The sequence below is a fragment of the Phyllobates terribilis genome, unplaced genomic scaffold, assembly GCF_046119375.1.
Source record: "Phyllobates terribilis strain yellow unplaced genomic scaffold, ASM4611937v1 Scaffold_4__5_contigs__length_816908805, whole genome shotgun sequence".
Taxonomy (NCBI): domain Eukaryota; kingdom Metazoa; phylum Chordata; class Amphibia; order Anura; family Dendrobatidae; genus Phyllobates; species Phyllobates terribilis.
The window spans coordinates 706582894-706654982 of NW_027362764.1; positions in this window are offsets into that span (position 1 = coordinate 706582894).

The window sequence follows — 72089 nt, forward strand, 5'->3', positions numbered from 1 at the left end:
GTCTGTGATGGTGTAGACATTTGTGGCGGCGGGGACACAAAACTTTGCCACCTTTGGGCCATACTGGTCTTGCCTTGTGCTGAGGCGCTGCTTCTGCTCCCTCTTTGTGCAGAGCTTCCTCCACTGCCTCGACGCACTGAGCTGCTTTGTAAAGCACTAGCAGCACTGCTCTCGGTTGGAATAGAGAACATGATGGAATGCACCAGTGCGTCTTGGTACTCCTGCATTTTACGCTCCTGGTTCAACGGTGTTATGAGGCTTTGTAAGTTGTCCCGGTAGCGAGGATCTAGGAGGGTGGACACCCAATAATCAGCCGTGTTGAGAATGTGGGCGATGCGGCGGTCGTTTCTCAGGCACTGCAGCATGAAATCAACCATGTGCTGCAGACTGCCAACTGGCCAAGAAACGCTGTCCCCTGCTTGAGGCGTGATCTCTTCCTGCTCTGCATCACCCCACCCTCGCTCTAGATACTGACTACTAGAGCATTGTGTACCTCCCTCCTCTGGACAGATGTCTTCCTCCTCCATTGACTCCTCCTCATCCTCCTCACAAAGTGTCCCCTGCCTAGGCCTTTGTGAGGAACCACGTTGCGTAGACTGTAGAGAAGCAGATGGCATTTGTGACTCCTCATCCTCCACCTCTTCCAAAACCTTGTCCCTTAGAGCTTGCAGTGTTTTTTCAAGCAGGCAGATAAGGGGGATAGTCATGCTGACTAGTGCATCATCTGCACTCGCCATCTGCGTGGAATAATCGAAGGCACGCAAAACGTGGCAAATGTCCTTCATAGAGGCCCACTCAGTGGTGGTGAAGTGTGAACGGCGCGCACTGCGACTTGTTTGCGCCTGCTGCAGCTGGTACTCCATTACTGCTGCCTGCTGCTCACACAACCTCTCCAACATATGTAACGTTGAATTCCACCTGGTGGGTAGGTCACATATGATGCGATGTTCCGGAAGACATAATCGGCGCTGAAGAGCTGCAATGCGTGATCTTGCGTTGCTGCAACGCCGCAAGTGAGCGCACTCTATGCGGACCTTGTGAAGCAGTGCATCAAGATCCGGATAGTCCCTCAAAAAACTCTGCACGACCAAGTTGAGCACATGTGCCAGACATGGGATGTGAGTGAGGTTGCCTAGGCCCAGAGCTGCCATCAGATTTCGGCCATTGTCACACACTACCATGCCTGGCTGGAGATTCGCTGGCACAAACCACACGTCGCTCTGCTGCTTGATGGCATTCCAGAGCTCCTGCGCTGTGTGGCTTCGATTCCCCAAAGAAATTAATTTTAATACGGCCTGTTGACGTTTGGCCACGGCTGTGCTCACATCGGTCATCATAACAGGTAACCGTTCACGGGTCGATGTGGAGGTAGACCGTGACGGCTCCTGCAGCGCTGATTCAGAGGAACTGGAGTATGAGGAGGAGTCAATGTGTACAGACTGGATTCCTGCAATCCTTGGAGTTGGCAGAACACGTACAGCGCCACTCTCAAGATCTGTACCCGGCTCCACAACATTTACCCAATGAGCAGTGAGGGAAAGGTATCGTCCCTGTCCATGCTTACTGGTCCACGCATCGGTGGTCAGGTGGACCTTGCTACTGACGGCGTTTTGTAGCACATGTTTAATTTTTCCCTCCACATGCTGTTGCAGGGCAGGGACGGCTTGCCTGCAGAAATAAAAGCGGCTGGGCACGTCGTATTGTGGGACTGCCAATGCCATAAAGTTACAGAAGGTGTCAGTCTCCACCAGCCTGAATGATAGCATTTCAAGGGCCAGTAGTTTAGCAATGCCAGCATTCAGAGCCTGTGCTCGGGGGTGGTTTGCCGAGTATGGGCGCCTTTTCTCCCATGCCTGTGCTAACGATGGCTGTAGATAGACTGGCCTGGGAGTGTGAGGATGACAGGGAAAGTGGTGCTGTGGGTGGAATTACACTGTGTCTCTGTACAACAATGCCAGAGGTTCTTCCATGGCGATCCTGTGAGGAAGCCGAACCAGCTGTGTGTGAGCTGGAGGAAGAGGCTACAACATGAGCTGAAGAGGTGGTAGGTGGCGCTGTAAGTTGGCCTAGGTCTTCAGTGTGTTTTTGTAACTCCACCACGTGCTTGGTCCGCACATGTTTCCACATATTTGTGGTATTGAGGTTGCTGACACTTTTCCCTCTTTTCACCTTCTGATTACACAGCTTGCATTTGACAAAGCAAATGTCATCTGCAACTGTGTCAAAAAAGGACTGCAAGTCTTGGGAGCGCCCGCTTTGGATTTTGGAAGAGCCATGCTCCTAATGGGTGCCGAAGTGGAGGCTACAGGCAACCAAGTCTGCCCCCTCCCTCTCCCTCCTTTTTGGGCCGTTCGGGGAATCTCTTCCTCAGAGCTGCTCCCACCACTTTCCTGTCCCTCACGCCATGATAGGTCAAGGACCTCATCATCTACACCACCCTCTTCAAACAACTGCTTCTCCTGGGTAGTCTCGACAGCACTGTACGCACCAGAAAGTGGAACCTGAGTCTCATCATCAGATGCGTACTGAGATGTGCTGCTGACCGTAGGCACTGGCCCACCCGCCTCTTCAGATTCAGAGAGACAAAACGGTTGCACATCACTGTATACTACCTCTTCTTCAAATTCTCGAATTCTGCTTGGCTGGCCCCCTCTTTCCAAGCCAAGAGATTCAGAGAACAGAAGTAGAGATGGCTCCTGTCCAGGGCTCTCTGACTGCCTGGGCAATTTGGCAGGTGGTGAAGAGACAGATGGGTGCTCTTCAGTGCTCAGGACCTGAGACGATCTGGAACTAATTGAAGTCGATGCGTTAGCTGCCATCCATCCGACAACGGCTTCAATTTGGTCCTCCCGCAGCAGTGGGGTACTACAAAGCTGCGCATAAAGGAGTGTTCCCTGGTAAAACTGGGGGATGCTGAGTCACTGGTGCCCGCAGCAGGCACAGAATCCCCACGTCCTCTCCCTGCAGAAACTCTACGCCCACGACTACGACCACGACCACATGCCTTACTCCCTGCCTTCTTCATCTTGGTAGACTGATAAAGATAGGCAGAAAAGTACTAAGGGCTTAGTGTGCTTATTCCTGAACAGCTGCTAACAGGTATAAGAAACACTAATTTTATAAAGTGTGGACTAGACTTTAATATGAGCTAATGTGGCCTACACAACTGTAAAGTGAAGTGTTTGGTGAACTTTATTTAGGTTTTTTTTGTCACAAAAAGACACTGGATGTGCCCAAAGATGTAATACCGATAGTATCACAAACTTTTTGTAGCTATTACAATGCAGGAAGGTAACCTACAATGCAATAGATGAGGCTACAAAAAATAGGCTAATACTAATCTGGCTGGGGCTGCAGGGCACAATGCTGCAGAAAGGTTCCTCTATGTACTCCTATATAGTGTGTTTGGAACCAATGTAGCTGAATACAGATGGAAACACCACACTATTAGGAGAAATCAGGAAAAATGATCAATTAGCAAAAAAGGACAATGTATGAGGCAGTGACGCACGCTGAGCGCACTACAACCAGACGTGGCTGAAGCACACACTACAGCGTGAGCTGCACTCACACACAGAGATATTGCAGACAGGCGTGAACAGTGCAGATGCAGAGCACTGTGCACTAGCGCTGCAAGACAAAAAAAATTCTCTATCTACTCCTATATAGTGTGTTTGGAACCAATTTAGCTGAATACGGATGGAACCATCACACTAATAGGAGATATCAGGAAAAATTATCAATTACCAAAAAAGGATAATGTATGAGGCAGTGACGCACGCTGAGCGCACTACAACCAGACGTGGCTGATGCACACACTACAGGGTGAGCTGCACTCACACACACAGACCTTGCAGACAGCGGTGAACAGCACAGAGAACTGTGCACTAGCGCTGCAAGGCACAGCGATTTATAAAGTAGCTTGGGTAAAGCAGAATAGAGCAAATAGGTAGCTAAAACTGTCCCTCAGAACAACAGCGTCCTATCCCTAACTGAATTCACAGCAGATTGAGCTCAAAATGGCGGCGGCGGCTTTTATAGTGCATCATGACATCATTTCAGCAGCCAATCACAGCCATGCCATTAGTCAACATGCCTACATGCCTAACAGGATGTGCCCACACTTCTTAGGATCCTCATTGGCTGAATAAAATGAAACTGGCTCATTGCATTATGGGAACTTCCGATTCCGGTATACGATATGCTAAAAGTATTGGAATTAAATGTCGGAATTCCGATACCGCGAATATCGGCCGATACCCGATATTTCAGTATCGGAATGCTCAACATCACTGTTCTGTCTGCGGCAGGCAACAAGCATAACATTGCACTGCTTTTGTGGAGTAGTACAGGAGTGTTAATCTCTGCTATAAACCAGCTAGCAAGGATGTAAAGTCACACAAACAACTATACTGATGTTGATGGGAGAAGATATAACTGGCCAGGCAAGATACTGTACAGAACCAGACAGTGCACAGAGGCATAAGGAGACTTCTTTACTTAGATTAGCTTGATGATAACTCAGAGAGGTGGAGCTAGTCAGGAGCAAACAGGAGAGGTGTGAGGGGTCTGCAGCACTGAGGAGAAGCAAGTGCTGCTGGAAAATGTATTTTTAGCAGTTAAAAATATAAACACCCACTCTGCTATTTGAAACTAGATGCATCGAGCAGCAGATAGAGATGAAAGAATGACACAAAGGTATAAGAAGGAAACTTTATGTTGGGATTAATCTGTATAGTAACATTAAGTATGCATTTTCTGTGCTTTGTGAAAAAAAATGCATTAGTATATGGTATATATTATGTGTTCATTCCACTATAAAATGCATATTGAATTCACTGGGCTTTTTAGAAAGGGAATGAAAATAAAAAATCTCCCTCTCTGTCTATTGGATGTGGTCATCCCACTGTAAACTGCACAATTTCCATATTCAATCGCTAATAAATGCAGAGAATTTAAGAATTTAATATACATCTGTTCATATGCGATATGTGTTATTCGAATGCAAATTGCACAAATCCATGTTTATTCTCCACCTAATAAGCAGAGGGAATTGAATATACTGTTTATATGGAATACAGCGGGTGTTCATTCCACTATAACCTGCATATATTCCATCTTCATTTCCTTTCTAAAAAGCACAGAGATTTCAATACAGATCTGTTTCTATGTGATATATATTAATTATACTATAATCTGCATTTATTCCATGTTCATTCCAGTTCTAGGATGCAAAGAAAACCTATTATACATTTCTTTATTTTTACACCATATTCTTTTCATGTATTCCTTTTGTTCATTCTTTTTAGTATATCCCTGATTTTTAGCCATAAAAGTTTGTCACATTCAGACCATTCCCTTCCATATTTCTCATTGGGGTATATGCACATCATAAAGGGTAGGTGGGGTCTCCTCTATAAGCCAGATCAAACTGCTACTAAGATCCTTTAATCATTCCTCGTATGACATAGTTTGCAGTCTGCTCACCATCCTGGTAGCTCTTCTTTGAATTTGCTTCAGTTTTTCGATGTCTTTTTTAAAATACGTCGAAATATTATAATGGGTACATGTTCTATTCATGGAAAACCCCTTGTCCGATTTTTTTTCGTACGTGCTCTAACACAGCAACTCTCAGCTCTGGTAGAGCTGACGTTTCCATATTTTCCATGATTAACCGTTCATTGGAATAGCTGGCATGTAATTGTGGCGCCCCTGCGGGTTCAGTCGCCACAGAGGTACGGCATCTCACCCAGAGGTGTGGTACCCCACTCTCAGGTAAGGATGGAGTACTACCCGGGACCCACCCACCTGCATCTAACACTACACCATTCCAGACCAGCAGGAGGGGCAAGATGCATGTGCACAGTGCTGAGCCCTGTCCATGGTTGGAAGGAGGGGAACCAAGAGAGGGGGAACCATGTAGTGGGTGTGGGTGGAGGAAGTATAACAGGGGAGCACAGGCAGAAGGAGTATAAGAAGGGAACCATCTAGAAGGAGTTCAGTCAGTCTGAAGAGAGAGAGTTCAGAGGAGAGAGAGTTGGGAGCAGGACCTCTGTAGGAGCTCTGCTCAGGAGGAGCGGGCCTAGTAAGAGAGGCTCAGGAGGACAGACTGAGAGAGGACAGGAGCAGAGGGAAGGCTCCAGGAACAGAGGGGATCCCAGGGGCACGGCGAGTGCGGAAGCTACCCGTGCGCCCGAATCTACACGGACATGGAGGGATCAGGCCGCAGAGGGGACCGGCCCCTAACTAGTGGAGAACAACAAGGCTCAGCTAGATAACCGGAGGCTACTGTACTTTCAAGGTGCAGCTGCCCACTACCACAATTATATCGCCGAAAAGGTGGTCGCATAGGGTCCAGGGGACTGCAGGTCGCCCGACAAGATCCGAGGCTACCGGCTTGGGACACTGATTGTGAGGCGCAGGGCAGGAGGGTGAGAGCCAGCGCAGGAAGACGACCGAGAAAGGAACATAGAACGGGGTCCCTTTTAAGTACTTCTGAAATACCTGAGAGCTGCTGAACCCCTTCCTTGGTGAACTCTGGACGACATGGGTGGTTATAAGCTGGCAGTTGTAACCAGGAGCAGCGTGATAACTGTGAGTAAAACCTTGAAGACTGCACCCCACTGTGTCCTTGAATAATTGCTGCGCCATCACCAGCCCTGCACTACACAGCACCAGCAACATCTACCTCATAGCATCACTATATCCTGCCCTGGAGCTAAGCTCTACCTGTGGAGAGCTGAACCAACTCTGCTGTGTCACCATCAGCTCCAGAGGATCTGCACCGCAGCGGCGGCCCCATATAGCCGCATATTGCAGGTGGCGTCACGAACATTATCTTTAAAAACTATATTCCCCTTTTTCTTTTCTCCTTTTATTGACTGCCCTGGGTCACGGACCGGGTCACCGCCACCGTGACATCCCCAGCACCGACCGGCCCGGCTACCGAGTACCCCACGGCCCAGGGGGCGCGTCATACTTCTACATTTCCCATGTAGTGACCAATGGGAAATTATCAGCCAATGACACTGTTATTTGTTAAATTCAGCTGTTTGCTAGTGTTCTTGTGAGCAGACCTCTTATTAGCGAAGTCCACCTCTTTAATGACTGTCTGGATGCCTTCTCCAGAGTCTCATTATGGTGTATACCAGACACGGCCTCCGGTGTCAGGACAGTGACATTTTGCTGGCCTCCCTCTCACCTTCACTGTATCCAACACAGGAGCAAAGCTAATAAGAATGGAGCATTTTTCTCCTGCCAAGTTCTTGTTGCCCTTTTTCTTTTTCAGCTTTTACAAGTTTAAGTGCACATTTAACATATTGAGCAATGATTTCCAGATGGTAAGCGCTGAACTCCGTGAAATATTGTTTGTTTTTATGTTAAACGCTGAGGTCTACATTCCCGGTCAACAAATTTGCTCCGTTCCTTTCCACTTCAAGTCATTACATTACTTCAGACAATAAGTAACTTTTTCCAGGTTAAAAGTCCAAAATATTTCAGATCTATAAAATTAAAACGATAAAACCCTTAACATTTCATGTCTCTATAATAAATGGCAATCCATTAACAGATGTTAAGTTTTAATTAATACCAAGATCTGGATATAATAATGTATCAAAGAATAAGGTTATGGACAGTCACACCCAATTAAAAAAATCTCATTCAATTCCTTACTAGTCTACAGGGTTAGTAAGGAACCCTAAAAAATGGTCTGATTTTTTTCTGAAAATAGTGCCACTCTTGTTCATAGGCTGTTTATGGAACTGCAGCTCAGACTGAATGCTTGTAAAAAATCTCGGTTTTCTGCACAGGGGAGAATTAATATATGGAATGGAGAAGTCAGAACTAAAGTTTTTCCATTTGCACTTTCTTAATTTATATTCCTCAAATATATATCCTTGTTATGATCTTCCGTTTTCATGATATCAGTGTTAATTTTCCGTCATTTTTGCAATATACTTGTATTAACACAAATGACGTCTGTAGTTTCTACCATTGTATATGATGCCACCTAGGGGTAATTGCAAAAATTAAAGGTGTATTCTCAAAGTGTCTCTTGAGCAGCTAAGAGCAGTGCAGTTTCCTTACTACCTGGTTGCCTAGCTATAACTATAGTATTAGTAGAACTATAAAGCTTAGTACAACTTCTGCTGCAACACATTCAGCTACCAATTGTGTGTTCTAAAGCTATATTCATACACAGCGTTTTTGCTGCATTTTTTCTATGCAGCCAAAACTTGCTATCTTGGTAGTAAAGACAATGCTTTTAAAATTCCCATTTTGCTGTGTTTTGTCGCGTTTTTTGGGTGCACATTACATGTGTGCTTTGTCTACAGTACATGTTTAATAAAGTTAGTTTTATTCACCAAAAAAACACCTTGAAAAATTTTCCAAAGAGGTTATGTTACGTTTTTTCAGCGTTTTATCACTTTCTGAATGCTGCATAAATGCTGAAAGAATTGACATGCTGCAGATTTAAAAAACGCTGTAGCTCTCAAAGTCAGTCTGGAAAGAAAAAACAAGCGTGTGCATGAGATTTCTGAAATTTCATAGCTTTTACTTGTACTGTTAAAAGCAGTTTTTAATTTGCATAAAAAACGCAGGAAAAAAACCCCTGCAAAAACATGTGAACATAGCCTTAGGCTATGTGCCCACATAGTGTTTTTGTAGCGTTTTTGCAGCGTCTGCCATGCAAAGCAATGTGAATTCGGATGTGCTGTGCACATGATGCGCTGATTTGCGCGCAGAATTCGCATTGCTTTGCAAAACGCAGCATGACCATTTCTACCGCGATTGCGCTGCAGCGTAATCGCGGTGCGTGTGGTACCTGGGATGAAGACGAGACTACAACTCCTCTTCATCCCGGCTACCAGGCAGTGAAAAAAATAAATAAAAAAGTTAAAAACAAACAAAACCTGTATATTCACTTCTCCGGCGGCCCCCGATCTGCTCTCCAGTCTCCTCCCGGCCGCGTCTTCTCTCTTCAGCGTCCCGCAGTGTACTGTCAGGACCTGCGGTGACGTAATTTAGTCACTTGATGGTCACGCGACCGCTGACGTCGGCAGTCAGGTGATGGTCGCGTGACCATCAGCTGACTAAATGACGTCACCGCAGGTCCTGACAGTACACTGCGGGACGCTGAAGAGAGAAGACGCGGCCGGGAGCAGACTGGAGGAGACCGGAGAGCAGATCGGGGGCCGCCGGAGAGGTGAATATACAGTTTTTTTTTTATTTTTAACGTTTTAATTCTTTTTTTTTACTATAGATGCAGCATTTAAAGCATCTAAGTTGTTCACACATTATAAGGCTGTGTGCCCACGTAGCAGTTTTCAAGCGTATATGCTGCGGAATTTCCGCAGCGTAAACGCTTGAAAAACGCATGTATATCCGCACCCCATGGTCCCCAATGGGATTCCGCAAGTTCTATGCACATGCTGCGGATTTTTCCGCAGCGTTTATGCCGCGTTCAAAAATCCGCAGCATGTCATTTAATTTTGCGTTTCCGCAAGCGGAATTGCCTTTGTCCAATGCATAAAAAACGCAAGGCAATTCCCTATGTGGAAAACGCGTGATAAACATGCGAAAAATGCGCGATAAACGCGTGCGGAATTCCGCATGCGTTTTCCCGGGAGAGGACTTGCATTTATGCAGCAGAAATTTTCTGCTTCATAAATGCAACGTGGGCACATAGCCATAATCCATGCCGGTTGCATGGATTTATATTGTGTGATCAACTTGTCAAGCACTTTTCCAAATGATGCTCAAAATCGCTTGGAAAAGTGCTTGAAAAAAACGCATGCAAAAACGCATGTAAAAACGCTGAAAAAAAGCTTCTCTCTGGCAGAAAAAACGCATGTAAATCTGCATGCGTTTTTTTCTGCCAGAGAGAGGCAAAAACGCTCTGCATCAAATCTGCTATGTGGGCACATAGCATTAGTCTACACTGTTATCACTATGTTTACCCATAGTGATAACAGAGTATTTATCAAGCACACAGCTCCAGAAAGTTAAAATATAGAGCCATTAGACCTGCCCTGAAAGCTGGAGGGCTTGTGATGTTGAAAGAGAGGGAGAGGGACTAGGAGAGATGTGAGCAGATTACTGCTGGGTAGAAATCATTGGGTTGATGAGATATGGCTGGGATGTTAAGAGTTAACCCCTCTCCTGAAATGTAACTGCTGTGCACACAATCTAGAGGCTGGGCTCCATGGAAACAAGCTCTGCACTATAAAAGACAAAAGCTCTCATTGCAGGAGAACAACAGCAGGTAGAAAAAGCAAGACCATTACAAACGTGCTTATGCTGTCTACCTAATTATAGCAATTTAATAACTTGAGAACACCCCTTTAAGACTACATTCTCATTGCAAGTCGTGGACCAGTTTGTGCATTTTTGTGCTATTTTAGATTAATTTTCTTTTGATGTTCTGTTCAGGGTCTCTGGGACCTTTGGTTAGATAGTAGCATGATCGTGCACAACCACTGTAAAAGAAACAAAAATGTACCCATAGGTCCAACTTTGTAAATAATGTTTTTTTTTAAATTGTCCTATAGGTTTTTTTTTACATACTGTTCCTATATAGCCTTATATGTTTCCATGATAACAGACTCCAAGAAAATCCTGCAGTAATTCCAAATCAAGATGAAAAAAATCAGGATGACAGTTGCCGCACTCAATCAACTCAATTGATGAAATAAGGTCTCTCAATTGGAGTGCCTACACGTTTCGGGATCACACTGACTCCCTTTATCGGGAGATTTGTATATAATGGTACTGCACTCGTAACTAGGTGTTTAACATTTTAAAAAGTGCACCAAATACCAGCAACTCAAGCATGTAATTTGTCGGTGGGCATATATCTAATAGGTCAATCAGGTAAATATACTAAATATAAGATTCCTAAATAAAAAATTCAAGCATGAGTATAAATGTATTATGATATTAATTATAATAATTAGTAAGTAATAATTATTAGTACTTCATGACTAGAACAAAAAGTTTTAAAGTAGTTATCAGCCTCCGCTGCGCACAATGCGACTGAGTACGAGGAAAGAACGAGGATTGAAAGTGTTTGTTATATTGCGTTTAGAGTTTTAATTGCACTCTTTTATAATTACTAGAATTAATATAGTATATCAGAAAAAAACAACAAAAATTAGAAGCACACAGGCCCAGTAATAGTACCAAACTTATTAATTAACCAAAATAGATATGATTAAACCACAAAGATTAAAAAGAAAATGTAACACCGAGATCTGTAAATACAAATAACAAGCCATAGTGTACAACACAAAATATTACATATTAAGGAGGTCATGTGGGCAATCACAATATACAACACTGGATAACTACACCATATTACATATTACGACACTTCAAAGCAACATTCAGGCAGAGTCAGTCTGCACCATGCATTGCTGAGCTCACATCAGGCTTTATTGTCCTTTGCCAGAATGCTGCTTTGAAGTGCAGTCCCTTCAGCTGACAAGCCCTGTGATATACTTTCTAATGATCAGCACATCGCAGGGCTTGTCAGCTGAATGGATGGCACTTCAAAGCAGCACCCAAGCAGAGAGGAGAGTGAAGCCTGACCTGAGCATGCGTGTTCAGACTGTTGCCACTCACTGAGACGTAGCCACCTACCAGTGACATGCCCTGCTCTGTTCGTCCGATTCCAGTCCCCAGATTGAAAGTAGCAGAGCCAAAATCAAAACAGAGAGATATAAGACCCAAAGAGAGATGATCTTACAGGAGCAGGGCAGGTAATAAAAGTGTATTATTATATTAGTGTTAGTTAGGAAGGAGTTAGGACAAATGAAAGTAGGTTAAATTAGTAGTGGAAAACCTTTCTAACCTTCCAAAAAATTATTGATTCTTCGGTCAGGTTCACTCAACCATATAAAAAATAGAGTTTCATTCAGAAAACCCGGATGATTTTTTTTCTCTCTTGTCATCCGTGTGTAATCTGTATTCTACAGCAGCTGCTATTAATCATTTACAAGACCATTTACAGTTTCCTATGTTACAGAATTGCAATGTATCTGTAAAAATCAGACGCCATACTGTGGCTCCATATAGCATCTGATTTTTTGAGCCCCTATAGACTAGAGTTTCATCCAGTTCACGGGAGAGACTAGCGCATGCTGCAATTTTTTTCACAAGCAGATTTGGTCAGTGAAAAAAATTGCTCATCTGCACTGCCCCATTGAAGAAGGTTGGTCCAAGTGTGGTCCGTTTTTTTTTACTCAGACTGCTAATAGGGTCATGTGAAGAACCCTCAAGGATCATCTACGGATCATTTATCTCATCTTCTCTATCATCTAATGATAGTCGCCACCCTCAAAGTTGTCTCTACTCTCCCAAATCTGGATTATCTCTCACCCCAAAGGTATTCTCCTTCTTGTCAAGATACCTCCTGACCTACAACCCTGTCCAAGTATCATCTACTGCTTCTCCCTCAACTTTATCATCTCTCCATCCTCTCCCCATGAATTATCCCCCCACGGTCTCATCTTCTCCCCTCTGAAGTATCTCTTCTTTAGGTATGATCTCACTCCCCATCCCAGGCAGGTTTAAGTTTTTTCTTTATTGAAATATTCCTAAAACTTAGCAGAAAAAAAGACGATAGTGTTCGAAATGTGTCGATTTAGCCCTTTTCCTTCCACCCATGTTTTTCTGCTATGTTTTAAGAATATTTCAATAAAGAATAAACTTTTTTAACCGTCTTCCAAGAGCTGGAACAAACCCAAAATCTTTTTTCTTGTAGGGGCAGATACCCTAATTCCAGCTATGTGTCACTTACTGGACTGCTCTCTGCAATTTTGATAGAATCCCTGTTTTCTCTGTTGTAGATGTAGCGGTTCTCTAATGCTGAGCTCTGTATAACCCCGCCCACACCACCGATTGGCAGCTTCCTGTGTACAATCAGTGGTGGGGGTGGGGTTACACAGCTTAGTCTGCACGTGTAACCTAGTCCTGCAGTGATAATCTCCTGCTGATAAAACACTTATTTTATTGAAACAACAGCACACAGCCTAATAAGCGACACATCCCTGGAATCAGGCTCTCTCTACCTCTACATCAGGCTGCTCTCAGATTAAATAGCAAAAACATGCTGACATATTCCCTTTAAAAAAAAAAAAAAGATGACCCCCTAGAAATCATTAGTGACCTTTCAAGTCTATTAACCAACATTTTGAACACCGAAACCAGCCCAGCTAAGCCAGGCTTTTGGTAAGTATGAGAACTTACAATGTCACAAAAGTATATAGAAAAATATAAGAAAATGTCAAATTACAGAAAATCTGAATAAAAGACATTTTGCAAACGAACATTACATAAGAAGACAGTAAACATGATATAAAGATAAATCACAATTACACTAGATGCTCCATGCCTTCACTATATATCTAGATAATCATGGCTGAAGCGTTATATTACTGGGAATTCATAGTATGTGATGTGATGAAGTATATGCTTGTGTATTCAGCAGTTCTGAAGATTCATTTCTAACCTATTATACCGGCTAATATCAGCTTAACCTGCAGTAAAAAGGGAGAATTGTGTATAAATAAATGGCTAGTGGTTTATTTTTGAGATCTCAGCAGGAATATGTACAATATATATATAACAGAACCCAGTACTTTGCGGTATAAAGTCTTAGTTTCTCCTAGATATGTAGATGTATAAAGCAGGAAAAAAATTATTTTGTGTTGGAAAGTCCTGGCAGAAATATAAGCAAATTTACTGAGTCCATAAATTGTAGGTCTGCATTGTGTTTTGCGCTACAGATTTATCATTGCAGGTGCTATGACCTCATAATGGAATGTATTACCTTCTATGCAATAGGGAGCCTGTAACCGATGAGAGACTGCCGTCATATATCAGGTTTAGGTATGACTATGTGTAATGTGACAAAAAATGAAAGCCTGAAATATTTACATAGACAAACAATAAGCATAAATCCTGCAAAATGTACAACAGTTTCCATCAATTTGATGCTTGGAATAGTATTTTTTCCATTTTATGCAATCACAAATCTTTCTCTAATGTTCTTAAAAGGTATAGGGGTTTTACATTCCTAATTCAGTGTATTAATGTGGGCCCTGACTGCTGATTTCAGAAATGAAAAGCCATATATAGGACTGAAGTGAGATCTCCTGACTTTTCATCAATGGCAGATATTGGGGTTAGACATGTTGGATTTAACATGTCCAATCTTTTATTTGCAAACAAGATAGTTTGGCAGTGACTCAATATATATCCATTATAAAAAACATTCACGTTTAGCTATCGGTGCATATGTGTGGGAGAGTTGGGAATGAGCAGTCTTACAAATGTTGGGGCTTAATAAGCTGCGGTTCATGGACCAAGGGAAATGGCACAGCAGGCTGACATGTGGAGCAGCGAGGACCTGGACAATGGGCTACACTGGACGGCAGGCACAAAAAAAAGCAGAGCAGGACACACACGAAACTATAAAACCTGGGGTGTAAACAAAAGTGGGAGCTGAAGATGTACCGTAGAAGAGGAAATGCTGCCGCATAATGTGAACAAGTCCAGGTAACAATTTGTTATGGTTGCAGCAGATGAAAAGTTAAACTGAGCCAGGAAATAGATGTCGGTTCTAAAAACCAAAGGTGTTTGCAGAAATAATTGCAGCTTAATGTGAACAGCCTCTAAATAACTCTAGAAAGTATCTGTGCCAAAAAGTTGCAACGGCCAAGCTTTTATGCCAATAGGTTGTAATCATGAGGCATTTGTGCCAATATAGTGTAACTAAAAAGAAACCAAAAGAAGTTGCTGTAGAAGGGCCTTTTAATAATAAACTACAAGCTAAAAAAACCCCTATCTACTATATAATCTACTATATAATCGGCTTATCCCGTCTGTCTGTCCGTCCAGGAAATCCCGCGTCGCTGATTGGTCCGGCCGCAGCCAATCAGCGACGTGGGATTTCAGAACAAGTCGGGAGATAGCAGGGCTGACTCCGCCCATGTGGTCATGTGACTCACCAACTGCCCATGACGTACTTGTAGTGCCGGCGTCCCTGCCCTCTGCTAGGCAGGGACGCTGTTCCCCTCACCGCTCTGCTCCGTGCCCGGCGTCCCTCTCCCGCTCTGCTGGCAGCGCGCGCTCCTTCCCGGCCACTGTGCTTAGGGCGCGCGCGCGCGCCCTCCCTCTCTCTTAAAGGGGCCGCGCGCGCCGTCCTTAGGAGTCGCCGGCCAATGGCCGGAGGACTTTACCGTATATAAGGCACCTCCTCCAAAATGGAGGTGCCCGAGCAATGTTGTTTGCACCTGTGTCTCACCTGTGCTTCAGCCCTCAGGTCCCGTTGCCAGTTACCTGCCAGTTACCTGCCAGATTCCTGCCTGATTACTTGCTACCTGCCTGCTAGTCTGAGGTCCGACGGTCTGCCTTACTAATCCTGTCAGTCTGTCTAAGGACCAGCCTGCCCGCTCACCTGGGAGCGCACATCAGATACCTGCCAGCTTGTCTGAGGTACGACGGTCTGCCTTACTAATCCTGTCAGTCTGTCTAAGGACCAGCCTGCCCGCTCACCTGGGAGCGCACATCAGCTACCTGCCTGCCTGCCTGAGGTCCGACGGTCTGCCTTCCAACTCCTGTCAGTCTGTCTATGGACCAGCTTGCCCGCTCACCTGGGAGCGCACATCTGCTATCTGCCTGCTAGCCTACCTGGAGGCTCCGCCGTCACGTGCTGTGACCACCTGCCTGTCCAGTGACTCCTGCCCGCTCACCTGGGAGCGCTCTTCTGCTACCTGTCTGTTTGCCTACCTGGAGGCTCCGCCGTCACGTGCTGTGACCACCTGCCTGTCCAGTGACTCCTGCCCGCTCACCTGGGAGCGCTCTTCTGCTACCTGTCTGTTTGCCTACCCGGAGGCTCTGCCGTCACGTGCTGTGACCACCCGCCTGTCCAGAGACTTCTGCCCGCTCACCTGGGAGCGCTCATCTGTCGCCTGTCCGCTGGTCTTCCTGGAGGCTCCGCCGTCACTTGCTGTGACCACCCGTTCATCCAGAGACTCTCGCCTGCTCACCTGGGAGTTCACGTCTATCTTCAGCCGCCACAGGTCGTACCAACCCTATACCTAGAGACTGCCCCGGTCACTTGCCGTGACCTCCAGCCCGTTCACTCAGAGACTGTCCCGTTCACTCAGAGACTGTCCCGTTCACTCAGAGACTGTCCCGTTCACCTGCTGAGACTTCCAGCCCGTCTTCCCTGGTCGCCACCCGCTCCCTTACAAGGACCGCCTCCTTGTATAGTAGCTCTGAGGTTCCGCCTCCCAGACCCGTTACAGTTTGCTCGGGCCATGGAACCCGGTGGCACCCAAGCTCCCTCGCTCTCGGACCTGTGTCATGAACTGTCCCGTCAAAGGTCCCAACAGGAGTCCATCCTGGGTCACCTGCGGAATGTCAATACTCGCCTGGACACTCTGACTGCTCCACCAGCAACCTCCGCCAGTGCCATGTCTCGCAATCCGGCAGCTCCGCTGCCCACTAATACCATGGTATCCTACCCTGGACCCCGGCTTTCTGCACCTCCTCGCTTCGGAGGCGACTCCGCTCAGGCTCGGGGCTTCATAAATCAGTGCACCCTGCACTTTGAACTTTTGTCCCACCAGTTTAACTCCGACCGAGCCAAAATTGCATTCATCATGTCCCATCTCACCGGGGAGGCCCTGGCCTGGCTAAATCCTCTATGGGAGAGAGGAGACCCCCTGGTGTCCAACTTGCCTGCTTTTCTCACGGCTTTCCGGAAAGTCTTCGACGAACCCGGACGGAAGACCTCATCCGCATCATCGTTGCTACGCCTCCGTCAGGAAAGTCTCACCGTGGGCCAATATGCCATAAGGTTCCGTACCCTTGCCTCGGAGCTGGCCTGGGATAACGACGCTCTGGTTTCCGTCTTCTGGGAGGGTCTGTCCGGCCGTATTAAAGATGAACTTGCTGGTCGGGACATTCCTACCACTCTCGATGACTTAATAACTCTTGCCACCCGGATTGACCTACGGTTCCAGGAGCGTGCCAGAGAGGTCACCCGTGAGAGGAGGTTACCACGTCTAGCTCCTACTTTTCAGAAACCCGTCACTCCTTCTGTCTCTAACCAGGTACACCCTCCTGAGCCTATGCAGGTCGACCAGACCAAGATGGTCAAGACCCGTCAGGGCTTACGTCGTGCCGAGGGGACCTGCTTCTACTGTGGCAGTAAGGAGCACCGGATCCGTGCCTGCCCGGAGAGATCGGGAAACGCCTGTGTCTAGGTTCGCTCAGAGAGGTCCACCTAGACAAGAATAAATCCTCTCCATCCCTGCTGTTGTCAGTTTCAATCGTCTACGGGGAGAACCGTTATTTCGAACTAGCCCAACTGGACTCTGGAGCAGCCGGGAATCTTATTTCACAGTCCCTGGTAGAGAAATACCGCATCCCCACCAAACCTCTGGCTGTACCCTTGTCTGTTGCTGCCGTGGATGGGGGGCTCTTACCACGCCCCATCCAACTCATCACCGAATCCATTACTCTGCAGGTGGGAATGCTGCATTCTGAAAGTATCTCCTTCCATGTTCTGCCTGGACTCTCTCACGCCCTCTTGCTAGGCCTACCTTGGCTCCAGAAACATGCACCCGTTCTTGACTGGCAGACCGGAGAAGTCCTTCGCTGGGGACAGGGCTGCCATAAGACCTGTCTGGTTCCCGTTCATCCCGTCCGTCCTTCTCCTACCCCAGCTAATCTACCTGGACTTCCGATTCCTTATTGGTCTTATGCTGATGTCTTTAATAAAAAGGAGGCAGAGACACTACCCCCTCATAGACCATACGACTGTCCTATCGACCTGTTACCTGGTACTTCTCCTCCCCGTGGGCGTATTTATCCATTATCCGCTGCTGAGACCCGGTCGATGTCCGAATATATTGAGGAAAATCTGGCCAGGGGATTCATTCGGAAATCTACCTCCCCGGCGGGAGCAGGCTTCTTTTTCGTCAAAAAGAAGGACGGCTCTCTCCGTCCCTGTATAGACTATAGAGGCCTTAACCAGATCACGGTGAAGAATAAGTACCCCCTTCCGCTCATTCCGGAGTTATTTGATCGTCTGAGGGGGGCTAGAATCTTCACCAAACTGGACCTCCGTGGGGCGTACAACCTGGTTCGTATCCGTCAGGGGGATGAATGGAAGACGGCATTCAACACCCGGGACGGCCACTATGAATATCTGGTAATGCCCTTTGGTCTCTGTAACGCTCCTGCCGTCTTTCAAGAGTTGGTCAATGACATCTTCCGGGACCTTCTCTACTCCTGCGTAGTGGTGTACCTGGACGACATCTTGGTCTTCTCTCCGGATCTCCAGACTCACCGGAGAGACGTTCGTCAGGTCCTGCTCAGGCTCAGGCAGAACCATCTCTACGCTAAATATGAGAAGTGCCTCTTTGAGCAGACCTCGCTTCCGTTTCTGGGCTACATTATCTCTCAGACCGGCCTACAAATGGATCCTGAGAAACTGTCTGCCATCGAGAAATGGCCCCGACCAGAGGGGTTGAAGGCTATTCAACGGTTCCTGGGCTTCGCCAACTATTACCGCCTCTTCATCCCGCACTTCTCTTCCCGGACTGCCCCAATTTCCGCACTCACCCGTAAGGGTACTAATCCCAAAGAGTGGCCGCCCGAAGCAGAGGAGGCCTTTCTTTCCCTAAAACAGGCCTTCTCTTCCGCCCCGGTGCTGCATCGCCCGGACGGCAACAAGCAGTTCTTCCTGGAAGTTGACGCCTCCTCCTCTGGAGCCGGAGCGGTACTTACTCAAAAATCATCTTCCGGGAGAATGGTAACTTGTGGCTTCTTCTCCAAACTCTTCTCCTCTTCTGAGCGCAACTATTCCATAGGAGACCGAGAGTTATTGGCCATCAAACTGGCGTTGGAGGAGTGGCGTTACCTACTCGAGGGGGCTTTTCATCCGGTAATAATTTACACTGACCACAAGAACTTGGCTTACCTCCAGCATGCCCAGAGACTTAACCCGCGCCAAGCCCGGTGGTCCTTGTTTTTTGCTCGTTTTGATTTTGTTCTTCATTTTCGCCCGGCTGACAAAAACGTCAAAGCAGACGCCTTGTCCCGATCCTTTCTGGTGTCCGATCTCGAGGAAGAACCTAAACATATCATCGATCCCGCCAGAGTAATGCAGGTGGCTCCCGTGAGTCTAAATCGTCTCCCTCCCGGTAAGACGTTTGTTTCAGTACCTGATCGGGAGAAGATCCTACACTGGGGCCATTCGTCTAAACTAGCTGGCCACGCCGGTCAGAAAAAGACCCTCCAGCTTATTGCCCGGCACTATTGGTGGCCTACCCTGCACAAGGACATAATAGACTTTGTTTCTGCCTGTGTGTCCTGCGCCCGCAACAAAGTCCCGAGACATCTGCCAGCCGGACGCCTCCTTCCGCTTCCTGTACCTGCTGCCCCCTGGCAGCATATAGCAATGGACTTTATAACTGATCTCCCCGTCTCTGCCGGTTGTACGGTCATTTGGGTGGTCGCTGACCGCTTTTCCAAGATGGCTCACTTTATTCCCCTGCCAGGCCTTCCGTCTGCACCCGAGCTGGCTAAAGACTTTATCCGCCACATCTTCCGTCTTCATGGCCTGCCCCTCCACATCGTGTCGGATCGTGGGGTACAGTTCACCTCACGTTTCTGGAGAGCCACTTGTAAACTACTAGACGTCACCCTGGACTTCTCTTCCGCTTACCACCCACAGTCCAATGGTCAAGTGGAGCGGATCAATCAGAACCTGACCAGTTACCTCCGGCACTTCGTTAATGCCCACCATTCTGACTGGGTGGATCTCCTACCATGGGCCGAGTTCTCTTATAATAATCACGAGAGTGAATCCTCCTCCAAATCCCCGTTTTTTGTAGTCTTTGGTCAGCATCCTCGGATTCCTTTTCCTGTCTCCACCTCTGTGGACAACCCGGCTGCGGAATCTCTCGTTAGCAAATTTTCCTCCATATGGGAGAGTACCCGGTCCGCACTCCTTCTGTCATCCGAGCGTATGAAAAGACACGCTGACAAAAAACGCCTGGATCCTCCACAATTTCGTCCAGGAGATAAAGTCTGGCTCTCATCTAAATATGTTCGACTCAAGATACCTTCTTACAAGTTAGGGCCTCGGTTCATCGGCCCTCTGGAGGTCATCAGTCAGATCAACCCGGTGGCCTATAAATTGAAACTCCCGGCCAACTTACGGATCCCCAACTCTTTCCATGTATCTCTCCTTAAACCCGTGGTGCTTAACTCTTTTTCCAAGTCTACAGGTACGCCTCCTGCTCCGGTTTCTGCTGAGGACGAGTTTGAGGTAGAGAACATTCTTGCCACCAAAAGGGTAAGAGGAAAGACCTTTTTTCTGGTAGATTGGAAGGGGTTTGGTCCTGAGGAGAGAACGTGGGAGCCCCGGGAGAACATCCATGCCCCTCTCATCCTAGCTAAATTTCTATCTGGCCTAAAAAAGGGGGGGCCTAAAGGGGGGGGTACTGTAGTGCCGGCGTCCCTGCCCTCTGCTAGGCAGGGACGCTGTTCCCCTCACCGCTCTGCTCCGTGCCCGGCGTCCCTCTCCCGCTCTGCTGGCAGCGCGCGCTCCTTCCCGGCCACTGTGCTTAGGGCGCGCGCGCGCGCCCTCCCTCCCTCTTAAAGGGGCCGCGCGCGCCGTCCTTAGGAGTCCCCGGCCAATGGCCGGAGGACTTTACCGTATATAAGGCACCTCCTCCAAAATGGAGGTGCCCGAGCAATGTTGTTTGCACCTGTGTCTCACCTGTGCTTCAGCCCTCAGGTCCCGTTGCCAGTTACCTGCCAGTTACCTGCCAGATTCCTGCCTGATTACTTGCTACCTGCCTGCTAGTCTGAGGTCCGACGGTCTGCCTTACTAATCCTGTCAGTCTGTCTAAGGACCAGCCTGCCCGCTCACCTGGGAGCGCACATCAGATACCTGCCAGCTTGTCTGAGGTCCGACGGTCTGCCTTACTAATCCTGTCAGTCTGTCTAAGGACCAGCCTGCCCGCTCACCTGGGAGCGCACATCAGCTACCTGCCTGCCTGCCTGAGGTCCGACGGTCTGCCTTCCAACTCCTGTCAGTCTGTCTATGGACCAGCTTGCCCGCTCACCTGGGAGCGCACATCTGCTATCTGCCTGCTAGCCTACCTGGAGGCTCCGCCGTCACGTGCTGTGACCACCTGCCTGTCCAGTGACTCCTGCCCGCTCACCTGGGAGCGCTCTTCTGCTACCTGTCTGTTTGCCTACCTGGAGGCTCCGCCGTCACGTGCTGTGACCACCTGCCTGTCCAGTGACTCCTGCCCGCTCACCTGGGAGCGCTCTTCTGCTACCTGTCTGTTTGCCTACCCGGAGGCTCTGCCGTCACGTGCTGTGACCACCCGCCTGTCCAGAGACTTCTGCCCGCTCACTTGGGAGCGCTCATCTGTCGCCTGTCCGCTGGTCTTCCTGGAGGCTCCGCCGTCACTTGCTGTGACCACCCGTTCATCCAGAGACTCTCGCCTGCTCACCTGGGAGCTCACGTCTATCTTCAGCCGCCACAGGTCGTACCAACCCTATACCTAGAGACTGCCCCGGTCACTTGCCGTGACCTCCAGCCCGTTCACTCAGAGACTGTCCCGTTCACTCAGAGACTGTCCCGTTCACCTGCTGAGACTTCCAGCCCGTCTTCCCTGGTCGCCACCCGCTCCCTTACAAGGACCGCCTCCTTGTATAGTAGCTCTGAGGTTCCGCCTCCCAGACCCGTTACAGTACTGAACATGTTTTGTCAGTCACAGTGTGTGATGTACTTCTGTCACGTTCAGTGAACACGTTCTGTCAGTCACAGTGTGACGTACTTCTGTCACGTTTCATTCACCGTGGTACGCGGAACAGGAGACCCCTGGCTGCAGCCGCAAATAGTCGTGATGTAAGCGGAAGCAAGAGCCGGCTGCAGCCGGGGGAATTACGCGCTGGCTGTGCGTGGTCAGCGATGTTGTCACAAGCAGTATTGACAACATGACGTAATTACAGAATTCATTAGGGGCCCCGGGGGGATACATTGGGGGGTTAATTTAAAGTAGTGCACAACCCATTTAAACACTGCTTCGCTGATTAGTCGCACCCGGTCGGCCGCATACATATTCTAGAATACCCGATGCGTTAGAATCGAGCCACCATCTAGTATATATATAAATCTTTATTAAATAAATACTGGAGGAAAAGGAAAAACCACAGCAAAATACATATAGTGACGCAAAAAATATATAGGAAGGTCCAAAAGATAGGTGGGAGTGTGGATCTAAATTCCCCCAGTTGTACTCTAAAGTGCCCCTACCTGTCCACAGAGTTTGCACCCTAGAAAAGACGATATGGTGCCCCCGCTCACCGTGGCCTACCCCTAGATATCCCTATAAGACCCTATTAATAATTTGACACCATATCACCTAGTAAAATATAGCACTAAAATGCTGCCAAGAGGCAGGTAGTGAGTGGAGGACATCTCCTTAATATAGGATTCTGTCATGGTCGTGACAGCATTGCCCTCATATTTAAGGGAAACCACTGATCTGTTAACTAAACTGGAAGGTATCGTAGTTGACAAGGACACTATCCTGGCCTCGAATGATGTCGATTCTTTATACAGCAGCATACCATGTACCTCAGATCTCATGGCTGTCCTGTATTATTTGAATACTAGGGAAACAGACTTGATACCTGACAATAAGTTTATTCTGAACCTCCTGGAATTTATCCTTTGTTATAATTTCTAACTCAGGAGCACAGCGCCAACAACATACGCCAACTTGCTTGCTTGCCATGGACCGGGCTTACCCTGTTGCGGCATAACTAAGCGACTACCTGTTTGAAGATAGGAAATGTTGTTCCTATCTTCAAAAAGGGGAAGAAGATGGACCCAGGGAACTATAGGCCGGTGAGTCTGACTTCTATACCAGGAAAGATCTTTGAACAAATTATTAAACAACATGTATGTAAGTACATGGATAAGAATGAAGTGATTAACCAGAGTCAGCATGGGTTTGTAACTAACAAGTCATGTCAGACTAACTTAATTTCCTTCTATGACAGAATCACTGACTGGGTGGATCAGGGAAATGCTGTAGATATAGTATATCTTGACTTCAGCAAAGCATTTGACAAAGTATCTCACACCATCCTTATTGAAAAAATGACCAAGTATGCAATGGACCAGGCAACTGTTAGGTGGATTCATAACTGGCTTAGTGATCGGACTCAAAGGGTGGTTGTAAATGGCTTCACATCCAGCTGGATGAATGTCTCTAGTGGGGTACCACAGGGCTCCGTCCTGGGACCTGTATTGTTCAACATCTTTATCAATGATTTAGATGAAGGAATTGAGGGTAAACTGATTAAATTTGCTGATGACACAAAGCTAGGAGGGATAGCTAATACTAGAGAAGAGAGAGAGAGGATTCAAAAAGACCTAAATAAACTGGAGCAGTGGGCAGCAACCAACAGAATGGTTTTTAACAGGGAAAAATGCAAAGTACTACATCTGGGCAATAAAAATGAAAAAAGCATATACAGAATGGGAGGAATAGAGCTAAGCAACAGTACATGTGAAAAAGACTTAGGTATACTAATAGATCATAGACTGAACATGAGTCAACAGTGTGATGCAGCAGCAAAAAAGGCAAATACAATTCTGGGATGTATTAACAGAAGCATACAGTCTAGATCACGTGAAGTCATTATCGGTCTTTACTCCTCTTTGGTCAGACCTCATCTGGAATACTGTGTACAGTTTTGGGCACCACATTTTAAAAAAGACATAGACAAACTGGAGCAAGTTCAGAGAAGAGCGACCAGAATGGTGACTGGTCTGCAAACCATGTCCTATGAGGAACGGTTGCAGGATTTGGGAATGTTTAGCTTGCAAAAAAGAAGACTGAGAGGAGACTTAATAGCTGTCTACAAATATGTCAAGGGCTGTCACATTGTAGAAGGATCATCTTTATTCTCATTTGCACAAGGAAAGACTAGAAGCAATGGGATGAAACTAAATGGGAGGAGACACAGATTAGATATTAGAAAAAACTTTTTGACAGTTAGGGTGATTAATGAGTGGAACAGGCTGCCACGAGAGGTGGTGAGTTCCCCTTCAATGGACGTCTTCAAACAGAGGCTGGACAGACATCTGTCTGAGATGATCTAGTGAATCCTGCTTTGAGCAGGGGGTTGGACCAGATGACCCAGGAGGTCCCTTCCAACTCTACCATTCTATGATTCTATGATTCTATGATTCTTCACTAGAGCCTCTGATGGTGAGGTTAGGCTTGTGCTGCAGGTAACCGCCAGGTACCACTCCAGATTAGTCTCCACTACTGCAGCAGCAGACCCCAGGGGTTAGGGACGCAGATACGGACTCGGAGTGTAAGGCAGGACAGGATCACAATCACTGGCAGTATGGATACTGGTGCCAGTTCAGAGAGAATGGGTTTAGATTCGGACAGAATGGCTGGTTCAGACAAGATGGACTCAAGATTACTGGACAGGTACTGGTACAGATCACAGAATGGGTACAGGAACAGGGACCAGAGAGAGAGACTAGTAGGTTAAAGACTCAATAGGAACTGACGTTCTTCAGGCACCTCCCAACAGAGGAGGATGCCTTAAATATCTAATGCCTCCCAGCTACAGGCTGGGCACATTTCCAGAGTGCACGTGTTGCCCCTTTAAGAAGCAGGGAGCACGCATGCACCCTAAGTGCATTGCCGGGAGACCTGCCCGACTTGCACGAGCCCTGGAACCTCGTAGCCGTGGCGGAAGCCGGAGCAGGAGACGCCGCCGAGTGGCCTTAGCAGTGAGCATGTTTGCGTTCCTTCCAAGGGGAGAGAGAGGAACCTTGCAGGGACGCCAACATTGCAGTTAGTATATTCTATATAGTGAGAACAGGCACTAAAGTGCTTACAGGAAGTCCAATCTATAACCTGCCTTGATGATCAGAAATGGCTGCGAGGACAAGCAAGCGCAATAGGGTGTTATCCAGACAACAGCACTGAAGGAAAAGCGGTACTGCTCACCTGATGTGCAGGTGAAGTCAGTTTCAGAGTAAAAAGATCCAGCTTCTCTTATATCATTGGAAAAACGGGTATACCTCAAAAGGGATAGAAGTAAATATTTTGATAAGCTATGGGGTCCCTGGCTTGGAGACAACCAGTTATCAGCCTCAATAGGGTCTTGTTAGATGTGTACGAGTTGTTATGGAATCACTATACATTTCGTTAACAAATGCCAAACGGCTCTGTGCCTTTCGACTTGGCCGGTCTTGATCGGCCTGATTTATTCTGTTTTGTGTGGACATATACCTACGATATGGTATTCTGAAAAACACATGTTGGGAGGGGGTTCAGGGTATGGGGGAGGGGGTTAAACACATTGGTTGAGAATGTTATTTGTATATGTGCAACTGTTATAAAATGAATAAAAATGTTCTTGATTAAAAAAGATCCAGCTGCTGCAGCCCCATAGGTTGACAGGTTCAACGTATTATTTGAGTATTAAGAGATGTGGTAACCTGTGTTGCTAGTGATGTCCAAATAAAAGAATCCAATAATGGCATAGAGGGTAACAGCGCCGTTTATACTCGACACGTTTCAGTCTTTAGGGTTCTCCTGATGAAGATTTGACAGCACTTTGAAACACGTCGAAAATAAACCTTGCTGTTACCCTATGCCGCGCTGTTACCCTATGCCGCGCTGTTACCCTATGCCGCGCTGTTACCCTATGCCGCCCTGTTACCCTATGCCGCCCTATTACCCTATGCCGCCCTGTTACCCTATGCCGCCCTGTTACCCTATGCCGCCCTGTTACCCTATGCTGCCCTGTTACCCTATGCCGCCCTATTACCCTATGCCGCCCTGTTACCCTATGCCGCGCTGTTACCCTATGCCGCGCTGTTACCGTATGCCGCCCTGTTACCCTATGCCGCCCTGTTACCCTATGCTGCCCTGTTACCCTATGCCGCCCTGTTACCCTATGCCGCCCTATTACCCTATGCCGCGCTGTTACCCTATGCCGCGCTGTTACCCTATGCCGCGCTGTTACCGTATGCCGCACTGTTACCCTATGCTGCCCTGTTACCCTATGCCGCCCTATTACCCTATTCCACGCTGTTATCCTATGCCGCACTGTTACCCTATGTTACTTTTATGCCCTTATTGGATTTTTTTGTAGATACACTACCAGCATCACAGGTTACCCGCATCTGCTTGTTGATAAAAATTCTTGTTTTAGATCTCTCCCACTTCTCAACAATATGCATTAGACGAGGGTGGACCAGTGCAAGAAAGAAAGGCTTAAGAAGGACATTTTTAAATGGGCCCTTGACAATAAGATGATCAAACTATGTTTCTTTGCTGGGACCCCAGCAATCAGCTGTAAAATTTGGATAAACCCAGCAGTCAGTGTTTAGTTTCCCTGCAGCATCACTCACAACAGGGGAAATGAAGTATTACACAGTACTCATTCAAATCAATGTGTTTTCTGCATAGTGCTCTCCACTCTGGCCAAAAGGTGGATTTTCTTCTATAAATTCAGACTTCACTAATAGTTTAAAGAGAACTTGTCAACAGGATTTTGTAATATAGAGTAAAGACATGGCTGTGATGGTCCTGTAATACTGATTACGTTGATACCTCTGGTGAAGAAATCTGCTTTGTGGTTCTTCTTTAATCACCATTTGAAGTTTTCTGCTAATTAGATTTTGGTGCACAGGGGCGGCAGTGTGCACTGGATTTTCTACTCATTTTCTGTGATTCACCAACCCTTCTGCCTGCTTAAGATCTTTAAATGACAGGTTACTGTTGAGATTTCAGAGGAGGCAGGTCATTCATAGACCGGAGGCAGCAGAGGGGCCGGGAAATCACAAACAGGGAGGAGAAGCCCCAGTGCACAGTCCGGCCCCTGTGCACTGAAATCTAATTAGCAGAAAACTTCAAATGGTGATTGAAAAAGAACAACAAAGTGGATTTATTCAAGAAATATATCAGTTTAATCAGTATTACAGCGGCATTACAGCCATGTCTTTACTTTACATTACAAAATCGTACTGACAGGTTCTCTTTAAATGTAAATAGGTTTTTGAAACTGTACACTCCTTTAGGATAAAATTAAAATACTAAAATTATAAACCTCGCAATCATACAATTATGTATAATCTGATAGTACACAGCAGGGCTGTACAATCTGCCGATGCTTTATCTTATTCACAACAAATTAACTCTGCTAATGATACCCAGAGCCCCATTACGTGATGCTCGGGGCCCCTGAGAAGCCCTGATACAGAGCCGCAACAGATGCCATGCATAATTTCCAACAGTAGTATCAAAAATTAACCTAATCCTTAATTTATTAGTATTTATACCAGTACCAATATCTAGATAACCCCAGGTTTCTTGACTTTAATTTGAAATCATGAGCAGAAAATGTCAGTCATAGATAGAGCTGGGGGCGTCCTCACCCCTATCTGCAGGTGCTGAAATATCTCATTAATTTCCTTGGCACCATCACTGAGTATATTTCCGGAGATGGCACCAAAGTGGGAGTATTCAGGAAAAAGCAAATCCTTTTATGATAACCTGATGAAATTTCCTTCTTTCCTTCTCGCGAGCTGGTAGAGCCTCATCTCTTGCTTTTTCTTATTTGCTATAAATCAGCTGGCGATGTTAATGGTGCTGCTCAAGTGACTACGCTCAGGAAACTTCATCCAACATCCAAAGATTACTGGGGCGTGAAACCTATTTCTGCAATCTGGAAGGGCCCGTTCTACTGAGAGCGACTGAGTGTAGTGCATTGGAGGACACACTTTCGACTCTTAATTCCCCAGCATCCCCTCGCACAGCCAGCAAAGTCAATGTTCTGTGCAAAGGAATAGTAAACAGCCAGAGAGTGTGAAAACAAGAAGAGCATTGCTGATGCCAAGTGCATCTGCCAGCCAAGGATTCCTAGGTCACAACACAATGGATATGTAATTGCATTTTATTTTGTGTTCTCTAATTTAAATGTTGCTTTTCAAATATAAATAATCATTTATAATTAGCCCGGTCTCACTTCTTCATCAAGAAATTGGCAGCATAAATAGAATTCTGTTAGAATGGAGTCACGTAAATGTGATATTTCATGTCACCGTTGGATTAAATTAAAGAGGCTGCAATGTTGATGACCTTTACATTGTTTCAACACAATAGAAATAAGTGAGCGTATGTTTTTTTTGTAATCTGTTACTATGGATATTGATAGGTCAGCATAGGAGCTGTAAACGCCAAATGACGGGACTTTTTTAAGCAAGATTAAAGATTAAGATTTTTCAATATCTATTCATTGCAACAATTAATAAAAAAGGATTGGCTTTAAAGAAGTTGTCCACTACTTGGACAACCCCTTTTCATAGCCCTTGCTTGGCCTCGATAAAATAAATAAACTTATACTCACCTCCCGTGCCGATGCTGTTCCAGCGGTGTCACAGTCGCTCTCCCCGGGCCTCCCGTGCTGTTGTTGTGACACATGATGCCAGCGCCTAATCTGTGCTGGTGTCACTGTCCCTGCCTCCTGTCGAATTGAACATGAAGAGGAAGTGAGAGATCAGCCGCAGTCCGGACATCCTCTTCATATTCGATTTGTCCGAAGGCGCGGACAGTGACGCCAGCTCTGATTTGGGTGCCAGTGTCACATGTCACAACAGCTTTATCTTTTTTAATCGGGGTTGTCATAGTAGTGGACAACGCCTTTATTGGTCAATTATGATTCTTTCCCATAGGCTGCTATAAGGAATTATGAGTTTGATAATCCTTTTTTTGGGACCCATAATGTATTTGTATTTTGTGTCTTATTTTAATTCCTCCAAAGCATAAATAAATAACTGGCACCAGATTTCACGATAAAGACTGCATACATTATGGGCAGCAAGGTGGCTCAATGATTAGCACTGTAGCCCTGAATTGCTTGGGTCCTAGATTCAGATCCCTCCAAGGACAACATCTGCGAGGATTTCTCCCCATGTTTGTGTTGGTTCCCCCTGGGTGCTCCAGTTTCCTCCCACAATTCAAAGAATGATGGAGAGTTTTTGATTATGGGGACAGTGATGATGATGTCTGTAAAGTGCTGTGGAATTAATGGTGCTAAATAAGAAAAATGATTAAATATATTATGGAATTGATATCTTAGACCTAAGGAGACTAGTGTGCTTACTTTGAAAATACAAGTCAGAATGGCTGCATAATCATAATATTAAAATAAGCTTTATATGAGTCCAACTAAAAGTTGAGAGAAATCATGAGCCCAAATGTATTCAGTCTCTGCCCACCCAACTTGACTGACCCCTGCAGCTCGTGCCAATGTACGATCTCAGCAAGAGGAGGGACACTGAGAAGATGTCAGGATAGACTGGCTGAAATTGATCGCAAACACTCATAGTTTTTCATGTTAAAAGTAGACATACGTTCATTGAATTCAACCTATAACCTAACATGTTGATCCAGAGGAAGTCAACAACCCCATGAGGCAAATGCTAATTACCCCATATTAGGGGAAAAATTCCTCCCCGAATCCACATATGTGTGACATCTGTTGTCCCGTCTATTCCTTCTTCGATTGTTGGCCAACGCAGAATGACTATTCAGTATTCATGTTTTGACTTATGGCTCTGGCCAGTTATACTTTCATTTGGGCACGGATGGTGGTCACCTGGAAGCTTTAAAGATGGCTACCACTGACGCGCCCCCTGGGTCGTGGGGTACTCGGTGCCGGGCCGGTCGTTGCTAGGGGAGATGTCACAGTGGCAGTGACCCGGTCCGTGACCCAGGGCATTCAATCAAAAGGGGAATATTTACAGGGGATTTATAGTTTTTATATACATATAGTTCGTGACGCCACCTGTGGTATGCGGCTATAGGTAGCCTCCGCTGCTGCACAGGTCCTCTGGAGCTGGTGTTAGTGCAGCCGGGTTGGTTCAGCTCTCCATAGGTAGAGCTTAGTTCCAGGGCAGTGTAGATGTTGTAATGAAGTAGATGTTGCGGGTGTTGCTGGGCGTTGTAGTGCAGGGGTGATGGCGCAGATAATAATAACAGAGACAGTGGGGTGCAGTCTTCAGGGTCTTTACTCACGATTGTTGCAGTCCAAGTTACAGGTACCAGTGTAACTTCCCTCGTCATGCTGCGCTTACTCAGGGAGGGGTTCAGTCCACCCTCAGATATCTCCGGAGTACTTAGCGGGACCCCCTTCTGTGTGTTCTCTCTCTGGCCGTTTCCCTGCACCTCATACCAAGTGTTACAATCCGATACCCGCGGGCCTTGTCGGGCGACGTCTGTTCGGTCCCCTGGGTCCTCTATAGCTACCTTTTGGTGAGACTGATATGGACTGTTGGCTGCAGGACTTGAAATACTGCAGCCTCCGGTATCTAGTTGAGACATAAAGTGCTCTGCTAGTTGAGGGACCGGTCCCCTTTGTGTGGCCTGACCCCTCCACCTCCTGGTAGATTCGGGCATCCGGGTGGCCTCCAGCACTGCCAGTACCCCTGGGGTCCCTTCCTCGTTCCTGGAGCCCTTCCTGCTCCTCTCTCCTTCTCCTTCAGTCCTGGACCCCTCCTCAGGCCCTCCGCCTGAGCAGAGCTCCTGCAGAGCTCCTGCTCCCACACTTCTCCTCAGACTGTTCCCTCTCACTACTCTCACTCTCCTCCTAAACAAGATGGCTTCTCTATTTATACTTTCCTCCATGTGCTCCCCTAAGCTACTTCCTCCACCCACACCCACTACATAGCTCCTCCCCTCAGCTAGGGACCAGGGACTGTGCTCTCCCTTAGGAGCAATCTCGCCCTGCCCCCACTGCGGGTATGTGTTGTATGCAGGTGTTAGAGTCCCGAGCTGTACTCCTTCCTTACCTGAGAGTGAGATACCACACCTCTGGATGAGATGCAGTACCTCTGTGGCGACCGAACCCTCAGGGGCGCCACACCACGAACAGGTTTAGCAGTAGGTACTCCAATTTTCAGATCCTAGGGGTTGCCATGGCCTTCACCCTTTAATCCCTGTACAGGGATCAGGACTTACACAGGGGTCCCTAGACTGTGGTCCCGGAGTCAGTTGCTGTTCTGTTGTGCAAGCTGGAAAGGAAAATAAACAGATAGCCGGGTCAGAACCAAGAGGTGCGGGAGGTACAAAATTGTCAGGCAAGAGAAATGTCAGTAAACTAGCCAAATCAAAATCAGGACTGTCCACTAAGACACAGGATCTGATACACACAACACCAAAGCTAATTAGGTTACACCAGGCAGTGGGAATTGATTCTCAAGGAAAGCAAGCAGGGCAGCATGGTGGCTCAGTGGTTAACACTTTTGCTTTGCAGTGATGGGGTCCTGGGTTCAAATCCCACCAAGGACAACATCTGCAAGGAGTTTGTATGTTCTCCCAGTGTTTTTGTGGGTTTCTTCCTACACTCTAATGGCATACTGATAGGGAATCTAGATTTTAAGCCCCAATGGGAACAGTGCCCATAATGTCTGTAAAGCGCTGCAAAATATGATGGTGCTATATAAGCAAAGCACAATAAATAATAAATAGTCCCACCCAGGGCTGCCAGTCCAGAAGCTTTGGAGTCAAATCCTTGTTAGTTTGTGTTTTTTTCCTGCTATCAGCACTGGGTGGGGCTGCTTGCTATTTAAACCCCTGAGAATCAGTCCCCACTGCCAGTTGTAACCTAACGTAGCTCTGGTGTTGTGTGTATCAGAGCCTGTGTCTTAGTAGATAGTTCTGGTTTTCACTTGGCTTCTTTACAGACATTTCTCCTGGCTCCTGCCTGATGATTTTGTACCTCCTGTTCTGACCCGGCTACCTTACTATTTTCCTTACCAGCTTGCACCACCGAACAGCAGCTGACTATTTGCTGTCAGACTAGAGGTACCAGGGTAGGCCAGAGCAACCCTTGAGATCGGGGAAACAGTGTAGCTAGCGCCAAACTTGTTCATGGTAGCCATCATTACAGTTGCCAGTGAATCAAAAAGAATTATAGAGTGATTCTGACATGGATTCACAAAGCAAGTACTCCAGCTTCTCCAGGTCTACACGATCTATTTAATAACATATGCAGTTTGCACTATGAAATCTGGTGACAGATCACCTTTCGTTATCTGTTATCCATATTGCTATTAATCTCAGTTATTTATTTGTAAATAATCTATTACTTTGACTTATACTTTTTTATGCCAATTTTTTAAATCCCTATAGATGAATATATTATTTGGTGACAGTGTTCAAGAAAATCTAATGAGATAATCAGGAGCAGAGGCACACTGTGTCCATTAAAAGACTAATTTCTTTATCGCACTCCCACGTGCCCTCAAATGAGTCTTCTGTATTATGACTGTGCCATAATAATTCCCTGTAATATTGTTTCACTTCATGAGCAGTTTCAGCCTCCCACTTACCTCTTCACCACAGGCTAATTGACAAAATGTTACTCAGGGGATTGTGGGGGTGAAGCTATAACAATTAGTTAGAAAATGTGATGAGTTACATAGTATCATTCATGAGGAGGAGATTTCTCCAAACCATAAATACTGTGTTTAGATGTAAATGCTTTAAAGAGATATTTTGGGATGCCCAAGGATTGCAGCCATAGATGCAGGATGGCTCCAGGGCCATAATCACAGATACTTGTAACACCTTCAGTGCTGTCCATTATATTTGGACAATCTAAGCGCATTTTCAAATCCTGTGCAGCAAACATGTGCAAGCAGGATAAGATACTACAAAAACTAAGCATAGATGCTTAAAGGGTTTTTCCACAAAAAAAAGTTAATTTTAATCAATAGATCTTGGAATAATAATAACTTCCACAATTGGATGTGTTTAAATAAAATGTTCCTGTGCTGAGATAATCTTATAAATGTGCCCCTGCTGTGTACTGTGTAATGGCTGTGTCTGACCGTGCAGGGACATGGTCTGATCATACCACATCTCCTGGGCAGGGGATCACAGCTGATTCGTTTTGTGAGATAAAACATTTCCCTGCCTGTTTTTAAACAATTTTTACTTTAAAGAAAGAATCATTTGCGATCACGTACTGTAATGTCTGTATACTTTTTTTTATCCCCTTCCCTTGCCCAGGAGATGTGGTATGATCAGACTGTGCTCCAGACTGTGTGGAAGTTATTATTATTCCATGATTTGTTGATTAAAATGAACTTTTGTTCATGAGAAAATCCTTTTAACTCCAGGCAATTTTTCATTTTTGCACTTTTTTTTTTCATTCCTATCCTTCTCTAAAACCTATAACATTTTTTTATTTTTATTTCGATAAGGGATTTTTTTTTATGGAACGAGTTGTGGATTTGAGTGATACCGTTCACCTTACCATACAATTTACTGCAAAATGGAGCAAAAAAAATCCAAGTGGTGTTTTATTTCTATGACGTTCATTATGCGGTTAAAGTGACCTGGCAATGTGATTCTTCAGGTTAATACGATTATGGAGATGCTATACTTGTATAGTTTTTTTGTTTCATATTTTAGTTATTGAAATAATGTTGAACTTTGTAAATAATACATTTAGTGTATGTTTCCATTTTTGGAGACTGCTTTTTTTATTTTTCCATATGAAGCACATCCAGTTAAAAGTATTGTGGAGCAGAGAGCCACTGGTTCCCTGCACCACAATACTTAAACACTGTATGTCACTGCACTATCAGTGGCTTGCAGCTGATGCTTCATTGTGTTACCTGTGTCGGGGTGTGGATCAGAAAGTTGGAGCTGCTGTTGGGACTGTGAGTTTGCGACAGATAAGAGGAATCAGGTTTTGTTTTTTCAAAATTGCTATGTGAAGAAAGCCAGAATGGGGGACGTTAATATTATATGGGGGCAGAATATGAGACATTTTTACTGTATGGGGGACAAAATAAGAGATATTATTACTACAATATATTGGGGCCAGATTGCGTGACATTTGAGGGACTATATTAAGGTCAGAAATTGGGACATTATTACTATATGGTGACCAGAATATGAGACATTATTACTATATAGGTGCCAGAATGCGAGACTCTAGTGGGGCCAGAATTGGTAAAATTATTACTATATGGAAGCAAGAATTTGGGACATTATTACTATATGGGGGTCAGAATATGGAATGGTGCTTACCACGATTCCCTTCAGCAATTAGTGGTTGTAGTGGATTAAGCTTCTGTTTCTAACATTGTGATCAAAATGGCTACAAGGGGGTGTCTTAGTTCAACCAGGAACATTTGATACATTTACAGTTCTTTTGCAGTGAAGAAGAAGCAAGGAAGGAACATTATGGACTTCTTTAAAAAAGTGTATTATGCGTACTTTGTTGTAAAACTAGGTGATCAGGACAAGTCATTGGCTCCACATGTAGTGTGTTCTGTTTCTGTTGAAAAACTACAACAGTGGTCTAAAGGGGAGTAAGAGAGATTTCGTTTTGGCGTATCTATGATATGGAGGGAACTGCGAAATCATAGTGATGACTGCTACATTTGTACATGCAATGTGGAGGGATTCAACATTAAAAGTAAGAAGGAAATTATATACCAGGACAGTGATTAGCCCTGTGATTCACGGTCCAGGAATACCTGTCCCTTTACCTCCGGAGAAACTTGAAGATACACCTGATTCAGAAGATTCAGGACATGAAGATCAGGATTCTGACGAAGACTTTCACGCTAGTCCCCACGAGGCACAGCTTTTTTCACAGCTCAAATTAATTGATTTAGGCCATGTTCACACGCTCAGTATTTGGTCAGTATTTTACCTCAGTATTTGTAAGCCAAAACCAGTTCCACTCCTTGTTTTCGCCTACAAATACTGATGTAAATACTGACCAAATTCTGAACGTGTGAACGTGGCCTTAGTCAGAGACTTGGACCTTCCTAAACATTCTGAAGAACTTTTAGGCTCTAGACTAAAAGAAAAGAACCTGCTAGCTCCTGGTACCCATTTTTCATGGAACAGAAGCAGAGAATAGGTATTCCTTCCATATTTTTCTCAAGACGGTGCTCTAGTGTATTGCAGTGATGTTCCTGGGCTGAAGGAAGAATTTTACATAAGTACAATGTGAGTGAGTGGAAACTCTTCATTGATTCATCCAAAAAAAGTCTGAAAGCTGTGCTACTGCACAATGGAAGCAAGTATGCTTCAGTGCCTGTAGGGCATTCTGTTCACTTCACGGAAAGCTATGAGAATTTAAACTTTATTCTCAAGAAACGTAACCACGAGGATCAAGGATGGTCAATATGTGGTGATCTGAAAGTTCTCTCTTTGCTCCTTGGGAAGCAAGGAGGATGCACAAAGTGCCCATGCTTTTTGTGTGAATGGTACAGCTAGGATAGGACTCATAACTGGAGCCAAAGAAGTTGGCCAACAAGAACATCTTTGCAGCCTGGTCTCAAGAATATATTTGTGGAAAGTTTAGTTGATCCCACTAAAGTTCTACTGCCACCTCTTCACATTAAGCTTGGACTGATGAAGCAGTTAGTGAAAGCGCTACCGAAAGAAGGAGAGACTTTTAAGTACCTGTGTACCAAGTTTCATGGACTGTCCGAAGTAAAACTGAAGGAATACATTTTTATGGGTCCAGGTACTTGGAAACTCATGAAGGATGTGTTTGAAACAAAAATGAAAGCTGTTGAGAAAAAGGCTTGGGGTTCTTTTAAAGAAGTTGTAAAGAAATTTCTAGGTAACAACAAAGATCCAAAATGTAAGTCCATTGTGGAGAACATGCTGAAACGTTTCAAAGCCTTAGGCTGTCTGAGGAATTTGAAGTTACATTTTTTATGCTGTCATTTGGACTACTTTCCTGAAAACCTTGTTGCTGTTAGCGAAGAGCAAGGAGAAATATTTCATCATGATATCAAGGAGATGGAGCAATGATACCAAGGTAGATGGAACGTGGACATGATGGGGGACTACAGCTGGATGCTTCAAAGAGAAGATCTGAAGGCCTTCTATAAGAGAAAAAGTATCAAGAGAAGCTTTGAAGACAAAAAGGAAAAGGTGCACAAATTAATTTCTAATAAAGTTGCAGAATGAATGTTCAATACATTTTATGTATAATATTGTGTACATTTTTGGCTACAATAAAGTTTTTTTTTTAAATCAAGGCATAAGAAAAAATCAGAAGCAATCATTGGATTTGAAAAAAAAAATTCATAAACCCAAATTTTGCATACCTGTGTAATTTATCTCATATTCTGTGGAAAGGTGATAACTTGTCTTCACCAAAGAACCCCTTTAAAAGGCCCAAATTTAAAGATGACACATTCCCTTTTGTATGTTAGGCAAAAAAAATATGCTGTCATTTTTTTGCATTTTAAAATTTACAAAAAGGAAAATGGGTTGATACAAAAGTTTGGGCACCCTTGGAGATTTGTGTGCTCATAACTTTGACCAAGGTTTCAGACCTAAATAGTAGCCTTTAGGCTTATGGCTTGTTTACTATCATTGTTAGGAAAGGCCAGGTGATGCAAATTTTCCAACGTTATAAAAACACAGCCTCCTTTAACCTTGTGCCAAAAAACAGCAGCCATGGGTTCTCCTAAGTAGCTGCCTAGCACTCTGACGATGAAAATGGTGGAGGCCCACAAAGCAGGAGAAGGCTATAAGAAGATAGAAAAGTGTTTTCAAGTTGCTCTTTCCTCAGTTTGAAATGTAATTAAGAGATGGCAGTTAACAGGAACAGTGGAGGTCAAGATAAAGTCTGGAAGACCAAGCAAAATTTCAGTGAGAGCTGCTCGTAGGATTGTTAGAGAGGCAAACTAGAACCCCCACTTGACTGAAGAAGACCTTCAGAAAGGTTTAGCAGACTCTGATGTTGTGGTACATTGTTCTACTGTTCAGAGACACCTGCACAAATATGGTCTTTATGGAAGATCATTAGAAGAAAACCTTTCCTGCATCCTCACCATAAAATTCAGGGTCAGAAGAAGGCAAAAGAACATCTAAACAAGCCTGATGTTTTTTGAAAACAAGTCCTGTGAAACAATGAGGTTAAAATAGAACTCTTTGGCTACAATGATCAAAAGTATGTGTAGAGAAAAAAGGGCACAGAATTTAGGAAAAGAACATCTCGCCAACAACTAAGCATGGGGGTGGATCAATCATGCTTTGGGGTTGTGTTGCAGCCAATGGCACGGGGGGCATTTCTCGGGTAGAAATAGATTCAATGAAATTTCAACAAATTCTTGATGCAAACATAACACCATCTGTAAAAAAGCTGAAGTTGAAAAGAAGATGGCTTCTACAAATGGATAATGATCCTAAAGACACTTCAAAATCCACAATAGACAACCACAAAAGGCACAAGCTGAAGGTTTGACAATGGCCCTCACAGTCCACTGATCTGAACATCATTGAAAATCTGTGGCTAGACCTCAAAATAGCAGAACATGCAAGACGACCCAGGAATCTCACGGAACTGGAAGAATTTTCCAAGGAAGAATGGATGAAAATCCCTCAAACAAGAATTGAAAGACTCTTGTCTGGCTACAAAAAGCGTTTACAAGCTGTGATACTTTCAAAAGAGGGCACTACTAGGTACTAACCATGCAGGGTGCCCAAACTTTTGCATAGGCCCATTTTCCATTTTTGTAAAAGATGAAAGAAAAAAAAAATATATACACTGCTCAAAAAAATAAAGGGAACACTGAAATAACACATCCTAAATCTGAATGAATGAAATATTCTCATTGAATACTTTGTTCTGTACAAAGGTGAATGTGCTGACAACAAAATCACACAAAAATCATCAATGGAAATCAAATTTATTAACCAATGGAGGCCTGGATTTGGAGTCACCCCCAAAATTAAAGTGGAAAAACACACTACAGGCTGATCCAACTTTGATGTAATGTCCTTAAAACATGTCAAAATGAGGCTCAGTATTGTGTGTGGCCTCCACGTGCCTGTATGACCTCCCTACAACGCCTGGGCATGCTCCTGATGAGGTTGCGGATGGTCTCCTGTGGGATCTCCTCCCAGACCTGGACTAAAGCATCCGCCAACTCCTGGACAGTCTGTGGTGCAACGTGACGTTGGTGGATGGAGTGAGACATGATGTCCCAGATGTGCTCAATTGGATTCAGGTCTGGGGAACGGGCGGGCCAGTCCATAGCTTCAATGCCTTCATCTTGCAGGAACTGCTGACACACTCCAGCCACATGAGGTCTGGCATTGTCCTGCATTAGGAGGAACCCAGGGCCAACCGCACCAGCATATGGTCTCACAAGGGGTCTGAGGATCTCATCTTGGTAACTAATGGCAGTCAGGCTACCTCTGGCGAGCACATGGAGGGCTGTGCGGCCCTCCAAAGAAATGCCACCCCACACCATTACTGACCCACTGCCAAACCAGTCATGCTGAAGGATGTTGCAGGCAGCAGATCGCTCTCCACGGCGTCTCCAGACTCTGTCACATGTGCTCAGTGTGAACCTGCTTTCATCTGTGAAGAGCACAGGGCGCCAGTGGTGATTTTGCCAATCCTGGTGTTCTGTGGCAAATGCCAAGCGTCCTGCACGGTGTTGGGCTGTGAGCTCAACCCCCATCTGTGGACGTTGGGCCCTCATACCACCCTCATGGAGTGGGTTTTTAACCATTTCTGCAGACACATGCACATTTGTGGCCTGCTGGAGGTCATTTTGCAGGGCTCTGGTAGTGCTCCTCCTGTTCCTCCTTGCACAAAGGCAGAGGTAGCGGTCCTGCTGCTGGGTTGTTGCCCTCCTACGGCCCCCTCCACATCTCCTGGTGTACTGGCCTGTCTCCTGGTAGTGCCTCCAGCCTCTGGACACTACGCTGACAGACACAGCAAACCTTCTTGCCACAGCTCGCATTGATGTGCCATCCTGGATGAGCTGCACTATCTGAGCAACTTCTGTGGGTTGTAGAGTCCGTCTCATGCTACCACGAGTGTGAAGGCACAACCAACATTCAAAAGTGACCAAAACATCAGCCAGAAAGCATTGGTACTGAGATGTGGTCTGTGGTCCCCACCTGCAGAACCACTCCTTTATTGAGGGTGTCTTGATAATTGCCAATAATTTCCATCTATTGTCTATTCCATTTGCACAACAGCATGTGAAATTGATTGTCAATCAGTGTTGCTTCCTAAGTGGACAGTTTGATTTCATAGAAGTTTGATTTACTTGGAGTTATATTCTGTTGTTTAAGTGTTCCCTTTATTTTTTGAGCAGTGTGTATGTATATATATATATATTTATACACAGATTTCTAACTACTGACATATAATAATGAGTAATCAAAAATTAATATTAACGTGAGTCTGATTTGTAGAAAGAGAGGGCTGTGGTTGTGTGCATCTTCACCATGATCTTTGTTCTTATTGGCATCCCCTTGCTTTAAGTTGGATGCTGGTTCTCATAATGTTTCGTTCTCTCTAATACACAGGTAATGGCAAGAAAACAATCCTGTAAAAAAGATGAGCTGTGTCAGCCTGGAACACGGTAAAGAGCTGAAGCCCACAGTTAGTCATAGATCAAATTGATTCAATATGTTCTGAATTCTGAGGATGGTATAGCAAGGATGTCAGCTAAATTAATGCAAAATGTCCATGTACAAGAGCTTTGTATTTTACATTAAATTAATAAAAAATATAAAAAAATTATGTGCAAAGTGTCTCAGTTACAGACTCAACTTTCTTTAAGGGTGGGGGCAAAATGTCAGTGTGCACATCTCCTATTTTATTGTGTAGGGGTTATGGTAGGATAGAGATTTGCTTTGCTAGCTTTCACAGTGTTTGTGGACATTCATACCTAAGCCTTCAACTTGTGTTCTGTGGCAACAAACACAAGACTGACTTACTGGAAAAAAACAGAACAGAATAGTTGAAAGGAACCTGTCTCCAGGTTTTGCCAATTTAAAGTATGGTAAGCACCATTGAGGCCTCTTTTACAGCATTCTAGTAAGCTGTGTGTACGTCCCCAGTCCCCTCTGCATAGCACAAAAAAACCCTTTTATTATACCTCCATGCCATGCGATCCGGTCTAATGGACGTCTCTAGTCTTGATCCAGCGCCTCCTCTCTTCCAACAATCGCTATCCTCCTGATCCTATGTCATCCACACATTGTCCCCCAATAGCGCTCCTGCTCAGGAGTAGTGTTGAGCCACCCCCGTAGTGTTCGAGTTCGGTTCGGTTCGTCGAACACCCGTGTGTTCGCCGAACTGTTCGTCGAACTGTTCGTCGAACACCTTCGAACACCGTTAAAACCAATGGCAGGCAAACAAAAACACATAGAAACACATAGAAAACACCTTCAAAGGTGTCCAAAAGCTGACAAACTGCTCAGAAGACATAACTAACACATGGAAAAGTGACAAGTACATATAGTCATGCGAAAATAAAAGAGGTGGAGGAGTAAAAGGAGGGGGAGACACAGATATAGGCATGTCATGCCCTTCTAAAATCCAAAAAGTGAGAAGCCGACACGGCCAGTCCGCTCCTGCCCGTGCCACCTCCGTGTCGCCGGGTTTGTGCCAGAGCCGCGGTGAACCCTGATGGCCAGCCCCCCTCTCCCAATACTGGTTCCTGTCCGCTGGTGGGTCGAGCGAGCCCCCCTGTGGTGGAGGCAGCGCTAAGCTTTTTAATTTAAATTGTCTCTCTAATTTGAATGAATACACTTTAAATCCATTTACAAGGATCTATTGGAGGGCAAGTCTCATGCCAGCAGCCGCGTAATTCCAGCTCCAGTAGCGTCCACTAAAGCTGCTGCAGTTAAAAAGCTTTTATAAGGATCGAGCTCGGCTGTCCACCGCAAGGCATCCTACTGCCAGTCCCAGCCCCTATGCCTTGGGGTGCCTCCTGATGCTCTTCACTGAGTATCCCATGGTCCCGAAGCATTTCCTTTGAAAAAATTAAGTGTCTAAACTACAGGTGGTGTAGCTTGCTTAACAGCCGGGATAATCCGCTGACTAGCAGACACTGCTACTAGGCACAAAGTATTTCCTGGGCTAGATGCAGTTAAAAATTTGTAATTAGATACTCTCGTTGGATGCTGAGAAAGCATTCCATAGAGTCTCCTGGCACGCCATATATGATTCTCTTAAAAAGCTTGGGGTAGGGGTCTAGGGGACCCTTTTATAGCCAAAATCACGGCCCTGTATCACAATACGTCACCTAGGCTGAAGATAAATGGAACTGTAGCACCCTGAGGGCTCGGTTGCTACAGAGGTATTGCACCTCACCCAGAGGTGTGATATCTCACTCTCAGGTAAGGATGGAGTGTGGATCAGGACCCCACACCTGCATGCATTACACCACATTGCCGTGGGGCAGGGCGACCAATATGCCTCTGAGATGGGCACGACAGTCCCTGTCCCTGGCTGGAGTGGGGGGAGGGAACACTGAGGAAGGGGAACCCTGTAGTGCAGGAGCAGGGAGGAAGCAGTTCCTGGGTGCATTGAGAAGGGAGTATAAAAGGTGGGCACCATCTTAGTTCAGTGCAGAGAAGTCTGAGCAGAAGTGGCAGGGAGCAGGGGCTCTGCATGAGCTCTGCTCCGGAGGCGGGCCTAGTAACAGAGGCCCAGGCCTGGAAGAGGGAGAAGGAAGGAAGAGGAGCGGAGAAGGCTCCAGGAACGAGGAATGAAGGGATCCCAGGGGTGCGGACGGGCGAGTCGCCACCGCACGCCCGAATCCACCTGCGTGGAGGGGTCAGGCCAAAGGGGGAGACCGGTCCCCGAAACTAGTGGAGGCAGGAAACGACCCTCAGCTAGAAACCGGAGGCTGTGACATTTTATGTGGCGCAGCCCCTCGCTACACCCGCTAGGAAGGCACCACATAGGGTCAGGGAAACTGGCGCCAAGTTTACCAAGAGGAGGCCCGAGGCAGCCGGACAGAAGGGTTGGTAAGAGAGGCCAGACAAAGGACACACAAAGGGGGTCCTGTGAAGCGCTCCAAAGTTATCTGGGAGTTGTCTGAGCCCCTCACCTGGTGAGCACAGTACGACGTGGGCAGCCGTTACCTGCAGACGTGGTCTGGATAATAAGAACTGTGAGTAAAGGCCCTGGACTGCATCACTGACTCCGTGTCGTTACTGCTGCTGCCCTGCACCATCACCCCCATCCTCCGCATACACTGCCCTGAGGCTATACTCCTCCCGTGGGGAGTTATGCTACGCTCTGCTGCACCCACAACACCAGCCTTAGCGGTCTGCCCTGCAGCGGCAGTTCACTCTGACCGCAATCCACGGGTGGCGTAGTCGGACATTTAAACATCAAAACCACATAAATAGTTCCGCCACTGGTTTGACCACCCTGAGCCACGGAACCGGGTCGCCGCCACGAAGACTACAACCACCAGCATCCACCAAAAAGTGTCCGGCTCCGGGTGTCCCAAGGCCCAGGGGGTGCATCAGAACATTTTAATCACCTTTCACAATCACCAATGGGACAAGGCAGGGATGTCCTCTGTCCCCTCTCTTATACATCCTAGTGACGGAGCACCTGCTCTCATCAATTCGCCATAACCCCAATATTAGGTGGATTGAGGTGGGAGGCACCGAGTACAAGTGCTCTCTATTTGCTGATGATGTCCTAGTATATATCACTCAATCACATATATCCATCCATGCTGTTATGGCTGAAATAGATCACTTTGTTACATGGTCAAATTTTAAAATCAATGCAGCGAAGTCTGAGGCCCTCGATGTCTCCCTCCCCAAATCCATATAGGATTCCATCCAGTCCAACTTTCCCTTTGCCTGGCCCTCACAGGGTATCAAATACTTAGGAATTCCTATTCATAGAGACCTCTCCCATCTATGTTATCTTAATTTTGGGCCCTTTATTGAACAACTCCATACAGACCACGGTTGGCAAGTTAGAACTGTAAGATTCACTACGTGAACCACTGGTGTTTTGTGGAAAAGCACATGTACACTACGTTCCAAATTATTATGCAAAAAGTGTTTAGGAGTGATAAGGGAAGAATTTGTTTGTTTTTCTGTTAAACTCATTGATGGTGATGTGTGTCAGGGCTCTTTATATCACTGTAAGCAATTGCAGACACCTGTGCTAATTAGTTTGGCAGGTGTGTCCAATGAAAGGCAAGACTACTTAAGAAGGCTGTCTCACATTATTAAGCAGCCTACATTTTCTGCCAAAATGGGAAAGAAAAAGGATGTGTCGGCTGCTGAGAAGTAACAAATTGTGGAGTGTTTAGGTCAAGGCATGACTACAATCAACATTGTGCGATGATCAGGATGAAGTGTCTTGGCAATCAAGAAGTATGTAGCTGATTCACAGTACACATGTGTGCATGCTGATAAGGGCAAATTAAGGACTCTTTCCTACAGGCAATTACGTCAGGTTGAAAGAGCAGCGGCAAAAAAGCCTTGTCATAGCAGCAGACAAGTTTTTGAAGCTGCTTGTGCCTCCAACGTCCCCCGAACAACAAGATGCAGGGTCCTTCAGAGGTTTGCAGCTGTGCATACGCCATCCTGTCGACCTCCTCTATCCACTTCACACAAGCAGAAACGGCTCCAGTGGGCCAAACATTACATGAAGACTGATTTCAAAACTGTTTTGTTCACGGATGAGTGCCGTGCAGCGCTCGATGGTCCAGATGGATGGAGTGGAGGATGGCTGGTTGATGGACACCCCACGCAAACACGGCTACAGCGCCAACAAGGAGGAGGTGGAGTAATGTTTTGGGCTGGAATCATGGGGAGAGAGATTGTCGGCCCCTTTAGGATCCCTGAAGGCGCTAAAGATGAACTCCATAATGTATGTGGATTTTCTCAAACAGCACTTCCTGCCATGGTTCAAGAAGAAGAACCGTGTATTTCACAGCAAGATCATTTTTCTGCATGATAATGCACCATCTCATGCTGCACATAAAACATCTGCATCTCTGGCTGATATGGGCATAAAAGGGGACAAACTTATGGTGTGACCCCCATGCTCCCCTGACCTGTACCCCATTCAGAACCTTTGGAGCATCATTAAAAGGAGTGTCTATGATGGCGGGAGGCAGTTCACATCTAAGCAACAGCTCTGGGAGGGTATTCTGTCCTCATGCAAAACAATTGAAGCAGAAACCATCCAAAACCTGACAAATTCAATGGACGAGAGAGTTCAGAAGCTCCTTTCGAACAAGGGGTCCTATGTGAAAATGTAACATCACCTAGAATAAAGTTTTGAGTTGAAAACTGTTTGATTTCAGTTTCTAACAACCTGCTAATGCTTATAATTTCAAAAATGACCATTTTTTTGGTCTTTATTAAAATGAAAAGGTTGATCGAAAAGTTTGGGGGATCTAAGAGTGTGGCAACCCAGTAGTCATGATTACTTCGAATTCTGACAATATGAGGGTCATGCTGCAGGTAGTGCAGCAAGAAGGCACTTATGTGTCTTGCGCATCTCGGAGCCCCAAAATTATTTTCCGGGCTAGATGCAGCTAAAAATTATTATTAATTTTAAATCTGGTGAAGCTTTAGTATAGATGGCCTAATAGGATCAGTGCTGCACACTGCTACAAAGCCCAAATTATTTTCCAGTCAAGATACAGATAAACATGATTAGTAATTTTAAATCTGGTGGAGCTTATTATAGATGGCCTAATAGAATCAGTGCTGCATACTGCTACAAAGCCCAAATTATTTTCCAGCCAAGATACAGATAAACATGATTAGTAATTTGAAAGCTTAAAACGGTTGGTAGGGTGATTTTAACCAATCATCAAGCTTTTACTCTCCCCAGGATGACACAGGGGTAGAAAAGTCGTTTCGGATCCATGATTTGTTCATCTTTATGAACGTGAGTCTGTCTACATTATCAGTGGAGAGCCGCGTGCGCTTATCTGTCAGCACACCACCAGCAGCGCTGAACACACGTTCAGACAGAACGCTGGCTGCGGGGCATGACAAGATCTCCAAGGCGTAAGTGGCTAGCTCCGGCCATTTATCCAGATTGGAAGCCCAAAAAGAGCAAGGGTCCAGTGACACAGTCGTGGCTTCAATGTTTACTTGGAGATACTCCTGTACCATCGTCTCTAGGCGTTGACTATGTGTCAGACTTCTTGTCTCCTGTGGCCTTGCAAAGGATGGGCTAAAAAAGTGGTGAAATGATTCCGCAAAATTGATGTTACCAGCAGATACTGTGGTTCTGTTACGGCTTGAGTGCTGAACACTTGACGGTCCCACGGTTGGCAAGTTGGAACTGTGAGATTCACTACGTGCACCACTGGTATTTTGTGGAAAAGCACATGTAAGATTCTGCAACAGTCTCTGCTGATACTCCTGCATGCGTGCATCCCTTTCTATGGCAGGAATAATTTCTGCAAATGTACTTTTGTACCGGGGATCTAACAGTGTGGCAACCCAGTAGTCAGGATTATTTCTAATTCTCACAATTCGAGGGTCATGTTGCAGGTAGTCCAGCAAGAAGGCACTCATGTGTGTTGCGCATCCAGGAGCACCAAGTCCCTGTTGTGTTGGTGGCGAGGTAACAATCATGCTTCCTTCCTCTGTCCTCTCCCCCCAACCTCGCACAACAGAAATGTGATCAAGGTCTCCCTCATCTGATGAGTCTTCCATCAGTTCGTCCTCCACTTCTTCCTGGGCTCCTGCACCTTCCTCACTAGTTTGGCTGCTACCATGCGCCCTGGTAAAACCATCTCCCCCACCCTCACATGCCTGCCGCCTTGGTGCTGCCGACCGTCTGGACCTTGCAGATGTTAGCCCTTCCGCATACAACTCCTCCTCCTCTACTTCCTCCACCTCCTCTTGTGCCACCACCTGACTCCGAATTCTGTTTAACATGTGCTCCAGCATGTAAATCACCGGAATAGTCATGCTGATAATGGCATCGTCAGCACTAAACATCTTCGTCGCCATTTCAAAACTGTGCAGAAGGGTGCATAGGTCCCTGATCTGAGACCACTCCTCCAGCGTGATTTGCCCCACCTCTGAATCTCGTTGGCCCAGGCTATACGTCAGAACGTATTGCACCAGGGCTTGTCGGTGCTGCCACAGTCGCTGCAACATGTGCAGAGTTGAATTCCACCGGGTAGGCACATCGCATTTTAGCCGGTGAAGTGGCAGGCCCAACGACTTCTGTAGAGATGTAAGTCGCTGAGCTGCGGGATGCGAACGGCGGAAGTGAGCACACAGCGACCGTGCCCTCTGCAGAAGGCCATCTAGTCTGGGATAGTGGGCTAAAAATTGCTGGACAACCAGGTTCAACACGTGAGCCATACAAGGCACGTGTGTGACATTGTCCCGGCGAAGGGCCGCACCCAGGTTTGCAGCATTGTCGCACACGGCCTTCCCTGGTTTCAGGTCCAGTGGAGACAACCATTCATGAAATTGGTTCTCCAGAGCTGACCACAACTCCTCAGCTGTGTGACTCACATTTCCCAGACATTTCAATGTAAAAACCGCCTGATGACGTTGAGCCCTACTGCCAGCATAGTAAGGAGGTGTGCAGGATCCCTTCTGCGCAGTTAGAAAGCTTGTGGCATGACCAGACAGGCTTTGGGTGCAGGTGGAAGACCGAGAGGAGGTTGAGGAGGCAGAAGCAGTGGAGGAACTTTGACATAAAGAGGATTGACGCACAACTCGTGGGGACGGCAAGACTTGGACAGCAGCCCCTTGTCCTGCTGTCACCATAGTTACCCAGTGCCCAGTCAGCGACATGTAACGCCCCTGTCCATGCCTACTCGTCCAAGTGTCTGTGGTGAAATGCACCCTGTCACACACAGAGTTTCTCAAAGAAGCGGTGATGTTGTGTGCGACATGCTGGTGGAGCGCAGGCACACCTTTCTTTGAGAAGTAGTGCCGACTGGGCATCTGGTACTGGGGCACTGCGACGGACATAAGGTCTCGAAAATCCTCTGTGTCCACCAGGCGGAAAGGCAGCATTTCTGTAGCCAAGAGCTTGCAGATGGTGAAATTCAACCTCTTAGCTTTCTCATGGCTAGGAGGAAATGGTCTTTTACTTGTCCACATCTGAGGGACCGAGGGCTGGCTATTGTGCTTAGACGGGGTTGATAAGGGTGTCCCCGGCAAACTGCCGGTCTGTGAGGAAGATGCAGGCGGACATGTTAGGTTGCCTTGATCCAAAGGTGGTGCTATCGATGTCGGACAGCGCTCAACACCAGCTGCTGTTACCACCTCCAAAGAAAATGATGACCTGCCAATCACGCTGGCTGTTGCGGGTAAAGAGGTGGCAGGTCTGCGCCCCAAAACAGGTGTGACTGCTGTCCCTCCAGTCACAGAGGATGAAGAGGCCGCGGATGCACAAGATATGGCAGACGGTGGTTGGCCCGGCCGGCTAGGCCGCATTGTAGCACACTGAGCTTCCCACTGCAACTTATGCTTCATGTCCATGTGCCGGTTCATGCATGAAGTACTCAAACTATGCATTTTTTGGCCTCTACTTAGCTTTTGCTGACAAATGTTACAGATAACACGAGTTGGGTCATCTTTATCGATCTGAAAAAATGCCCAGGCTATGCAAGGCTTAGCACCCATGCGACCTGAAGAGCCACCACGACTTGTGGTGAGAGGCAGAGTTGTGTTTGAGGATGCAGTTGTTGACGTGCTTCCAGTACTACGTCTCTGTCCAGGAAGGCGCAACCTGACCTCGTCGTCACTAGCATCTTCCTCCACCTCCTCTGCTGACCTCATCTCTTGGCTGACTGTGGGTTGACAGTAAGTGGGATCTCCAACCTCATCATCATCACCCTGTGCGTTATCACACCCGTCATCCTCAGAGCCAACCTGTTCCTGCCCTGACAAAAAACTAAAGTTGTCGCTCCAATCAGGTATTTGAGTCTTATCATCGTCTTCCTCATTGTCTCCACCAACAGGAGTTACAGTTTGGGAATGAGGGTCTACATTATGGTCAGAACCTTCTGCGTCTGGTCCTGGATCCGACTCATAAAGATTCTGGGCATCAGTGCAGATCATTTCCTCGTCTGGATTCACAGAAGCGCTGGAGTCGACCTCTGATTCCCAGGCTATAGTATGAGTAAACAGCTCTGCAGACTCAACCATCTGTTCTACCTCATACTCAGACGGGCAGCTGGAGATTTGGGAGCTGTGAGGAAGCAAGTGCGATTGGGGTGACACCTTTGAGGACTGGAGTATTTGTGATGTTGAAGTTGATGTGGAGGAGAGCCCACTTAAAGGAGCACTTGATATCCGTTGAAGCACCTGCTGTTTTTGTGCCTCATCTGGAATTTGTAGCGATTGGCGTGGCCGTAAGGAAGGGATCTTATCACATTGTCCGCTAAAAGAAGTAGACATTTTAGTTTGGCTGGAAGATGGTCTTTCTTCTGCAGATGTTACTGTTGCTTTAACACCTACCCCACGGACACAACCTTTTTTGCCCTTCCCAACACGCCTATTCCCCTTTCCACCAGCAGCAGGCCTTTTTCCACTCATTTTGGTGGTTAACTAATTCACAACTCTGGAGTTGTTTGCACAAAAAACAATGGATGGGAACCGAGCAGAGCTGAGTGGCCAAACTGTGGTATTAGGCCAAAACTATTGGCTGGGTTAGATGCAGAAAAAAATTATATTCAATTTGCAACCTGATGGAGGTCTGTATAGATGGATTAATAGAACAAGTCCCACACACAGCTAGAAGCCCAATATTTTTTCAGAGGTAGATGCAGAAAAAAATATATTCAGTTTGCAACCTGATGGAGGTCTGTATAAATGGATTAATAGAACAAGTCCCACACACAGCTAGAAGCCCAATATTTTTTCAGAGGTAGATGCAGAAAAAAATATATTCAGTTTGCAACCTGATGGAGGTCTGTATAGATGGATTAATAGAACAAGTCCCACACACAGCTAGAAGCCCAATATTTTTTCAGAGGTAGATGCAGAAAAAAATATATTCAGTTTGCAACCTGATGGAGGTCTGTATAGATGGATTAATAGAACAAGTCCCACACACAGCTAGAAGCCCAATATTTTTTCAGAGGTAGATGCAGAAAAAAATATATTCAGTTTGCAACCTGATGGAGGTCTGTATAGATGGATTAATAGAACAAGTCCCACACACAGCTAGAAGCCCAATATTTTTTCAGAGGTAGATGCAGAAAAAAATATATTCAGTTTGCAACCTGATGGAGGTCAGTATAGATGGACTAATACAACAAGTCCCACACACAGCTAGAAGCCCAATATTTTTTCAGAGGTAGATGCAGAAAAAAATATATTCAGTTTGCAACCTGATGGAGGTCAGTATAGATGGACTAATACAACAAGTCCCACACACAGCTAGAAGCCCAATATTTTTTCAGAGGTAGATGCAGAAAAAAATATATTCAGTTTGCAACCTGATGGAGGTCTGTATAGATGGATTAATAGAACAAGTCCCACACACAGCTAGAAGCCCAATATTTTTTCAGAGGTAGATGCAGAATAAAATATATTCAGTTTGCAACCTGATGGAGGTCTGTATAGATGGATTAATAGAACAAGTCCCACACACAGCTAGAAGCCCAATATTTTTTCAGAGGTAGATGCAGAAAAAAATATATTCAGTTTGCAACCTGATGGAGGTCTGTATAGATGGATTAATAGAACAAGTCCCACACACAGCTAGAAGCCCAATATTTTTTCAGAGGTAGATGCAGAAAAAAATATATTCAGTTTGCAACCTGATGGAGGTCAGTATAGATGGACTAATACAACAAGTCCCACACACAGCTAGAAGCCCAATATTTTTTCAGAGGTAGATGCAGAAAAAAATATATTCAGTTTGCAACCTGATGGAGGTCAGTATAGATGGACTAATACAACAAGTCCCACACACAGCTAGAAGCCCAATATTTTTTCAGAGGTAGATGCAGAAAAAAATATATTCAGTTTGCAACCTGATGGAGGTCTGTATAGATGGATTAATAGAACAAGTCCCACACACAGCTAGAAGCCCAATATTTTTTCAGAGCTAGATGCAGAAAAAAATTATATTCAATTTGCAACCTGATGGAGGTCAGTATAGATGGACTAATAGAATGATGCTATGCCCAAAAGATTTTACTTCACTAGGTGCAGTAAAAAAATTGGTATTCTATACACAGGTGGTATATCTTGCAACACAGATAGGCTACTCCACTGACTAACACACTCTGCAATAGGCCAAAAAGGATTAGCTTTGCTAGATTCAGCCAAAAGCTGTGAAAAAAACTTGCACAGCACTGGCACAGACCTGCCTGGCAAAAACTGATAGGAACTGATGTAACCTAGTCCTGAAAAGGACTCCAATTACAATTAGTCTTTACTCCCACAATCTATCTATTTAAGAGCACAGACCTGCCTGATAAAAGTCATAGGAAATGCTGTAACCTAGTCCTTAAAAGGACTGCAATCACAACTATTCCCTACTCCCAAGCTATCTGTAGATTTGTGCGAAAATTGGCTTGAAATTAACAAGGTATAGCGCACACAGCAACAGCGGTGCCGTCTAACACGCAGCTGCAGCAGTGAGAAAATGGTGGCGACGGGGAAAATGGCTTGGTCTTATAGGGCAAGGACATGTGACATACACTGCCAATGACACATGCCCTTGCTTGTGTGAAAAAAAGCACTTCGCTCCGTGTGTGCGCTGCTGATAGGCTGACAGATTGCACCTCCCCACTGCAAATGCGGGAAAGAGAAAAAAAAATGGAGATCTTCATTGTTCCTGCAGAGATCCATCCCCTGCCCCTCCGCCAACCCCGCTGTACACTCAAACTGCGTATTAACATTAATTTTCATCATTACTGAGAAAAAATCCAGTTATGATTTTGGTGCACGAACAGTTATCGAACATAACCTCGAACAGCCGAATTTTTCTCAAATTGTTCGTGTTCGCCGAACGGCTCGAACACCGCCCAAAACAGCTCGAATTTGAGATTGGCGAACAGTTCGAGTAGAACAACGCTCATCTCTAGTAGTGGAGTCTAGTAGAGATGAGCGTTGTTCTACTCGAACTGTTCGCCAATCTCAAATTCGAGCTGTTTTGGGCGGTGTTCGAGCCGTTCGGCGAACACGAACAATTTGAGAAAAATTCGGCTGTTCGAGGTTATGTTCGATAACTGTTCGTGCACCAAAATCATAACTGGATTTTTTCTCAGTAATGATGAAAATTAATGTTAATACGCAGTTTGAGTGTACAGCGGGGTGGGGGGAGGGGCAGGGGATGGATCTCTGCAGGAACAATGAAGATCTCCATTTTTTTTTCTCTTTCCCGCATTTGCAGTGGGGAGGTGCAATCTGTCAGCCTATCAGCAGCGCACACACGGAGCGAAGTGCTTTTTTTCACACAAGCAAGGGCATGTGTCATTGGCAGTGTATGTCACATGTCCTTGCCCTATAAGACCAAGCCATTTTCCCCGTCGCCACCATTTTCTCACTGCTGCAGCTGCGTGTTAGACGGCACCGCTGTTGCTGTGTGCGCTATACCTTGTTAATTTCAAGCCAATTTTCGCACAAATCTACAGATAGCTTGGGAGTAGGGAATAGTTGTGATTGCAGTCCTTTTAAGGACTAGGTTACAGCATTTCCTACGACTTTTATCAGGCAGGTCTGTGCTCTTAAATAGATAGATTGTGGGAGTAAAGACTAATTGTAATTGGAGTCCTTTTCAGGACTAGGTTACATCAGTTCCTATCAGTTTTTGCCAGGCAGGTCTGTGCCAGTGCTGTGCAAGTTTTTTTCACAGCATTTGGCTGAATCTAGCAAAGCTAATCCTTTTTGGCCTATTGCAGAGTGTGTTAGTCAGTGGAGTAGCCTATCTGTGTTGCAAGATATACCACCTGTGTATAGAATACCAATTTTTTTACTGCACCTAGTGAAGTAAAATCTTTTGGGCATAGCATCATTCTATTAGTCCATCTATACTGACCTCCATCAGGTTGCAAATTGAATATAATTTTTTTCTGCATCTAGCTCTGAAAAAATATTGGGCTTCTAGCTGTGTGTGGGACTTGTTCTATTAATCCATCTATACAGACCTCTATCAGGTTGCAAACTGAATATATTTTTTTCTGCATCTACCTCTGAAAAAATATTGGGCTTCTAGCTGTGTGTGGGACTTGTTGTATTAGTCCATCTATACTGACCTCCATCAGGTTGCAAACTGAATATATTTTTTTCTGCATCTACCTCTGAAAAAATATTGGGCTTCTAGCTGTGTGTGGGACTTGTTCTATTAATCCATCTATACAGACCTCCATCAGGTTGCAAACTGAATATATTTTTTTCTGCATCTACCTCTGAAAAAATATTGGGCTTCTAGCTGTGTGTGGGACTTGTTGTATTAGTCCATCTATACTGACCTCCATCAGGTTGCAAACTGAATATATTTTTTCTGCATCTACCTCTGAAAAAATATTGGGCTTCTAGCTGTGTGTGGGACTTGTTCTATTAATCCATCTATACAGACCTCCATCAGGTTGCAAACTGAATATATTTTTGTCTGCATCTAGCTCTAAAAAAATATTTGGCCTTCTATCTGTGTGTGGGACTTGTTCTATTAGTCCATCTCTACTGACCTCCATCAGGTTGCAAACTGAATATAATTTTTTTCTGCATCTACCTCTGAAAAAATATTTGGGCTTCTAGCTGTGTGTGGGACTTGTTCTATTAGTCCATCTATACTGACCTCCATAAGGTTGCAAACTGAATATAATTTTTTTCTGCATCTAGCACTGAAAAAATATTTGGCCTTCTAGCAGTGTGTGGGACTTGTTCTATTAGTCATCTATACTGACCTCCATCAGGTTGCAAATTCAAAATAATTTTTTGTCTGCATCTACCTCTGAAAAAATATTTGGCCTTCTAGCAGTGTGTGGGACTTGTTCTATTAGTCCATCTATACTGACCTCCATCAGGTTGCAAACTGAATATAATTTTTTTCTGCATCTAACTCTGAAAAAATATTTGGCCTTCTAGCAGTGTGTGGGTCTCATTGTATTAGGCCATCTATACCAAGCTCCACCAGCTTTTCAATTAATAATAATTTTTCGCTGCATCTAGCCCTGAAAATAATTTTTCTTCCCAATAGTGGTAGCAATAGAAATATGGGGCTCGCTCCTGGCTTACAAAAATATACGCTTCATAACAAAAAACACCAGCTTAGCGCACTGCATTAATAAGATGGCATCATCTTCTCTCCCAGTGCTAGGCCTACTACCCAGGCTAGCATTCCTGTGCCTAAAACACAATGTATGGGTCCGCGCTAGCCACTATGCTGAGAGGTCTAAAGCTGCTGCTAACGCTTTATAACAATTCAATTGGCAGATTTTCACAGAGCTCTTCCACAATGCCCACCCATCAGGACAACAGTTGCCCACCTTCCCTATGGGATCTAGTGGCGAATAGTTGATGCCATTAATCAGAGCGTCAGTTGCCCCGTCGACGTGGCAAGCATACGGTAAGGCATGGGAAGAGTGGACACGACTAGTAGCAGGCAGACGGGTTGACCAATGTGAACAAGCCAGATTACAAGTCACCATAGAATTTCTCCACCAGCTAATGATGAGGGGCATATCAGGGGCGTCAGCGCAGCGGTGTCTGACCGGAGTAGCATTTCACTTCCAACTACTGAATTGGGGAGATGTGACAAAGATTCATCATCAGACAATCCATAAAAGGGTGGAAAAGGGGTCAGCCAAGTCAGGAGTGTAGACGTCCCGTCCCGTGTCACTAAAACTGATTTCTCACATCATATCCCTAACACCATTAACATGACACTCACAATTTGAAGCAACACTACTGTCTACTGCATTTGTGATCGCCTTCTTCGGGGCGCTATGCATAAGCGAATTAGTCCCTCAATCCAAAATTAGCACCAGTGGAGGCTTATTACACCAGGACGTAGTCATAGGCAATAATGCAATACGTCTACGCATACACAAATCGAAAATGGTTCCAGCGGGCAGGGGCACTTGGGTACTTCTACAACCCACAAACGGTACACTGAGTCGGGTAACAATAGTAAAACCATATCTAACCATCAGATCACAAAGTAATTTGTTCCTATCACACATTGATGGGACGCCATTATCAAGATACCAGTTCCAAGCTATATTTAATAAATGCATAACATCGGCAGGGAACCACCCCAAAGATTACGGGACACACTCATTCCGCATAGGCGCGGCCACAGAAGCAGCAAGAGCAGGACTGTCAGAAACGGAAGTTCAGAGGATAGAGAGATGGTGATCCACGTGTTTGGCAAGATACATAAGACCGGACTTGTTATCCTAACATGGTTTGTTTCTTTTACAGGTGACGCTAAGCCAACAGTGTGGGTGATAGGCCACTCATATATATATTGGGCAGATTAAAGGGCGAAAGTCCGCCCAGGCGGGAGGAAATTAGAGTTTCATAACACATATTTCAACTGGAGAGGTATTAGAGGCCTGCTATGGCCACAGGTACTAATGGAGGTACTCAAGGTAGGGAGAGAGGCAAGATGTCTGGTCATCTTAGTTATACAGGCCGGGGGAAACAACCTAGGTCATCACAAGAGCGCATAACTAATGGCAATAATGAAACTAGACACTGAGCGCTTCAGAGAATTTTTCACAAAACTAGCTATAGTATGGTCAGAGATTGTGCCGATAGCAGTATGGCAAGGTGCGCGAGACATCACGGCCATCGAACGGACAAGGCGGGTAATAAATATTCGGATGGCAAAATTTAGAAGAGACAGAGGCGGTGTAGTGGTACGACACCGACAACTGGAAGGAGATAAAGCAGGCCTCATACGGCCCGACGGTGTTCACTTAATGGATATTGGACTGGACATATTCCTGTCAGGACTCCAGGACGGAGTGGAACAAGCGTTAAGAGTGATGGGTGGGGGTCAGAGTCCTGCATACGAGTACGCAGGATCCTCCGTGGCCTGGAAATAGAAAGGACATGTTGGAGAGTTACACTTGTTGGCCAAGTTGCCGGAGTGGAGACCCAGGGCATGCTGCAACAAGCTGAATTATTTTAGAAATAAAATGTCTTTCTAATGGAATGAGTATAAAGAGTTAATAAAGCTGTGACCGATCCTCACCCATCCAGTTGTAAGAGTTACATTATTGTATTGTCAAGGAAAGGGGGGCGGTAGGGGGGCTGAGCGTCTGGGTTTGGTTGGGGGTCCCCACAGTCTGCCTAGGCTAGATGCATTTAAAAATTCTTATTTGATACACAGGCAGTGCAGCTTGCTTCGCAGCTGGGCTACTACGCCCAAAGTATTGCCTAGGCTAGATGCAGTTAAAAATTCTACGCTGACTAGCAGACACTGAAGATTTGGAGCAGACCTCTGAGTAAACAGCTCTTCAGACTCAATCATCTGTGTTACCCCAAGCCATAGTGTATGTAGTTTCTTACAGTTAAAAGGGGGGGGGGGAGCGACCCAACCCACCTGGAATTGACGATGCCAACGTCACATAAGACACAGCAAGGGGACTCCAAAAAGAGTTTCCATTTTTTCCCAAAATTGTGGCACAGACACCACTTAACCCTAGAACGCATACCTGGGGCCTCGCAGTCCCGCCCTGTTAATTGTTTTCTATTTTCTGCAAGATTACTTTAGTTAGAATTTTGAAACTCTAGGTATTCTTCATGTATATAGTTGTTTGTCATTTGAGTTTGAGTTATTCAATGTTATTTGCACACGGGCCTAAAAGGCCCCAGGTATATGAAAGTGTAGATTTTTATGGTCATGCGTTCTAGGGTTAAGTGGCATCAATTGCCCCACAGTTGCTTAAAACGGTTGGTGAGGTGATATTACCAAATCCTCAAGCTTTTAGCCTCCCAAGGATAACACAGGATTAGAAAAGTCCTTGCGAATCCATGATTTGTTCATCTTTATGAACGTGAGTCTGTCTACATTCTCAGTGGACAGCCGCGTGCGCTTATCTGTCAGCACACCATCAGCAGCGCTGAACACACGTTCAGAGAGAACACTGGCTGCAAGGCATGACAAGATCTCCAAGGCGTGAGTGGCGAGCTCCGGCCATTTTTCCAGATTGGAATACCAAAATGAGCAAGGGTCCAGTGACACAGTCATGGCTTCGATGTTCACTTGGAGATACTCCTGCACCATCCTCTCTAGGCAATGACTATGTGTCAGACTTCTTGTCTCCTGTGGCCTTGCAAAGGATGGTCTAAAAAAGTGGTGAAACGATTTCACAAAATTGCTGTTACCAGCAGATACTGTGTTACTGTTACGGTTTGAGTGATGAAGACTCGACAGTCCCGCGGTTGGCAAGTTAGAACTGTGAGATTCACTTCGTGCACCACTGGTGTTTTGTGGAAAAGCACATGTAAGATTCTGCAACAGCATCTGCAGATACTCCTGCATGCGTCAATCACTTTTTATGGCAGGAATTATTTCGGCAAATTTACTTTTGTACCGGGGATCTAAGAGTGTGGCAACCCAGTAGTCGAGATTACTTCGAATTCTGCAATCTGAGGGTCATGTTGCAGGTAGTGCAGCAAGAAGGCACTCATGTGTCTTGCGCATCCAGGAGGACCAAGTCCTTGTTGTGTTGGTAGCGAGGTAAGAATCATGCTTCTTTCCTCTGCCCTCTCCCCCCAACCTCGCACAACAGAAATGTGATCAAGGTCTCCCTCATCTGATGAGTCTTCCATGCCCATCGCCAGTTCATCCTCCACTTCTTCCTCGGCTCCTGCACCTTCCTCAACAGTTTGGCTGCTACCATGCGCCCTGTTTAATCCCTCTCCCCCACCCTCCCATGCCTGCCTCCTTGGTGCTGTCAACCGTCTGGACCTTGGAGATGTTATCCCTTCCGCATACGACTCCTCCTCTACTTCCTCCACCTCCTCTTGTCCGACCACCTGACTCTGAATTCTGTTTAATGTGTGCTCCAGCATGTAAATCACCGGAATAGTTATGCTGATAATGGCATCGTCGTCAGCACTAAACATCTTCGTCGCCATTTCAAAACTGTGCAGAAAGGTGTGTGGCGCCCCTGAGGGTGCAGTCACCACAGAGTTACTGCATCTCACCCAGAGGTGTGGTATCTCACCCTCAGGTAAGGAAGGCGTATGGCTCGGGACCCTAACACCTGCATCCAACACATACCCGCAGTGGGGTTAGGGCGAGATTGCTCCTAAGGGAGAGCACAGTCCCAGGTCCCTAGCTGGTGGGAGGATCCTATGTAGTGGGTGCTTAGGGGAGCAGCTTAGGGGAGCACATGACAGGGAGAGTATAAATAGGAAGCCATCTTAGAAAGAGCAAGCCAGTCAGAGGAGGAAAAGTGACAGGAGCAGAGGCTCGGCATGAGCTCTGCTCCGGAGGCGGGCCTAGCCTGGGAGGCCCAGGACTGAAGGAGAGAAGAGAGGAGTGGGAGCAGGAAGGCTCCAGGAACCGAAGGGACCCTAGGGCTACGGGCCGTGCAGAAGGCCACCTGTACTCCCGCTGCTACCAGGAGGTAGAGGGGTCAGGCCAGATAAGGGGAACCGGTCCCTCAACTAGAGGAGAAACAGCAAGGCTCAACTAGAAACCGGAGGCTGCAGCATTTCATGTACTGCAGGCAAAAGTCCACACCAGTCTCACTAAGAAGGTAGCCACATAGGACCCAGGGGACGGAACACAAGTCGCCCGCCAAGGCCCGAGGATACTGGATAGAAGTGTCACGGGGTGTGAGGTGCAGGGAGAAGGCCAGAGAAAGGACACACAGAAGGGGGTCCTGCTAAGTACTCCGGAGCTATCTTGGGGTGGACTGAGCCCCTCACTGAGTACGCACAGCACGACGGGTGAGATAGCTCTGGTACCTGTAATCTGGACTGCAACAACTGTGAGTAAAGATCTTGGGACTGCATCACACGGACTCTGTGTTCATTACTGACTCCCTGCACTACAACCACCATCATCCACCCACACTGCCCTGAAGCTACACTCTTCCTGTGGTGAGTAATAATACCATTGCAGCAAAACCACCAGCTTCAGAGGACTGTTCCGCAGCGGCGGCCCCTTTGGCCGCACTCCACAGGTGGCGTAGTCGGACATTATAAAATCCATATATACAAATTATCGTTGGATTGACCGCCCTGGGTCACGGACCGGGTCACCGCCACAGTGACTACAACCCCCAGCGTCTACCGGCCCGGCTCCGGGTACCCCACGGCCCAGGGGGCGCGTCAACTTCATAGGTACCTGATCTGAGACCACTCCTGCTGTGTGATTTGCCCCACCTCTGGATCTCGTTGGCCCAGGCTATACGTCAGAAACTATTGCACCAGGGCTTGTCGGTGCTGCCACAGTCGCTGCAACATGTGCAGAGTTGAATTCCACCGTGTCGGCACATCGCATTTCAGCCGGTGAACTGGCAGGCCCAACGACTTCTGTAGAGATGTAAGTCGTTGAGCTGCGGGATGCGAACGGCGGAAGTGAGCACACAGCGACCGTGCCCTCTGCAGAAGGCCATCTAGTCCGGGATAGTGGGTTAAAAATTTATGGACAACCAGGTTCAACACGTGAGCCATACAAGGCACGTGTGTAACATTGCCCCGGCGAAGGGCCGCACCCAGGTTTGCAGCATTGTCGCACACGGCCTTCCCTGGTTGCAGGTCCAGTGGAGACAACCATTCATGAAACTGGGTCTCCAGAGCTGACCACAAGTCCTCAGCTGTGTGACTCACATTTCCCAGACATTTCAAAGTAAACACTGATGCCGTTGAGCCCTGCTGCCAGCATAGTAAGGAGGTGCGCAGTTAGAAAGCAGGTGGCATTACCAGACAGGCTTTGGGTGCAGGTGGAGGACCGAGAGGAGGTTGAGGAGGCAGAAGCAGTGGAGGAACTTCTAGATAAAGAGGATTGACGTACAACTCGCGGGGACGGCAAGACTTGGACAGCAGCCCCTTGTCCTGCTGTCACCATAGTTACCCAGTGCCCTGTCAGCGACATGTAACGCCCCTGTCCATGCCTACTCGTCCAAGTGTCTGTGGTGAAATGCACCCTGTCACACACAGAGTTTCTCAAAGAAGCGGTGATGTTGTGTGCGACATGCTGGTGGAGCGCAGGCACACCTTTCTTTGAGAAGTAGTGCCGACTGGGCATCTGGTACTGGGGCACTGCGACGGACATAAGGTCTCAAAAATCCACTGTGTCCTCCAGGCGGAAAGGCAGCATTTCTGTAGCCAACAGCTTGCAGATGGTGAAATTCAACCTCTTAGCTTTCTCATGGCTAGGAGGAAATGGTCTTTTACTTGTCCACATCTGAGGGACCGAGGGCTGGCTGTTGTGCTTTGACGGGGTTGAGTAGGGTGTCCCTGGCAAACTGCCGGTCTGTGAGGAAGATGCAGGCGGACATGTTAGGTTGCCTTGATCCAAAGGTGGTGCTCTCGATGTCAGAGAGCTCTCAACACCAGCAGGTGTTTCCACTTCCCAATGAACTGACGACCTGCCAATCACACTGGCTGTTGCAGGTAAAGAGGTGGCAGGTCTGCGTCCAAAAACATGTGTGACTGCTGTCCCCCAAGTCACAGAGGATGAAGAGGCCGCGGATGCACAAGATGGGGCAGACGGTGGTTGGCCCAGCCTGCTAGGCCGCATTGTAGCACAGTGAGCTTCCCACTGCAACTTATGCTTCATATCCATGTGACGGTACATGCATGAAGTACTCAAACTATGGATTTTTTGGCCTCTACTTAGCTTTTGGTGACAAATATTACAGATAACACGAGTTGGGTCATCCTTATCGATCTGAATAAATGCCCAGGCTATGCAAGGCTTAGAGCCCATGCGACCTGAAGAGCCACTACGACTTGTGGTCAGAGGCGGAGTTGTGGTTGAGGATGCAGTTGTTGACGTGCTTCCAGTACTCCGTCTCTGTCCAGGAAGGCGCAACCTAACCTCGTTGTCAATAGCATCTGTGACGCCCCGCTGCACTTGGTATCACAGATCCTAGAAGAGAGTATTGATGGAATCCTCCACAAGAGGCCCCCATAAACATTCACACATCTCCACCTTCCACCTCAGACCAGCAGAGGGAGCCCGTTAGGGATATAAATAGGGAAGGTGGAGCTAGGCAGTTCAGTTCCTCTGAAGAGTTCCTGCAGTAGAGAAGCCTAAGAGAGGTCAGTCTGCAGTGGAGCTCAGTCTAGTCTAGAGAACTCAGTTAATAGTTCAGCAGTGGAGCACGAGGCTCCTGCTAGCTAGATTCAGGGAGCCCAGATAGAGCTTAAGGTGTGCCCGCGTCATAAGATCGGTGAAGCGCGGCAAGCTGCCGTTAGTGTGTATAGCCTATTGAGGGCCCGAGTAGGCCGAAGGCGAGTGGCAAGTTAGTACATAAGGGGCAGAGGAGCTTAACCAGCTCACCCCGAAGCATTTACCGGACACCGGATCCGAGCTTACCGGGATCTCTATGACCCAGTAAGGCATAACCGGAATCCCTGGAGAACTACAAGTCCCAGGATCGCTAAGGTGCTGATACGTAACAGAGCCAGGAGACGCTTAGGCCCCGCATACTGGGAGCGTGAACTTCAAGAGAAGGCCCTACCACAAGGTCAGCCAGCGCAGGACAGAGACAAAGTTAGGCCTAGCTCCAGGCAGGTCAGAAACTTACTGCGCAGAGGCAAGAAACAGGAGGCCCTACACCCGCTCATTGGGGAGGATCCTGATATACACCCTTCACCCTACAGTGCTCCAGGATGTGCCTGAATTTCCTCCAGTAAAAGGTACTGAAGTGACTACCGTGTCCGTTTCCGTTCTTGCTCTGACCCAGCTGGGTCTCGCCTGTCCTGCATTCCCCCTGCATACGCTGCCCTGAGACCTAGCTCCACCTGTGGGGAGCTATACCATCGAGCTGCCTTATCACGGGCCTCAGTGGACTGCTGCAGCGCTGGTGCTTCTCACCAGATACCACAGGTGGTGTCACAAACTCTTATAAAATTAACAATTATCCACCCTTTTAAAGAGTGACCCCAGGGTACGGGCCAGGGAGCCGACCACCGCGACATCCCAAAGGCCAGGCAAAGGCCCGGGTGACCTCATCGACTGGCTGACTGTGGGTTGACAGTAAGTGGGATCTCCAACCTTGTCATCATCACCCTGTGTGTTATCACACCCGTCGTCCTCAAAGCCAACCTCTTCCTGCCCTGACCGAAAAGTCAAGTTGTCGCTCCAATCAGGTATTTGAGTCTCATCATCGTCTTCATCATTGTCTCCACCAACAGGAGTTACAGTTTGGGAACGAGGGTCTACATTATGCTCAGAACCTTCTTCATCTGGTCCTGGATCCGACTTATAAAGATTCTGGGCATCAGTGCAGATCATTTCCTCGTCTGGATTAACAGAAGCTCTGGAGCAGACCTCCGTTTCCCAGGCTATAGTATGAGTAAACAGCTGTGCAGACTCAACCATCTGTGTTACCCCATACTCAGACGGGCAGCTGGAGACTTGGGAGCTGTGAGGAAGCAAGTGCGATTGGGGTGACACCTCTGAGGACTGGAGCATTTGTTATGTTGAAGTTGGGGTGGAGGAGAGCCCACTTGAAGGAGCACTTGATATCCGCTGAAGCACCTGCTGTTTTTGTGCCTCATCTGGAATTTGTAGCGATGGGCGTGTCCGTAACAAAGGGATCGTATCACATTGTCCACGAAAAGAAGTCGACATGTTAGTTTGGCTGGAAGATGGTCTTTCTTCTGCAGATGTTACTCCCCCCCCACCGCGGGGGGCTCGACCCACCAGCGGACAGGCACCAGTATTAGGAGAGGGGGGCTGGCCGTCAGGGTCCACCGCGGCTCTGGCACAAACCCGGCGACACGGAGGTGGCACGGGCAGGAACGGACTGGCCGTGTCAGCTTCTCACTTTTTGGATTTTAGAAGGGCATGACATGCCTATATCTGTGTCTCCCCCTCCTTTTACTCCTCCACCTCTTTTATTTTCGCATGACTATATGTACTTGTCACTTTTCCATGTGTTAGTTATGTCTTCTGAGCAGTTTGTCAGCTTTTGGACACCTTTGAAGGTGTTTTCTATGTGTTTCTATGTGTTTTTGTTTGCCTGCCATTGGTTTTAACGGTGTTCGAAGGTGTTCGACGAACAGTTCGACGAACAGTTCGGCGAACACACGGGTGTTCGACGAACCGAACTCGAACACTACGGGGGTGGCTCAACACTAATCTCTACTCAGGAGTACTTCTTGCTGCAAAGCACTGCAGTGCACATGCATCGGGAAAAGCCAAAGAGCGTCAATGACCCATAGGTAAAGCCGGCGCATGCGAACTGCAGTGGTTTCCTCTGCCCTCGGCAGGGCAGTGTGAAGTACACCTGAGTAGGAGAATGATGGGGGACACTGTGTGGATGACGTAGGACGTGTCATCCACCTGAGGCAAGGAAGGAGGACAGCTCTTGCGACGAGAGAGGAGGCGCTGGATCAAGACCAATGATGCCTATTGGACGGGTCCGCACCTTCTGCAAATATGATTAAAGCTCTTTTTTGTGCCATGCAGGGGCTTACTAGAATGTTTTAAAAGAGGCATTAAAGGTGGTGGCGGTACATTATATTGGGAGAACCTGGGGGCAGATTCTCTTTAAATGTCTACTTTTATGAAACCAAGATGATTAGAAGATACATTCCCTAATAGCTGACTAGGGCGGCAATCTTTTGTTATAGTAGGAAGACCAGCTCTGGAATGTAAGGAAAGGAAATTCTTTGCAGGACTCCTGCTCACAACTATGTCACGACTGGTACAAATCTGAAGTTTGGTGGAACCATAGTATAATGCGATAGAAAACTATGTGGCACCACTGGACCTTGGGATGCCATGTAGTATGGAGGCGCCATATTGCAGCACGTGGAGTGACTAAGACTCAGCTCTATGGAGATTTATGATCTGTACAGGCTCCATATACATACAATGTGCATTTTAAAAGAAAAATATCATTCATGAACAACTTAAATGTTGGGAAGGGTGGGAGTTCATGAAAGCACATTTGGAGATAGTTGTACTGGTAGCGCTTTTGACGCACCCCCTGGGCCATGTGCAAGGGATACCCGGAGCCGGATCTCGATGGGGGTAGTAGTCCTTGTGGCGGTGACCCGGTCCGTGCCCAGGGTGTCAAACTAAGTGGCAGTCTATGGCAGTAGATGTTAATTTGATCGACTACGCCACCCGTTGAGTGCGGCTTTGAAGCCGCCGCTGCAGAGCAGTCCGCTGAGGCCGGTGGTATATGTGCAGCAGTGATGGTATAACCCCCAACGGGAGGGGTATGGCCTCAGGGCAGCAGGTGTGGATGATGGGTGTAGTTATGTTGTAGAAAGGAGAGTCAGAGACTTGAGGTGCAGTTTCAGGGTTTTTACTCACGGTTGTTCTCTCAGTCACTCTGGCCTTGAGTGACCACCCGAGCCGTGCTGCGTCCACCAGGTCCTGGACTCGGCTAACCCCCAGGCAGTTCTGGAGCGTGGTCCTGAGCTTCCCTTCTCTCTCTCTGTCTCTGGCCGTTCCCACCAGGGATCCACCTTTGGCCGGCTCCCTCGGGTCTCTTAGTGGTCAAACCTCCTCTAGGTTCCCTGACCCTATGCTTGGTGTGCCTTTCTGGTGGATTTGGTGAGGGTCGTGGCAAATCTTGACCACGACCTCCGGTTCCTGGCTGAGGATAAGTGGCCTCCACCAGTTCGGGTTCCGGTACCCGTGTCCGCCAACCCTTCACCCTTTCTGGTCTGTTTCTGGGTTCTTGGGGTTCCCTCTGTCTTTCTCTCTGGGTCCTTCTTACTCCTCTCTCTCTTCAATGCAGGCTTGGCCCTGGAGCTGGGCCCAGCCGGAGCCACAGCTCCCTGTCAGCCCTCCTGGCTGAGCTCCTCTGCTCTGCTTCTCCTCCTCTCTGAACTGAACCCTGATCTAAGATGGTGCCCACCATATATACTCCCTCTATGTGTGAACCCAGGTGACCAGCACCCAATGGGCTCCTAGCTTTACCCAGACTACTCCCCCTATCTGCCCCTACACTACTGGGATGTTCCACCCCCCTCCCACTCCAGCCAGGGACAGACGCTGTCGTACCTGCACATATACTGGTGGGAGTACCGTTGTTCTGTCCCCCGGAAATGGGATGTATGTAGTGCATGCAGCCTACTAAGCTCAGTTCCACACTCCATCCTTACCCGGGAGTGGAATACCACACCTCTGGGTCGAGGTGCAATACCCCTGTAGCAGCCGAGTCCTCAGGGTGCTACATTCCCCCCTGGTAAACCACAGCACGTCCTCGGGCTGTAAAAGAATAAAACATCCAAAAACATACAATTTTTTTCAAAACATCATAAACATATAAAACACTATATATATATCAGCAGCATAATACTCTTCATATAAAACTTTTCATTATAAACAATCTTGTTCCTCCGGCCACGGTGCAACTTGTGACCGGGTAAAGTGCAACAGTCTCTTCTGGAAAAAACACAGTTCCTTCTAAAACCAGTAGGGGGCGCCTTAGGAAGCGCAACTATATACAAGGGGAGGTGGCCGCTCTCAGTCCTCGGCCAGTGGGATTAGGGAAGAATGACCGCTCTCAGTCCTCGGCCAGTGGGATTAAGGGACATACGGGTAACAGTTTAATTTGCTGGTCCCAACGGGGACTATAATGGTAACAGTTCCTGTACCCTAACGGGTAACTATTTTACAGTTCCATTTACCGTACTTTAGTAGCGGCGTCCTCCTGCTCCTTCCTCCGTGTACCCTTCAGACCCGTCCGGGTCCTCTTGCTCCTCCTGACACCTCAGCTCTTTCTCTGTCAGTCGGTGTACATGAAGGGCATAGGGTCCTTTGGCACATTGGTGCCGGGTGAAGGTGACCTCATCACCCAGGTAAAGGTCACGACCTCTGTGTCCCTCCGGTAGGTGGGACTCGACATCTCTTCTGGTCACGAAGACGTCGCCGGGGGTGTGATGATCTCTGATGAAGCCCCAACCGTGCTGCAGTTGGAATTTGATTACAGTCCCGGTGGCACGGGGACCGTGGGCTGCACGGGGGTTCCTTCGGGTCCGGCTCTTTTGTTCTGCACTCTTTACTTGCAGCCGCTCCTCGCGGACCCGTCTCTCTCTCCGTTCTCGCTCAAAGACTTCCAACTGCTGGCGGCAGCACTCCGCACGCTCAGTTGCGGCCGCTCGGGTCTCCTGAGTGAACCCGATGAGGTCTCCTCCTGCGGGATCCCACTCAAACTGCGCCTCCTCTAACGAGAGCGGGGTCATCTTGACGGGCGCCGGAGCCGGGATTAGGGGCTCATCCAGGGGTCTTTCTTTCCGGAGTCGGGGATGGTGGTACTCCGGTGGCCACGCAAAGGGCTGCCCATCCGGGCAAGTGTGCTGGGCAAACAAGTCTTCACCCAGGTGCGGCACAGTGGAAGTTGAGGGCGCGGTGGTGGCAGCGGCGCCCGGGATCACTAGGCCTTGCGACCAGGCTTGGGGTACCCTGAAGGTAAAGGGCACCGTGAAGACGGCGGCGCCCGGGGGCACTCGGCCTTGCGACCAGGCCGGTGGCGTCTCCTGCTTGGCCGCGCTCAGGGTTGAGGCGCGTGATGTCACAGGGGGCGTGGTCGCGGCTCCTGCCTGGGGCCTAGTCTGGAGCGGTAGCGGTGCGGCAACGGGCACGATCAGTGGGACTTCGGGCTCTGCGACGGGGAGCGGGGGTAGGCTTACGGTGGCTGGGCTCGGGGTAGTAACGTCCCCTTTACTTGCCTCCGTCTCTTCAGCTCCCTCTGCGGCGTCGTCTCCGGCCTCCGTCCCTTCTGCATCCTCTTCAGGGGCAGGCGTGCTCCTCGTTGCGGGTGGTGTGCTCCGCTGGCGGGTTCCAGCCTGCTGGGCCATCTCCCTGCTCCACTCCATCAGCGTTTCTCGCTGCACCTGGGCCATCCTCTGTGCGAGGCCCTCCAGCGCGGTCTGTGCATGCTCCCGGTCTCAGGGGAGCTGTGCCAGGATCTCCACCAGGTCTTGTGGGGTGGTTGCTTGCATCAGGCTCCTGACCACAGGGTCGGTGCTGCCTGCCTCTCCCTCCATCTCCGGGTACGGCTCCTCCAGACTCCTCCAAGCTGCTCCCATCTTCTCTCTTTTGTTCTGTATCCGCCCACACTCAGGGCGGTCCTGGGGCAACTTGGTGATTGTCAGTTCCAGGGGCAGACCCCCCACGCTGATGGACATCGCTAGCATCGCAGCCTCTGCTGGTGGGGGCGGTCTTCGTTTTTGGCGCCATTCTTGGTCCTGGCCCACGATGGGAGGTCGTCTCTTACCACCCTCTGGCACGCCCATAATGGCGTCCGCTCTGCCAGGGCGGGAAATCTTCTCAGATGGCGGGAATCGTATCCCAGTGGCGGGAAACTCTGTGGATGGCGGGAAAAGGCTGCAGATGGCGAGCAAACGGCGGGAACCGACCCGTGATGGCGTCCGATGGCGGGGACACTCCGGAATTGGCGGGAGACTTCTTTTTACGGTACAGATAAACTTTTCTTCAGGCACGCAGTACCCGGTGGTTGCGGGCACGTTATCCTGCCGACTACGCCAAAGTTGACGCACCCCCTGGGCCATGTGCAAGGGATACCCGGAGCCGGATCTCGATGGGGGTAGTAGTCCTTGTGGCGGTGACCCGGTCCGTGCCCAGGGTGTCAAACTAAGTGGCAGTCTATGGCAGTAGATGTTAATTTGATCGACTACGCCACCCGTTGAGTGCGGCTTTGAAGCCGCCGCTGCAGAGCAGTCCGCTGAGGCCGGTGGTATATGTGCAGCAGTGATGGTATAACCCCCAACGGGAGGGGTATGGCCTCAGGGCAGCAGGTGTGGATGATGGGTGTAGTTATGTTGTAGAAAGGAGAGTCAGAGACTTGAGGTGCAGTTTCAGGGTTTTTACTCACGGTTGTTCTCTCAGTCACTCTGGCCTTGAGTGACCACCCGAGCCGTGCTGCGTCCACCAGGTCCTGGACTCGGCTAACCCCCAGGCAGTTCTGGAGCGTGGTCCTGAGCTTCCCTTCTCTCTCTCTGTCTCTGGCCGTTCCCACCAGGGATCCACCTTTGGCCGGCTCCCTCGGGTCTCTTAGTGGTCAAACCTCCTCTGGGTTCCCTGACCCTATGCTTGGTGTGCCTTTCTGGTGGATTTGGTGAGGGTCGTGGCAAATCTTGACCACGACCTCCGGTTCCTGGCTGAGGATAAGTGGCCTCCACCAGTTCGGGTTCCGGTACCCGTGTCCGCCAACCCTTCACCCTTTCTGGTCTGTTTCTGGGTTCTTGGGGTTCCCTCTGTCTTTCTCTCTGGGTCCTTCTTACTCCTCTCTCTCTTCAATGCAGGCTTGGCCCTGGAGCTGGGCCCAGCCGGAGCCACAGCTCCCTGTCAGCCCTCCTGGCTGAGCTCCTCTGCTCTGCTTCTCCTCCTCTCTGAACTGAACCCTGATCTAAGATGGTGCCCACCATATATACTCCCTCTATGTGTGAACCCAGGTGACCAGCACCCAATGGGCTCCTAGCTTTACCCAGACTACTCCCCCTATCTGCCCCTACACTACTGGGATGTTCCACCCCCCTCCCACTCCAGCCAGGGACAGACGCTGTCGTACCTGCACATATACTGGTGGGAGTACCGTTGTTCTGTCCCCCGGAAATGGGATGTATGTAGTGCATGCAGCCTACTAAGCTCAGTTCCACACTCCATCCTTACCCGGGAGTGGAATACCACACCTCTGGGTCGAGGTGCAATACCCCTGTAGCAGCCGAGTCCTCAGGGTGCTACACTTTAATGTTCCCCGAGGATTGTGAATTGCACAATTATTAGCGGCTATTGGGTTTTCTGACCTTTACCGTACAGACTGTGTCATTGTTCTAGATTTCAGCTCTACCGAATATCGCTGCTGATTAGTATTCCCAATAATATTTTTTCTTTACAAGCTGACTTTTGTTTGTCTAGCCAAAGAAATCAGGGATTTGGAAGAGAAAAAGTTTATTCTGGAACCTGGGACGAAGCTATAATTTTTTTTTCTTCAGAAGCTTATAAAATATGCTTTTATTTCCAAGATGTCTGGAACAGTACATTTATAATGGTAGTGGATTATGTAGCCCACTCTGTGTGTTTGTTTGCATTACCTTCACGGTTATACATGGATTCTCTGAAAAGCCTTTTTGATATCCACAGGCTTGATAAGAGAATAGCTGAGCATTTTGGAGAGCTGGTGCATTGCTTCTAATCTGCACTCCCTGACAGCTCATTATTCTCCTCTCGAGGCATGCTTCACTAGCTTGTCTTCTGGGTGCTTCAGAAAAGCTAAATGAACCTTGTGAAATATATATATATATTGCAGGAACCAATCTCCAAATTTACTGGATGTGGGGATTAAACAAAGTTCTGATCCCTGGCCATTTCTTTTAGGTTTAAAGCTTCGCACTTAAATGTTTCATGTTTTCATATTAATCATGTAATGCAGGTCCAAGCTAGGAGACAGTGACAATACACAGAAAAGATCAACTGATGCCAAACAGATTGATAGACAGATTAATAAATATAAAATTAAAGGTAGAAATGAAATACAACATATCAGTAGATAGACAGCAATAAGCTGTCAATCATAGATCATTACTTTGCCGTATTTTTAAAGTTCTGGTCCGTAAAAGCAGTATCCCATCACTGTAAATGCACAGCTAGTAGCCCAAAAGAAAATATATTAAAGTGAATCTGTCAACAGTTTTTTGCCACTTACAGTGGGTACGGAAAGTATTCAGACCCCTTTAAATTTTTCACTCTTTGCTTCATTGCAGCCATTTGGTAAATTCTAAAAAGTTATTTTTTTTTCTTATTAAACTACACTCTGCACCCCATCTTGACTGAAAAAAAAACAGAAATGTAGAAATTTTTGCAAATTTATTAAAAAAGAAAAACTGAAATATCACATGCTCATAAGTATTCAGACCCTTTGCTCAGTATTGAGTAGAAGCACCCTTTTGAGCTAGTACAGCCATGAGTCTTCTTGGGAAGGATGCAACAAGTTTTTCACACCTGGATTTGGGGATCCTCTGCCATTCTTCCTTGCAGATCCTCTCCAGTTCCGTCAGGTTGGATGGTGAACGTTGGTGGACAGCCATTTTCAGGTCTCTCCGGAGATGCTCAATTGGGTTTAGGTCAGGGCTCTGGCTGGTCCAATCAAGAATGGTCACAGAGTTGTTCTGAAGTCACTCCTTTTGTTATTTTAGCTGTGTGCTTAGGGTCATTGCCTTGCTGGAAGGTGAACCTTTTTCCAAATCTGATGTCCAGAGCAATCTGGAAGAGGTTTTCTTCCAGGATATCTCTGCACTTGGCCGCATTCATGTTTCCTTCAATTGCAACCAGTCATCCTGTCCCTGCAGCTGAAAAACACCCCCATAGCATGATGCTGCCACCACCATGTTTCACTGTTGGGATTGTATTGGGCAGGTGATGAGCAGTGCCTGGTTTTCTCCACACATACCGCTTAGAATGATCACCAAAAAGTTCTATGTTCGTCTCATCAGACCAGAGAATCTTATTTCTCATAGTCTGGGGGTCCTTCATGTGTTTTTGAGCAAACTCTATGTAGGCTTTCATATGTCTTGCACTGAGGAGAAGCTTCCTTCTGGCCACTCTGCCATAAAGGCCCAACTAGTGGAGGACTGCAGTGATAGTTGACTTTGTGGAACTTTTTCCCATCTCCCTACTGCATCTCTGGAGCTCAACCACAGTGATCTTGAGGTTCTTCTTTACCTCTCTCGCCAAGTCTCTTCCCATGACTTCTCAGTTTGGCTGGACTACCAGGTCTAGGAAGACTTCTGGTGGTCCCAAACTTCTTCCATTTAAGGATTATGGAGGCCGCTGTGCTCTTAGGAACCTTGAGTAATGCAGAAATTCTTTTGTAACCTTGGTCAGATCTGTGCCTTGCCACAATTCTGTCTCTGAGCTCCTTGGGCAGTACCTTTGAGCTCATGATTCTCATTTGGTCTGACATGCACTGTGAGCTGTGAGGTCTTATATAAACAGGTGTGTGCCTTTCCAAATCAAGTCCTATCAGTTTAATTAAACACAGCTGGACTCCAATTAAGGAGTAGAACCATCTCAAGGAGGATCACAAGGAAATGGACAGCATGTGACTTAAATATGAGTGTCTGAGAAAAGGGTCTGAATACTTATGACCATGTGATATTTCAGTTTTTCTTTTTTAATAAATTTGCAAAAATGTCTATATTTCTGTTTTTTTCAGTCAAGATGGGGTGCAGAGTGTACTTTAATGAGAAAAAAAATGAACTTTTTAGAATTTACCAAATGACTGCAATGAAACAAAGAGTGAAAAATTTAAAGGGGTCTGAATACTATCCATACCCACTGTAATCTGGGAGAAGCATGATGTAGAGGCAGAGAGCCTGATTCTAGGGATGTGTCACTTGCTCAGCAGCTTGCTGTAGTTTTAATATAATCAGTGTTTTATCAGCAGGAGATTATCACTGAAGGACTGTCACGGGTGTGGCAGATGTGACAGACAGTCTCTCTGCAGTTGGTTGCAAAAGATCTCTTTGTTTGGCATTACAGATGCCTTCTTAGATCTGTATTACTCTAGGACCCAGCGGCTACATCCCTCCTGCTAATTGACACCCAGGCTTGGGTGTTTAAATACTTTGTTTGCCACAAGGAGGCGCTGGTGATATTCACATGTTCCTTGTGAAGGCTTGAAGATATTGCAGTCTGCTTACTTCATCTCTGGTGCTAAGAGGACGTGTGTGTAATCTATCTGAAGTCGGCTAAAGCTAAGTTACTTTCCCCTGTGTTTGTCTCCCTTGTTGTCATTAGTTGTTAGTGGGGACTGACTAGTGCTCATCCCCCCTTCCCTATCCAGGGCCCGGCTCTAGGAAAATACAGGGTTTAGGTTCATGTACGGCGATTGGTGAGGAACCAATATAGGGACGTTAGGGGAGACAGGGTGATATCAGATCAGCCTAGGAGGTCTTCACTCCCCCTTTCCTTAGTGTCGGGGCTCCCTTCCCCTCTTCCCTTCATGTTGCAATTAGTCTTTCCCAGACCTTGCGTGACAAGGACTAGGTGTTGTGTGCCAAACAGTCCAGCTAATCTGTGTAACCCTGCCCCTATCACTGATTGGCAGCTTGCTGACAATGTACAGTATACACAGGAAGCTGCCAGTTAGTGGTGTGGGTAGAGTTATACAGAGCTCAGCATTCATAGCACTGTTACTGTACATCTACAGCATAAAAAATAGGGATTTTATCAAAACTGCACCAAGCAGTCTAGTAAGTGACACATGGATGAAATCATCATCTCTTCCCCTTTATGCTGTTCTCAGATTCCATAGGAAAAACTTGCTGAGAGATTCCCTTTAAAAAGTATGTCAATAAAAATGGAAGAGTTTTGTCAACTTTTGCTGAATTTCATCTAGGATGGCTTCCATGGAATCCCACCATGTTTTTCAACTTTTCGACGTCCATTTTTCCAGCCAGTCTGGATATGGTATGATTCCATTTCTATATATAAACCAGAGCTGTGAGTCCAGAGACACAGAGTTCTATGGCTCTGTCCACACTAGAATCTTGTCTTCCATTCTTAAACTGCAACTATCATTTCATAAACTTCCAACATGTCATATGTCATGGCATGTTAGATGTTTCGATTGGTGAGAGCCCAGGTTCTAACAACTCTACCACAAGGTAAAAAAAAAAAGAGGCAGAGGTGCTCAGCTGAGTGCTGCACCCCTTCAGTTGTGATCAGTTTTGTTAATGGTTCTCCTTGGAAATGTGAGCAAAGGGTTATGATTTATTGAAAATATGAGTCCATACACTTTACAATCCAAATAAAGCAGAGTAAAGCCAAAAGGACACAGTGCATTGAGCACTTTTGCTCTTATCTTTCAGTGTTCAGTGGGTACCTCAGAACTCATACTCTCCTTATCAATACTTTTGTCATGCATCTGTTATACGCCTTTCCCGGGTATCCCGGGCCCTGATTCCTTCACCTTGGTCCGCTGCCCTCTGTTGTGCTCCACATTGGGTTATGCAGGTTGTCTGGCGTGAATCAGTGACGTCATCTCCATGACCCTATTTTTTAAGGTGCATTAGGACACA